This window comes from Lacerta agilis, chromosome 9 (assembly GCF_009819535.1).
Source record: "Lacerta agilis isolate rLacAgi1 chromosome 9, rLacAgi1.pri, whole genome shotgun sequence".
NCBI classification, from domain to species: domain Eukaryota; kingdom Metazoa; phylum Chordata; class Lepidosauria; order Squamata; family Lacertidae; genus Lacerta; species Lacerta agilis.
The window spans coordinates 72,866,646-72,938,521 of record NC_046320.1 but is presented as its reverse complement, the minus strand read 5'-3'; the positions used below and the strand labels follow the sequence as shown (position 1 = coordinate 72,938,521).

Genomic DNA, 71,876 nt, shown 5'->3' with positions numbered 1-71,876 from the left:
ACAAAGCGAAAGGTAACCTGTAGTCAGGGAGTCCTAGCGCGGGGGAGGTCTTAAGTTCCCTTTTTATAGTCTCAAAGGATTCTAGCGCTTCTCCTGACCATTCAAGTCGTTCTGGGGCTTTCTCTTGAGTCATGGCTGTGAGGGGTCGGGTAAGTTCCCCAAATCTTGGGATCCACTGGCGGCAATACCCAGAAATTCCGATGAACCCACGGAGCTGTCTTTTTGTCTGTGGGAGTGGGAGTCTAGCTATGGTCTCTATCCGGTCAGTAGTCAGGGCACGTGTTCCCTCTCCCAGGATGTGTCCAAGGTATTTTACCTCCTTCTGACAGTACTGGATTTTCTTGGGGGATACCTTGTGCCCCTTGTACGCTAGAGCTGTAAGGAGAGTTTTTGTGTCCAGCTTACAGGATTCAACGTCCTTTCCACATAACAGAAGGTCATCAACGTACTGGCACAAGGTAGACCCCCCAGGGAGAGTAATATCCTGCAGATCTTGATACAGAATTGCAGAGAAGATCGCTGGGGATTCCACATAGCCCTGCGGTAATCTGGTCCAAGTTAACTGGCCGGTTTGCCAGGTAAAAGCAAAGAGGAATTGGCTGTCAGTATCTATCGGGATGCTGAAGAAGGCTGAGCATAGATCTATGGCCGAATAAACTACAGTTCCCCCCGGTATGGAACTGAGAAGGTGCTGAGGGTTTGCCACTACAGCATGGCGAGGAATAACGAAGGAGTTGACAAGTCTCAAGTCCTGAACTAAACGCCATCTTACTGGGTTGGTATTGGGCTTTTTGACTGGGAGCAGGGGAGTGTTGCAAGGGGAGGCGCATGGAACTAGAACTCCCATTTTTAGAAATTCCTCGATCATTGGGGTTAGTCCATCTATAGCAGCTTGCGGTAGAGGGTATTGCCTAGTACACGGGAAAGGAAGGTCTTTCCTGTAGTTTATCTTTACTGGCGTGGCTGACTTGAGCAATCCAACGGAAGTGGATTCGGTGCCCCATAGCCAAGGGGGAACCGCATTCAATAGTTCTGCAGGCAAGCCAGAGTCTTTATCGTCTAATTCCTGTAGCACCCCTTGGAAATCAAAAACTGCCTCTTCGGGCATGTGCAAGTAAATGCCATCCTGGCCACATTGTATCGTGGCTTTTAATTTACAGAGCAGATCCCGCCCTAGAAGGTTAACCGGACTGGAGGTCAATAGAAAGGTGTGATCAACAGAAAGGGGGCCCAAAGAGACATGGGCAGACTCCGAGAGAGGGCAGACTCGTGGAATCCCATCCAGCCCCATCACTGTTCTGGATTCTGTCCCGGGGGCTAGATGGCTGTTGGTAAGGGTGGAATAAGTGGCCCCGGTATCTAGAAGACAGTCGTATAGCTTGCCATCTATTTCTATCGTGCAGATCGGATCCGAGGGAGAGAGTTGTAGAACGGGACCAAGAAATGGAAAAAAGGCTGGATCTGCTGCTAATTGTCAGTAATCGGCATGGTCCTCCACCATCATCTCTCGAGATACGTTGGGGTTGCGATGGGGCTGGGCGAAGGGATTAGCATTGTTGTTATGGTGTCTGGGATGTGGCACGGGAGGAAGGGGTGGTCTGGGGGACTGCGTTCGTGGAAAGTCATAGTCAGCATTAGGAGCCTTGTGGGTGGAGGTGGGATTTGGCGCGTAATCCTGTTTATGGTGTTGAAAGTTTCGGTCGTCTGATCTATAATTCCCGGGTTCCCTATATTTGGCCAATAGGGCGCAGTCCCGTTTGAGATGCCCTTTTTCGTGACAGTAGTAGCAGGCGCGGGCCTCTAAAGGAGGGGGTCCTTGTCCTCTTCCCCTTGGCTTTTCCCGAGATGAGGGAAATTCGCTGGAGTAGGCTAGTACCCGGGGGGTGTCTGGCTTGCATTCCTTTCGTTTTCTCTCGTCTCTAGAATTAAAGACTGATTTGGCTATGGAAAGTATTTCGTTTATAGACTTCCCATCATAGCCCAAGTGGGTGTTCAATGCCTTCCTGATATCGGCTGCAGCTTGATCCTTAAAGAAACCTTTTACAATTACTTCATGCTGCGCACTTTCCGGATCTATTCCACCCCACGTTTTGATGGCTGATACCAGGCGGGTGTAGTAGTCAGAAGGGTGCTCTTCAGGGCCTTGGAGGACAGACTGGACTTTGGTCCAGTTTACAGTCCGCTGTCCAGCTGCCTGTAGTCCATCTAGGATGGCCTTTTTAAATATCTTAAGGCACCATGCTCCCCCGGCGGTGTTGTAATCCCAATTAGGCTCAATTTGCAGGTTCTGGGGGTTCAGTGGCGCCGTTCCCTCTGGCGGGTTTAACTGATAATCAGCTTTACTTAAGGCTTCCCCCGCTTTGGCGATTATCTCCCTCTTTTCCGCATCATTAAAAAGCGCATTTAATAGCATGTGTACATCCGCCCACGTTGGGTTATGCGTGGAGAAGATGGTAGCCACTTGCCGATAGCATTTGTCTGGATCGTCTCGGAGGGAGGGCATTTTGTCTGACCAATTTATTAAGTCAGACGTTAGGAAGGGCTGGTGGGTGAAGACCATGCGTGGGGGGTCTCCCGCTCGAGCGGGGGGTATTGGCAGGGCTCTTAAAGGGAGCACGGTTTCAACCTGGCCATTGATTGAGTTATCGCGGTTGCGCAGCCTAGAGGCGATCGGGGATGTACTAGCTTCGTCAGGGGAGGGGACATCCGATGTGTGAGCTGGCGAGTTTCCCCCTGCATCCGTTGGTGGGGGTCTAGAGTCCTCGGAACCCGAAGCTTCCGCAGGTAGCACACCTCCCCCCCCCCGCAGGCAGTGAGCTAGGTGGGGCACGCTGTACATCTGGGTCTGGAACTGCCCCTCCTCCTCCTCTTCCTCCCAGGCCAGGCGGGGGATTCGTTGATCCGGGATAATAGAAGGGGATGAGGGAGCGATCCAATTGTTCCTCCTGCATCCTAATATCATCATAAGGCGGCGGTCGGACAGGACTTAAGACAGCCATTTGACGGGCGATCTGTGTCTGTTGCATTCTAAAAAGCTCCCGCGCTTCTAAGAAAGCATTTAGATAGTAGATTTGGCGGGGTTTCTCATCAGCCAGGTAAAGTTTGAGCGCCTGGAGTTTAGATCCATTAAAAGAACCTTGTGGTGGCCATCGGGACTCCGGCTCTAGGCTCTGGGTATAGGCTACCCAAGATAGATTGCAGAGATCTCGTAGCTTAGATTTTGAGAGGTCCTTTCGCCCCTTGAGGTGTTTCCAGTTTTCCAACACGAACTTAAGTGGGGTGTCTGAGTCCATTCCACGGCAAGGAGGCTTCAGGGAAGCCTGATTGTCGGGAGGAGTCCACCCTTGCGCTTTGGAAGATTGGGCTCCCATCTTAAAGGCGAAACCCAATTTGGACGAACTGCTCAACTAAGAAAGGGGACACACTTCAAAGGATAGAGAGGAGACACAAGAGGGTGGGGTGAGAAAGGAAACACTCTGTCAGTTTGCAAGCCTAATGGTTTAGTGCTTTTGAAGGAAGTCACACACTTAAAGGGAGTCCGCCTCCCTGTACCCCCCTTTTCCCAGACCGTCTGGACACACTCCGACGGATCGGACTGGGATGGGATCACTACACTTTCAGGCAAACCCTGTTCCTAGCCTTAGCTTCGTCTGACTGTTCTGCCTATCAGTTTCTCTCTTCCCCTGTCGTTCAACTCAGACTAAATCCGAACTCCACCAACACGTGTCAACTAGAAACCCTAGTGCGGGGCCCAATCCTCCACATGTACCTCCCGTTCTGCTACTCACGACAGCCCCTACCTAGCCATAAACCTAGGATCGGAATTCTTTGCCGAACGCTCGCCCAGTGCGATGCCGGTTCAGAACCCGGAAAATAAAGGGTGGAAAGGAACAAATGACCTTGCGTTCTCACATACACGGGTCATCCTCAACAAGAGTCGCCGTGCAGGAGGTGCGGCTTCATTTGATAAGAGGTGAGAAGAGCAGAGAGTAAAGGAAGAAGTAGATGTCTCTCTGGCCCCCTAACACCGTTCTGGACCCTTTTCCGACGGAGCCGGGTCAAGGAGCCAGGAGATGGAGGAGAGAGAGGGAGAGAGTGATATCCTTATCCTTCACTCAGCACCGTTCTGGACTTTTTCCGACGGAGCCGGGCCGAGAAAGGAAAAGGAAGGGGAAGAGTTCCTCTCTGACACCGTTCTGGACCTTTTCCGACGGAGCCGGGTCAGAGAGAGAGAGAGAGAGAGAGAATTAGTAGAAATAGAGAGAGAGAGCAAGGAAGGAGAGAGAGAAGGTTTTAGCTGTCGTGAGTAAATTCACACGTTTCCACCCCCTCCCCGTGTTCTAAATCTGCACCATACTCACGTCCAAAATCCTTTGTAGATCCCGGGATCCTTTGCTGGCCGGCTTGACCGTGCCTTTGCTCCCTTTGGCTGGTCTCCCCAGGTAACAGTTGATTACCGCCCACGAAGAGAGGACAGAGAGAGGGAAAGAATCCCTGAGTCAAAGCTGCCCAGTGGCGCCTGGTCCTCTCCGCCTCACCCCCTCACCCTCGTGGGAGAACCAAGGGTCCCGCTCCGTGGTCGCCAAGCTGTTAAAGGCAGCAGTTCGAGGGCTCCCTTGGGCAAAAACTGGAGACCACCACCAAAGTAAAGAGCAAACAGCTGCCAGTAGGCTTGGTCTTTATTGGTAGAAATACTGTCGCGACAGGGCTCCCACTCCTCAGCACGAAGGAAAGATGGAAGCCCCGAGAAGGAAGTGTCCCCGACTTTTATTGCCTTCCCCCCTTCCCACATAGATACACCCCCAAATTACATCAGACTACATTAAAGATTTCCAGGACGGGAGGGGCTAGGAGCAGAAACCTGAGTGGTTTCACACCTGGGCTACCCCCTCCAGGTAGTGAGGCACAAGAAGACAAAAGGTGATATTGCCCTAGGGTAGGGCCAAGCACAGTCCCATTGAGTGGAATCCACTCTGAAGAGGCAGTCCTTTATTAAACAGATTTCCTTGTCTGGCAGAGTTGAGGCGGGAAAATCCTGTCTTCCTGCGGACGTGGGGTCACGCTTCGAGGATTATGGAGGAGGGTGAACAATATGGAGGAGGCAGCCCTGAGCTAGCCCTGTTGGTTACCGGTGGCAGGGAGTCATACACAAGTCAGAAAAAGGTCCAAAAGTACATAGAAATAGAGCGGAAACATTGTATAAAGGAATTGATACATTTGTGATTGGATCAGTCACGGTCGATTGAAAACGGAAACAATGTATTTGCACCTTGTCAGAGCTGTCAAAGCAGAGAGCCTGCAGTACCAGCGGGCTGGCCACCAGGGGCGCTATTTAGAACCGCCATTTTTATGAATGAATGGGATCCACGGAAGGAGAAGAGACGGGATCTTCGGGCCTATTTTCCTCTTATTTACGAGGACGGCCTCATGCAATAAAGGGTGTAAGGTTCAGGGAAACTGTGTGTGGTGCTTATGTAACTTGTGTGGGGAAATACTGCAACACAGCTATTCAATCAATCCACAATTAAGATACTCAGCAACAGAAAAAACTTCTGTAATTAAAATATACAGCAGAAGAAACAAAAAACCACCACAAAACTGTTTTTAAAAGCAGTCCAAAATAGGGATGAGAGTGCTGGACTCAGATATGGGGGAACCACCACGGTTCAAACCCCACCCAGGAATGAGTTTGCTGGGTCAACTTGGCCAGGCCACTGCCTCTCAGCCTATCCAACCTCACAGGGATGTGGCGAGGATAAAATGGCAAAGGAGTAAATTAGCTACACCACCTCAAACTGCTTGATAAATCCTTTTCTCTCTCCCTTTCATCAATTCAGCGCAGATTGTACACAGAAAATGCCCCCCCCCCCTCGCTCTGCCGAACGTGACTGAGGAGAATCTTTGGGGACTGTTGTGGTTATTAGATTGCGTTTACTGAAACAGATATTAGGATTTAGTGAGGTGTGAACCCCCATCGGCTTCCCTAGGAAACAACTTGGGCTTTTCTGTCAAACGCTAAAAAATGAGCATCCTCAGAGCTTTCTTTCATCTCATTCTTTCTCCCTCCCTCCCTCTTTTTTCTTTTCTTTTCTTTCTCTCTCTCTCCTTCTTTCTTTTTTCTCTCTCCCTCTTTCTCTCTCTCTTTTTCTTTTTTCTTTCTTTCTTTCTTTCTTTCTTTCTTTCTTTCTTTCTTTCTTTCTTTCTCCCTCCCTCTTTTTATCTCTCTCCCCCTCTTTCTTTCTTTTTTCTCCCCCCCTTTCTTTCTTTCTTTCTTTCTTTCTTTATTCTTTATTTCTTTATCTCTCTCTCTCCCTCTTTCTTTCTTTCTTTCTTTCTTTCTTGGCATACGGATTTCAATTCAGGGAAATGCTTCCCTCAACAGGGCAGAATGCCAACCCTGATGGGGCTCCCCGTATTTCAGCCAGGAGGTCATTCCATGACACTTGCCTCTGTGTTTCCACAACCTCCAAACTTCAGGTAATGCTATACCATTTGGCTTTCAATGACCCTTTTTACTGAGTCCCCCCCCCCATCCAAAGTTAGCCCCCAGCTGTGCAACATTGAAAATTGCCCTGTTCCTTTTTACTTCTGCTTTCTGCCTACGCAGGAACCTGTGTGTTTCGTTTTAGGGGGGGGGGGCAGATGTGAGTTGAAATACAGGCTTTATTTTCTCAGAAGTGGGGGGGGGGCAGCTCTTGCTTCCTTATCCCAGAATCCTAGGTGTGTCGTCTAATAACCAATTTCTAGTATTATGAGAGAGAGAGGCTAGTCACTTTCTCCACATAGTGCAAAATTTTTGAAATTCCTGTTTGTGGCCTCATTTTCTAAACAAAAGCACCTGAAAGGCAACAGATGGAAAGATGGCACAACTCCGACCAAGGAAGAATGGCAGAGAAAATTGATGGACTAAGATGGTAAAACTTACAGGAAGAATTAGAAACCAGGAAGAGGCTGAGTTTACTAAAGAATGGGGAAAGTATATAATTTATTTGGAAAAACCATGGTAAACAATTACATTCATTGGTAGGACTGACAGAAAACCTGTAGTAAAAATTTGAATTATGGATAAAGGACTGATAAGAATAGAGTTACGGAAGAGATGCAGAGGGGAAAATCATTATGAGGATCCACCAATAAAGGGGGGCGGGGAGTCTAAGAGGATTTTATGTTTTTATTTGATGGCGTGTATTCTTTTATTTGTTTATTCTATGTAAAATTTAAAATGCAAAAATAAAAATTTAAAAAACAGTAAGAAATGCAACCACCTCTTTTGTAGGGGGTTTTCTCCTGCCCCCCAATCACTTCTTTTACCCTTTCCTTCAGAGTTTTCCAGCTCTGCTGCGACATCCTTTTTATAATGGGGCAATCAGAACTGCACGTAATTCCAGATCACGCTGCAGCATAGGTTCGTATCGGGAGCGTTGTTAAACCAGTCACTTATTTCTTCGAATAAACCTGTTCATTCCCGGCTGTATAATTTGCAGCTTTCCCCTTTTGATTTTCTCTCAACCATTCCTCCTCGAGCTGTTCCTTAATTCCCACATGCTTCTTCCACTGTTTATCCGTTCTCCATTAACAAAAGTGAGCAGCTTAAATAGGATTGTATTTTGTTTTCATTTGTCTGAACTCAGAAATTTAAATCCCCCGTTTTGCTAATATGTTGGGATGGACAGAAGCTAGAATTTGATTCGATGCCTACTTAAAATTTAAAATTTCCCTAGTACAGGTGAAACTCGAAAAATTAGAATATGGTGGGAAAATCCATTTATGTAAGCAATTGTTTTCATTAGCTATTGGAGTTTAATATATGAGATAGACTCATGACATGCAAAGCGAGATATGTCAAGCCTTTGCTTGTTATAATTGTGATGATTATGGCGCACAGCTGATGAAAACCCCAAAATTGAAATTGTTAATTTGGGGTTTTCATCAGCTGTACGCCATAATCATCACAATTATAACAAATAAAGGCTTGACATATCTCACTTTGCATGTCATGAGTCTTTCTCATCTATTAGTTTCACCTTTTAAGTTGAATTACTGAAAGAAATGAACCTTTCCATGATATTCTAATTTTTCGAGTTTCACCTGTATCTTATTGCTTCCTTTACATTTAGGGTTATAAACTTAACTAGCACATTTCTTCGAAAAGTTGGTTTTCTTTTTGTATCGGTGCTCGTTTTATGCCTTACCTTCACCCTGAACACAGACCTGATGCCTACTGTCCAATGTTCTTCCAAGTCAACGGCTCCATTTCATTTTTCTGTGCTTTCTTCCTTAGTCCCCAAGTCATTTTCTCCAGTTTACCATTCCTGCCTTCCCATTCAGTTTCCATTTATTTATCCCCGCTCCCCCCAAGTTCATTTCCTTCAGTACTTAATTCCATTTTTATTTATTTCACAAAATTTATACGCCGCTTGATGGGAGGAAAAAACTTGAGGCTGCTTATAAAAAGACAGAACAACATTATCGAGGGAAAAAAATGACAAGGGTTTAAAACATACAAAAATTAAAAATACTGAAACAGGTTAAAATCCAGAGTTTTCTAAGCACCTGGGTAGGCTTGTTCTAAACAAGAATGTTTGGAGCAGGTGCCGAAAGGAGTGAAAGATGGCTCTGAAAACTAACTCTGCAGAATCATGGAGTCAGGTCTATCAGCAGCTGCCGTGCCAGAATACCAGTTGCTGGAAACCGCAGGAGGAGAGAGGGCTCTTAGGATCAGATCCAGGCATTTGGTTGGCCATTGAGAGAACAGGATGCCGGACTACTAGATAGACCTTTGGTCTGATCCAGCAGCCTCTTCTGATAATCTTACACCCAGTGCTTTTTTTTTTTTCTTAAAAAAAATATTTAGGGGTCCTCTCATTTTGACTCAAGAAAATCACCATTTTATAGTTCAAATTGGGAAAAAATAAATACATTAAATGGACAAAAGTACAAAGATTCACAAAATGTTTAGGGGTATGCGTACCCCCTGCATACCTGCCCAGAAATAAGCACTGCTTATGCCTAATGAAAACCTTCATTTTACAAGCCTTTTTCTTGAAGTCTGTATAGGATTTGAACATTTTCGCTATGCATTTTTATTGTTGCATCACTTCGGGAGGTTTTCGTGGGATGCGATTAGTTAAATGATTGAATTATTTAATTGCCACTGTCTCCGAAACAGGTGCAAGGAAAGCTGTACCTTTCCATGTCGCATGGAACATTTTTGTATCTTAAGAATGCAGTCCCTCTGGACTTGCAGGATCAGATCAATACACACAAGGGAAAACAATTGGGCTGTAAAGACTGGACAATACCTGGATGATGCTGACCCCGAAGAAAAGAATCACAGAGCCAGCGAGAGGCTACCTCTATCTGGCATAATCTGGGTTTCTATTCAGGGTTGTTATCTTATTCTCCCAGCCCAACCTGTAATGTGGTGACAGAATAGAAGGGAAACTTGCAGTAGTTGGGTCTAATACCTTCAGAAAACACTGCAGTTCCTGCTAAGTCGCTGACTCCCAGACACAGTTCCTGCAATATGGCGACAACAGACTACCTTTACTTGGGAATTTATATCAGCAGGGGGAGTTTTGAAAACGTTTCCCACTAAATAAGGCTTGAGTAAGAAAAAGCAGGAACTTCTATTTGCCGTGACCTTTTAATAATAATAATAATAATAATAATAATAATAATAATAATAATAATAATAATAATATCCAGTGCTCACTGGAAGAACAGATCCTGAAGCTGAGGCTCCAAGACTTTGGCCACCTCATAAGAGAAGACTCCCTGATGTTGGGAAAGATGGAGGGCACAAGGAGAAGGGGGCGACAGAGGACGAGATGGTTGGACAGTGTTCTCGAAGCTACCAACATGAGTTTGGCCAAACTGCAGGAGGCAGTGGAAGACAGGAGTGCCTGGGGTGCTCTGCTCCATGGGGTCACGAAGAGTCGGGCACGACTGAATGACTAAACAACAACATTGAAATAAGTATTTCAACAAGGCAATATATGGTATTTCTTCCCTCACACTCATTCCCACTATTAAAAAAAGCTGCCCTCAGATGTCTTCTAAAAGTCAGATAGTTTATTTCCTTGACATCTGATGGGAGGGTGTTCCACAGGGCAGGCGCCACCACCAAGAAGGCCCTCTGCCTGGTTCCCTGTAGCTTTGCTTCTCGCAGTGAGGGAACCGCCAGAAGGCCCTCTCAGTGTCCGGGCTAAACGATGGGGGTGGAGACGCTCCTTCGGGTATACAGGACCGAGGCCATTTAGGGCTTTAAAGGTCAGCACCAACACTTTGAATTGTGCTCACAAACGTACTGGGAGCCAATGTAGATCTCTCAGGACCGGTGTTATGTGGTCCCGGCGGCCACTCCCAGTCACCAGTCTTGCTGCCGTATTCTGGATTAGTTGCAGTTTCTGGGTCACTTTCAAAGGTAGCCCCACGTAGAGTGCATTGTAGTAGTCCAAGCAGGAGATAACTAGAGCACGCACCACTCTGGTGAGAGTCTGTGGGCAGGGAGGGTCTCAGCCTGCGTACCAGATGGAGCTGGGAGACAGCTGCCCTGGACACAGAATGGATCTGCGCCTCCGTGGACAGCCGAGAGTCCAAAATGACTCACAGGCAGCACACCTTTTAGAGGTATTTTGTGGTGGGGCAGACATAGTGGCACCCAATCCCAGCTACATTAAAATATCTTGGGTTTTTCCACTGACCTTTTCTGTCCCTGGGAACATTTAACAGCAGTGTCTCAATGAAGATGAGGACGTGATCCATCCAGAGAATGAGAAGCCTGTCTCTACACTTTTAATGTCTATGTGCATTAGGGCAACCTGTCCCTTGCCTTCCCTCCTGCTTTTCAGTCCACCTCCCCGCCGAAAGTCAGTATTCCACACTCAGTTGCTTCAAGCTCCCATTTTTTTTGTATCTCTGCATACTTTCGACATTTCCCCCCATCCCACCCATCTGCCACTCCCCCCCCCCCCCTGATACATGGGAGTTACTGTTCTAGTTACCGAAACTCAGGCTCTTTTCTGAACAGTGGAAACAGAACCTAAAGACGGGATTCAGAAGCTGCAATGCTGGGAAGATCCTGGCAGAACGATTCCAAATTTTATAAGGTTATGAAATGCAGCACCAACTTACATTTTCATAGAATCCTAGAGTTGGAAGAAACCACAAGGGCCATCCAGTCCAACCCCCTGCCAAGCAGGAAACACCATCAAAGCATTCCTGACAGATGGCTGTCAAGCCTCCGCTTCAAGACCTCCAAAGAAGGAGACTCCACCACACTCCTTGGCAGCAAATTCCACTGTCCAACAACTTTTACTGTCAGGAAGTTCTTCCTAATGTTTAGGTGGAATCTTCTTTCTTGTAGTTTGAATCCATTGCCCCGTGTCCGCTTCTCTGGAGCAGCAGAAAACAACCTTTCTCCCTCCTCTATATGACATCCTTTGATATATTTGAACATGGCTATCATATCCCCCTTAACCGTCTCTTCTCCAGGCTAAACATACCCAGCTCCCTAAGCCGTTCCTCATAAGGCATCGTTTCCAGGCCTTTGACCATTTTGGTTGCCCTCCTCTGGACACGTTCCAGCTTATCAGTTTCCTTCTTGAACTGAATTTTAGAAGAACAAAGTCAACCTTTTTTCAACTTTTAGACTGGGTGTCCCCAAAAGTGGCGCTGGGTAGTTAATAGCAACCAGCCCCCATCCCGGGGCAAAAGTTCTTATCACATGTGATGAACAGCACCAAATGTGGGGTCTGTCCCAAGTCTATATCCCCAAAGATGAAAAGCTGGTGGCAATCGTGTAGTTTTGTGTGTAAATAATACTTTGTAGTCATCTGCTCAGGGGAAGTCATGCTATGCCTCAAGGTGACTGGACAAAGGTCACCCACTTTGCTTCTGGCACTGCCTACTGCTGGCAGGTGGCCTTCATACCCATTGAAACTGGTCAGAGGGTCCATAACATGTGCAAGCTGCTTAGAAATAATGAACTGTTGTGAAGTTGGAGGAAGTCCATAATGTGTTTCTCTTTTTCGAAATGTCTCAGTTTATTGAAGAATGAACTAATGTTGTTTTATGTATGCTCCCTTTTTTCTTTTCTTTCTTTTTCTTTTTAAGATTTAAACGTACTTACGAAAGGCATATACAGTATTTGTATCTCTTACTTCTTCCTCCCTTTCTGGAGTTTCTGCTTTTATTCTTTTCCTTTTTGCTCTCTCCACGTAAGTGTTTGTATTTTCTTCTTCTTTTGTTTAAGTTTGTACATTTTGATTTATGTGTATGTGCAATGCAATCAATAAAAAAACAAAAACAAAACCTCTGCAAGCTGCCTAAATGTACCTGTTTGAAAAAGAGGAGCACGGGACCATGTCTGCAAATCAGACAGGATGTTCAGAGAATGGCAAACATCCAGCTAAGGAACCTCTAGCTTTTGAGTATTTTTTTCGGGGGGGGGGGAGCAAATATGTGACTGAGGAAACCCAGACAGATGGGCAGGGTATAAATATATTATTATTATTATTATTATTATTATTATTATTAATTATTTGCTCAGGACAAAGAAACAGCAGAATCCTATGCCAGTCTACTCAGATGTAAGTCCCACTGAGTTCAGTGTATGCTAGATCACTGTGGAAGGCTGTGTGCCTCTGAATACTAGTTGCTGGGAACTGCAGATGAGCTGAGTGCTGCTGTGTTCAGATCCTGCTTCCCCCAGTCATCAGGGGAGTCACCCTGAGAGCAGGATGCTGAACTCGATGGGCCACTGGCTTGATCCAACAGGCTGCTCTTAACTCGCAGCTAAGGGAGTATAGAACTACTGGAATTCCGACCTTTCTGGTGAAACACAAAAAAATATGTTTTTGCGGGGTGTGTGTGTGATTTTTATTACCAGGATGGCACAAAGACTAAATTAGAATTATACATATAGTGTTCTGGTAAGAAAGTTGCATTCTCTAAATAAAAGCATTTGCAACTTGGGAACGCATTATGGGTTACTCTCGTCCCCTTTCAGAACACTCAACAACAGTTAAATACAGCAAAACTGAATCAATTTAATGTCTTATTATCTACCATAAAAATTAAAACCACCTAGAAAATTCCTCAAGTTGCTCAGTCTTAATTCAGACATTTGCAAATTAAATTCATTTTCTTCTGGACCATTACCCATGTGCTTTTATAGACTGTGCATTTTTCAAAATTAAAGAATGAGAATGAACTCATGAGTTGGGGAAATTTCCTTTTGAGACCAGGCTTTCTTTTGGGAGAGGCAACACAGCATTTATGTAACTCTGTCTTCCATTCCAACACGGAGACAGTGATTCTGTTCTTTGTCTTATCCTGTCCCTATACTCAGCAAGCAGCTCCTGTCACCCAAGATGTGCTGGTCTTTAAGGTGATACAAGGCTGTTTTTGTTACAACAGACTAAAACTGTCACTACATTAGTCCTGAGCAACAGTTATTCTCTACATCTTCTGGATTCAGACAGGAGACACCTGTCAACAATACCAAGTCTGGCTTTTCAGCACACCAGAACAGGCAGCTTTGAGCTGATAAAATCAAACGCCGTGTACATCTGTGCCGGCAGCACAGCAGGAACATTTATTTGAACCCATCCAGCATCTTTGCAAACAGCAACCCAGAGCCACCGCACAATTTGATCAGTCCACCTATACTGAATAAACTATATACAACATGGAAATCTTCAAAGGAACAAAAGGAAACATGAACACGATACACAGAACTGACTGGACCCTAAGTGAAGTTTGGGGAGGCTCTTCCTGTCTTCGTATCACCTTGAGCTCTGTTCCTCGGCTTCCCCGTCACCCTCCTTTTTCTTTTCCTCCGCCGTACTCTTGATCATGAATTTCTGCAGAGAAACACAGAAACAAACTTTTGCAGCAACTGAGAACTTCCTCAGGTTTTTGATGGGGGCACTTTTTATTGTTGAATTTATTGCTGTTGCTCAGGTGACATTCCACTCCCCTAGCTGCTGGCTTTGAGGGTGTTCCTTTAGGACGGGGCAAAACCTCGAGGGTGGGGTTGGGCAGCCTGCCAAACACTAGCCTGGCTCTAGAAAATTCAAAATGATGTCTGCACTGGCGCTAGATGCATGTGTGTGACTGCGCAGAGAAAACCGGCTGGTATGCTAGGACACTAGCCTTGGGAATCTGGGCATTAGGAGCCTGGGAAGCAAGTACTTGGGCAGGACCTTCAGCTTCTAAAACGTCACAGACCCTCAAATCAGATTTATTATTTATTTAACATCTCTATATACCACTTTTCTCCCAAAGCGGGGTTCAAAGCTGCTTGCAACGTTAAAAAGTAAACTTGTTGGAAACAAGAGTTAAAATGCATTTCAAACCAGCATTAAATCTCAGCATTGCCCTGAGATTAATGAGCCCCTCATAGCGTACTGCTGCTAGGGTCAGTTGCACTCTTTTATAGGCCTGTGTGCATATGTACAGAGAATCTGGAGAGAATGACCACATATAAATAAGATTGACCTCCTGGGACAGAAACGCAGCATGTTTTTTGCCTAAGCCTGGGACAGCTCAAATGGTAGAGCATAACTCTTTTCCCAACTCAGGGCTGTGGGTTCGAGCCCCAAGTTGGGAAAAGATTCCTGCATCTTTTGGGTTGGACTAGATGACCCTTGTGGTCCCTTTCAACTTCACGATTCTATAAGTATGTGATTTACATAGGCCCCCAGTGCCTTCCTAGTGCCTGAGACGTCACACTCCAGGAGAAATTGACTTTAAAAACATTTCATTCACCAGAAGGAAGCACAAAAGAAAACAAGTAAGTACTACCTCCATATTTTCCTGGTGGAGCTGAGATTGGCAATGGGTTTTCATAGATGCTTCATCCACACAGAAACAGGAACAGATCTGACAGAAAAAGCCAGCCTTTGGGACAAGGAAATCCAAATCTTAAAAGAAAAAGGACACACACATTAACAAGTGCAAATCAAAGTCATCCTTTTATTTTGCCCAGATAGGGCAAGAGGAAAAATGACACAAAAGGCCACAACAACCAGAAGACTCCCTCTACAAATGCAAAAGTTATCTATTTTGTTCTGTGACAATGATTCAGAAAGCACTGAGGCTTAACTACTACTATACCTAAGAACCATAATTTCAGATGACCTAGCATTGCCATGTAATTATAGTTTTAAATACTTAGCTTATTTATGCTACGTTACCTCTGTATGTGGCTTAAGCTGTTTATACCGTTTGTGGTATTTACGCTGCTTTGTTAATTATGCTATTTAGGTCTGGTTATTTATGTTACTTGGGCTGTCTAAGCTTTTAAGAATCGATTCATGCTAGTTCTGATGTATTATTAGAGAAATATAGGGGCACTTCAGGACATTTATAGAGATGGATAGGCTCTGCATCCATGACAGGTATTTAGGAAGCAGTTGGATAAATTGCTAATTTTATCACAGGTAACAAACTGTAAGATTCACGTCAGTGTTAATATTGTCATGCAAAACACAGAAAGAAGTCCTCAGCTCACTTCCACAGAATACCACACGTGGATGCAGGACCACACATCTTATACTAGAGCAAAACCAAGACAAAAAAAACAACCCTGCTTCATTTGCTTAAACAGCAACACCAACTCCCAACTCTGCTATATCCCAAATGTGGGGACAGATCAAACAATTCACCACAAATTACCGCTGAATTAGTAAATAGTTAAATAGGAAGCAGGTGATAAGTGCTTTTTATTTTAGAACGTAGCATGATCTTACCTTTCAACTGGCTTGGGGCCTTGCCTGTCTCTGAAGAATCTATTTTTCTCCGTTTAGACTCTGGTTCCTCGCATTCTGAGTCACTCAAATCTATAAAAAGCAACATTTTAATTAGTGTACGTATTTCTCTCCCTAGGAGATGCAGTATAGTAACAACGCCATGTTCACATATAAAAATAAACTATGGAGAAGCATGAATAAGAAACTGTGCTGGTACATGGAACGAATACAGCAGCTGCTTTGCTCCCCCACCCCCCCCCCCGCCTGCTCCCAGGAGCTAGTTAAACCATGATTATGTGCAACCCTAGGTTTGTCTCCCCCAGGTTTGCGCAAAACACTAAGCAAAGCTTTCACTTTGTAGGGCAATGCAGCAGCGGCAGGAGAGGCAAAGCAGCCATGTTTCTCGCTCCATGCACCAGCATGCCTACAGATTCAAGCTAAGCTAGAATCTGGTTTTAATGTTACATGCAAACCAGACCACTGTACCTGTAATTATAATAATAATAATAATTTATTATTTATACCCCCGTCCATCTGGCTGGGTTTCCCCAGCCACTCTGGGCGGCTCCCAACAAATTAAAAACAGAATAAAATTTCTTTTTATTTCGGACCTTACTTTTTCATAATTGTCCTTGTACACATTTATGTTTTTTGTTGTTAACCAAATTCCTGCATGTTTGACTTTTTAATGGATTTCTATCTCTATACTTTCCTCCAAATCTTCTTCCTTCTTGACTCAGTGGTGGGTGATACTGAAAAGGCCCTTCCCCCTCACAGCCACCAGCTATGCCACACTAGGGAGGATGCTCAGAGAAGGGTCTCCAACGATGCCTACGTGGCTTGGCTAGTTAGATTTCTTGCCTGCCTGCTTCACCTGAACCCCTTCATAACCTCAACCTAATCCTAGCTCTAATCTCTCTTTGTAGATTTTCGATCCACTGGGGCTCGCATTTAGCTTCGCTTTCAAAACTGCAGACCACTTTCCACGATGCATGGAGATCAGAGGGCAGTTTCCAACGTATTACAAACACACAGGAATCATCTGAAGTATACAGCAGGGCTGAGGATACAGCATTTCTTTTAGACTTAACAGCAATCACTAAAACCAGTAACAATAACAAACTTAGTTGGTCTCTAAGGTGCTACTGGAAGGATTTTTTTTTTTTTTGTCTCGACTAAAACCAAGTAAGAGTCATTCACTAATTTATTCCAAATGCCTGGGAGAACATTGTCTTTACTTGCTGGTGGAAACCCATCAGAGTTACTGCCATCCATGCCTCCAGAGGAAGAGAGCTCTGCAGTCCAGGGAGAAGGACGACAGAGAATGTCCTCTCTTGCGTCACCATGCAGCTGACTGAGCTTGCTGGTGGGATGATGAGATAAGCACCCCTTGCTGACCACAGGACCCAAGATGCTTGATATGGTCCCATGCAATGGAGGGCATCACAAGTTAATACGGAGAACCTATCTGGATCTGGTAGCATATAGCCAGCCGGTGCGGATCCCACTTAATAGGGGTTGTGTGAGCATGTGCAGACGCAGTCATTCGTAACTTTGCAGCAACTTCTTGTTGTTCAGTCGTTCAGTCGTGTCCGACTCTTCGTGACCCCATGGACCAGAGCACACCAGGCATCCCTATCCTCCACTGCCTCCCGCAGTTTGGCCAAACTCATGCCAGTCACTTCGAGAACACTGTCCAACCATCTCATCCTCTGTCGTCCCCTTCTCCTTGTGCCCTCCATCTTTCCCAACATCAGGGTCTTTTCCAGGGAGTCTTCTCTTCTCTTGAGGTGGTCAAAGTACTGGAGCTTCAACTTCAGGATCTGTCCTTCCAGTGAGCATTCAGGGCTGATTTCTTTAAGGATGGGTAAGTTTGATCTTTTTGCAGTCCATGGCAGCAACCTCTTACATGAGCTCTATTCCTCAAGGACAGGCCAGCACACTACCAGGACGAGGCTATCCCAATTGAAGCACAACTGCAGTAATAGGCTGTTGTGGAGTGAGGTCTAGGAAAGTCAAGGAGCATTGCTCTTCCCACCTCCATTGTGCCTCCCTACTCCCGAGCAATACAAACGGGGGGTCCTGATAAATTCCTGGCCCTAGGTGGAATGTGGAAAGAGCTCAGCAAACACAAGCGGAGAGGCACTGGCGGGTTACTTTTGCCAATAACTCTTAAAGCAATCCATTAGACAGCTGGTTTTGAACTGGTAGCTTTACCTCCTGCTCACTGCATCTGAAGCAATTAATTTGCTCTCCACTTGCAAAGACAGACACTCAAAATTGGCTTGGACTGACTGATTGACCCTGCATTGGCTTGCATTACAACAAATAACAGCAATGATGAGGATAATGATGTTGCGGTGCTTACAATTTTATAAGGCGAGTCAGTATTACTGTTCCCCTATTGTGGCTGGGAGGATGAAGGCTAAGGGTGTGGCTTACCAAAGGCCCCTTAGTGAGTTCATGGTAGATTCAAAAATGTGAGCCATGGCCTTCCTGAGTCATAGCTCCGCCTCTTAGCCACACAGATGCACCCTGCCTGAGGTGCTGAACGGTATGGAAGAAGAGTTTGGATTTGATATCCCGCTTTTCACTACCCGAAGGAGTCTCAAAGCGGCTAACATTCTTCTTTCCCTGCCTCCCCCACAACAAACACTCTGTGAGGTGAGTGGGGCTGAGAGACTTCAGAGAAGGGTGACTAGCCCAAGGTCACCCAGCAGCTGCATGTGGAGGAGTGGAGACGCGAACCCGGTTCCCCAGATAACGAGTCTACCGCTCTTAACCACTACACCACACTGGAGAGACTACCTGATAGAAACAACTGCAAGCATCTGTTGGGCTGCTCTGTCAGCTTTCACCTAACTCAAACCAATAACATAAAAACTACAAAAACTGCTTTCTGGCTCCTACCTTTTTCAGGCTTCTCAGAAGGTTGTGAGGACGTCACCTCACTGCAGCTCTCCTCCTTCAAATCTGCACTGGGAACCTGGTCTTGAGGTTCAGATTTTGTGTCCAGTTCTGCCGTGTCCACAGCCTGACTGTCCACCACAGAAACACTCACGTCTGAGGAAGGCATCTGCACATTTTCTCCCGTTTTCTCCTCACTGGCAGTGGACGCAGAGCTTTCTTCAACTTCCGTATCAGCTTCTCCAGCAACAGCACCCTCTCCAAGACTATCCGGCTCTAGTTCAGCATAAATGTCAGACAGCTCAGTTACTCTTCCTCAGATCTTGAGGAACTAACAGTAGTTTGAGTTGCATTATCGGTAAGGACTAATAATCATTGCCCAACATAAGCAGTTTAAGAGCTTCATCTTTTTAATTCATGCAAAATTGTGGTCTTTAAAATGCAGACTTCCCTTCTTTTCGTTTTGACAAACATTTTTCAAAATTCTGCATCCAGACAACCAAACCCATTCAGAGAATCGTACAAGAGAATCATGCAAAGTACGTTTCCGGACAAAAGCCTTGTGGGCCCGCAGGCTGGAGTTCCCCCATCCCGGCACTAACATGTCTAAAACCTTCGTCATACTATGAGTGTACAAGGCAACTTCAGGGACTATAAATGGGACATAGAGACTAAAGCATGTAGGGCCTAAGCTGCAAGGAATTTCATGGGTCCTGCCTGGAACTGCACCATCTCTCTCGGGGAGCCTATGTTCAGTGGCACCTAGAGACTCTTAAAAGAGTTTGCATGAGTGCAGATTAGCGGGAAAGTGTTCCATTCTTGCAACACACCTAACTGCGAGGTACATCATGCAGGAACTCATCTTTCCATGAGCCTCCAGTGTGGCAAGAGTGTTGGACTCTGAGCTAGAGGAGGGTTTAAATCCCCATGAAGCTCTTCAGGGGAGCTTGGGCCAGTCAGTCTCTCAGCCTGAAGCTACCTCACAGGATCAAAAAGGGGAGAGAAGCAGCTTGCCTGCCCTCTTGAGCTCCTGGAAGGAAAAGCAGGAGAGACATGCAAGACTCAAGTAAATAAATCTCACCAGAAGGTTGCTGGTCCTCCCTCATACTGCTCTCGCTATCTGGCATTTCTGCCTGGTTCAATACTGGTTCTGCAAGTAGAAGGTTGCATATATAATTCTGACACTTTTGCTCAGGTGGCTTTCACCTCTTCCATGTGGTTGAGCCCTGTTAAGACGTAACTCCGTTCCTACCTGCCACTGGCTGCTCACACCCTGTGTCAGCTTCAGGCGCCTGGCTTGTTTCTTCATCTCTTCCTTCATCCTTTTCTGTGTCTGTTAAGGCAGCCGGCTTGTCAACTGTGGCGACCACAGAAATGCAGGTCTCCTCTTGAGGCTCCTCTGCCTGAGCCTCAGTTCCTTCAAGTTGCTCTTTCGAGGCCTGCTCTCTCTTCTCGGCCAGAGATTCACCTGGAGTTCCAACTTCTTCTGACTTGGCCACATCCTCTTCTGGTTCAGCTACTGCCATGACAACCTCTTCTCCTGATATACTTTCAGCAACTGACTCTTTCATTTCTGCAGGGGGAGGAGAGTCACTTTTCCCCTCTTCCTCATCCTCACTTCCAACCTCGTCTACAGTGACAAAGTTAAAATCTTCTTTCAAGCGATTGAAGTCTGCCAGGAAGTCTTCGTCATCTTCTGCCACTTCATCCAAAGTCACCAGAGGCTGATCATCGATGTCCTCATGGATCTCATCCACAGTAACTAGAGTGCTGGGATCTTCTGGGATCTGAGAAGAAAGGAAATCTCCAGGGTCCTCTCCAGGATCCTCAACAACCTGCTTCTCACCCGCTCTGGATTTTATGGTTTCGTCAACCTTGAATTGTGACAGCTCACTTAGCGGTATCTCTTCCACTTCTCCAATTTCATCCACGGTGACTAAGGGCTCTGCTTTAAGATCCGACTCATTATCCCCTAAAGCAAAGGCATCCTTAGGGTCTTCTTGCTCTGATATCTCATCTAAAGTAACAAGTGACTGTGGATCTTTGATCGCTTCATCCATCAACTCCTCCTCGTCATTCACTTCATCCACCGTGACCAAAGTCTGGGAATCTGGCACGGCTTCCAAGTTCAGAAGCTCAGCCTGCAACATTCCACCTTCATCTTCTCCAATCTCATCCAGAGTAACAAAGGAAAGCTCATTTTCATCAACGTGTGCAGAGCTCTTGGCCTTCCTTTTCTTGGAGCTCGGCTCGGAAGGAAGGCTTTTCTTGGCATGATCCTTCCTTTTGCCCCGCACAGGGTTTCTCCTGGGCTGAGTGGGGGAGTCCGCTTCCTCTAGAACTTCATCCATGGTCACAAACTCACCCAAGTTAAATGGAGAAAGCTCTTCTTCCTACAAAAGAAAAACAAACCTCAGCTTTAGTGAGGAAGAGAAATCAGCTGAAGTATGGTGACAATGATGCCCAGTAAGCGCAGTCCAAAACCAGAGGTGCACACAGAAACAGAAATTTACCATGGCCACACAAACACAGGTTTTGTGTCTTTAACACCTGTTTATAGAAGCTGCTATCTGGAGGGGCTTTGCCCTAAAATGGGGGTGTAAGTAAAGGCTTTTGAGCTTAGCATGACTAAAGAACACAGGCCAGGTATTTTGCAGTTTTTATATTGCAATTTTATGTTGTGAACCACCCTGAGATCTATAGATTAAGGGTGGCAAACAAATTTAATAAACCAAACAAAACAAAACCCTAGATCAAGGCAAAGGCCCCTCCAGTCCAGAATGCTATTCCCACAGCAGCCAACCAGGCACCATGGGGAAGCTCACAAGCAAGACATGTGTGCAACAGCTACACCCTCCCTGCAACTGGTATTCAGAGGCATCCTGCCTGATGGGAGAGGTGGAACAAAGCTGCCGTGAGCAACCGTAGGTGAGCGTCTCATCCTCTGTGAATGTGTCTCATCTGCTTGGATGGCCCTCTAAGCCGGTGACCGTCATTACAGCTTGTGGAAGGGAATTCTATAATTTAAATGCAGCAACTTTTTACCCTTTACCCACCAAAGCTCCTAGGAACCCAAACTTTGAAGAAGGAGGAATGTGGTAACATTTACTATTATTTTTTTTAAAAAGGAAAAACTGGGATATTATTGTTGCTGCTATTAAGCAATTGCTTTGTTTGTAGAAAAGCCCATAATTTCCCCCACCTCAAACTTTCCCTCTCTCATCTCTCAAATCACACCAACGGCATAGGTTGGTTTTCTCCCCCTGCTCCACTGCAGGGAACACAAACCAAGTAATCCAAATCCAAAATTTAAGTGGAACCGTGTTTAATTCCATCAGTTGCATCCGTTTTCAAACAAAAGGTCAGAATAGGTCAGAAAATGACCCTCACCTTGTTTAATAATAACAACAACAACAACAACAACAACAACAACAACAACAACAACAATACCACCGTGCCCATCTTCCTTAAGGAAATCTAGAGTCTTAAGTTCTGAGCCACAGCAGCTTTCTCCGGTTGACCACGAGTATTATAATAATTTTTTAGTCGAACTCACTGCAGAGACCTTATTTCAGTTGCTTCTTGAAATGATTGTAATTCTAATGCTGTCACTTGCTTTGTTTCTCTACTTACCTCTTTTGGTTTTGTGCAGCTTTTAGAACTTCTAGTAGTTCTCCCAGCAGGTACCTGAAGAAAATTTAAAAGGGGAAACAAGAATCAAAACAACAGAATTGCAAGCTCACCGATACACAACTTCCCCCTTTAAACTTGGATGAAATTCATTACACACTAAGAAAGTTAAGACCGTGCCAATCATCATTTTTAAGATCCGGGTATTGAGCGCACCAACCACCTCGTGAATAAGTGATCCCTTCTCAGCAGCCAGTATGTGCAAAACCGTCAGGATTCGACACGGAAAGCCTCACCTTGTGACAGAGGAGACAGTGACAGCAAGAGAAAGAATGAACAATACTTGCCGCCCATTCAGAACTGCACCGAGCTGGTGCTCTACCCTCAGGTTTACCCAGAAGATGTTCCCGTCCACCGAGTGCTTCCGAGTGAACCGCTTTCAAGCTGTGTGTGCCATGAATCTAGAGAGACGGCAGGACGCTCGCCTGCCCGTTTGCCCCGCTTAATGCAACCGCTTAGAGGAAGGGGAAGGGAACTGGGCCCAGGCTACCACTGCACTGGTTCAGGATCTGGAAGAAGCGTCAACGTTAGTTACCAGCCAGTCACAAGGAGCCAGCACTTTAGCCCTTCTCACCTTATTGCTGCCGCTGTCTCGCTTCACACTGGATGATCTACTCTCCCGCTCCGGGGTCTGCTTTGAGCTACCCTTAGTTTCCACTGGGGAGTCCTTGTCTGGCAGCGGTGAACTCTTCCCAATGCCTAACTTAACAAGAGAACGTACGTTGGCCTTAGGCTTGCCGCCATCTGTCAAATTTGACCTGCCGCTCGGAGGTCTTTGCTGACTCGCTTCTTTTGACACCACTTTCTTTTCAGCGACTGTGCGGCTCCTGGTTGCCAGCTTCGCAGGAGGGTTCTGCTCCTCTTTTCTCGGAGTCGAAGCCCTCGTCTTGGATACATTTGGGACAGACACCAGAGTCTTTAGGGTACTTTCGCTAACAGAAGTAGTCTCCACACTGGATGCTGATTCTGATGCAAGACTGACGGACTCAGCCGCTTTTCCCGGTCCTTTGCTGGGCTGTGCCTTGGGGAGAATTTGTTCAGGAATCTTGTCGTCTGTATTCTTTTCAGGTTTCTCCTCCTTGGTTGGTCCATCATTTGATACCAGCCTTTCAGGTTGCTTCTCTAAAGTTGTCTCCGTCTTGACTACATGTAATTCAGGTTTCTCCTCTGTGACTTCCACAGCTTCCAGCGCCGCTGCCTCAGATTCCACCACTATATTAGCTTCAGCTGTGGAACAGGGAATTTCAGATTCCTTGTCTATCACCCCACCAATGACCTGGTATGTAGGTATTTCTGATATATTGAGTGACGCTTCAGTACTATCTGCCTCCTGGGTTATTGGCTTGTTATCTGACTGCACGTCGCCACTTGACACTTCCTCCACGGCAACTTCTGCAGAGTCCACTGGAAATGTCTCAGAGGTGGCAGCAACTATGTCTTCTCCTTCCACGGTCGTGACAGAGTCTACTCCTATGCTCTCCGCTTCAGTCATGCTGGGTAATTCTTCCCGTGGTTTACCAACAGGAGTGGCTAATTCTTCACTTTTGTTTTCCCCAGCAGCTGCGGGTGCATTTTCCAGAAATTCATCGTTCGAAGGGTCTGTAATTTTTTCTTCCTTCTCCAAATTGGATGGCAAAGTAAGAACTCTTTCGGATTTTACTTCAGGTAATCCTAAATCAACTGGCATAGTAGGTGTGGTTGTTGCTCCAACTCCAGAATCCTCTTCTGACCCTTCTGTCTTTGATGGTTCTGATGCTACTTCACACACCACTTTCTCAATGGGCCTTGAGTCTTCTTCAGTCTTCCCTTCTGGAATCCTAGGCTTCTGATCAGAACTTGGTTCTTCCTTGGCCTCAGGAGGCTTTGGTGAAGGAACAGCAGCTGGGTGCACCACTCCTGATCCTTCGGGAAATGTGTTCAAGTCAGGGCTAAATATATTTAAAAAGACAGAAGAAATCAAGCTATGTTGAGAACTCCACAGTAATCAATAACCCCTCGACGCCAACGGTTGAGATTTCCTGATGCAACAGAGCTTAGCATTAGGAAATCTAGCCTAACAGCCAAACTGGTTTTCACAATGAGCCAAATTCTAGTTTACCTCTCTTAAGTTGCTTCAGCGTGGCAGGCATCTTAGCATTTCTCTGATGGTACTAGTCAGTATGCATGTGTGCTCTGTGTACCTTGGAGCTGACAGGTAAGGTTTAAGTTTAGGTAGGGAGAAAGACAGACAGAACACAGGGACGCATAGCTCTGGTTGTGGATATAAACCAACTTAGTTAGAATAGGAAACCCTCCCGATCTTTTATCCACCTTCCTGCAGTTCCGCTCCAGAAATATGGGTGCTAAATGGGGTGTTACCTAGAGAACTGAAATGAGTCAGTTTAAACAGACAAGAGTGGAAATGTCCACACATACACACTCGCTGAGCCTTCAGTCCATTTTCAGCTTTCTGACAAATTCCAAAATAACCAAATTCAAGGCGACAATGTACAGTACCCCAGAGAACTTCCACTTACAAGTACATAATTATTAGGAATGTAAGAGCGGTCCTGCTGCAATCAGATTAGGGCTCTACTTGGTCCATCAGGCTTCCAGCCACAGCCAGACTGGTGCCTCCTGAAAGCCCATTCTAGTGTGTCTCTAGAATAATCTCTACCTGGAGGTGAATGGTTTCAGTTATGCCTAATAAAGGTTACTGAATTGAAATTGAATGATTTCAAAGCTGGGGCAATCGCAATTCTGCTTTGATGACCTAGGAAAGGATGCTAAGGTATGGCATATTACAACTGAAAGATGACCACACACCAAATTGGGTGCTCTGCATGTTATGTGAAGTGAGTTAGGTGTGCTCAGAATGAGGGCAAAATAAAAGCTCCATAACAACCTCCCCCCCCCAAAAGAACAACTGGCAGGGTGAAGCGTACTGGACTCTGCAGAACCAAATAAAAAGGGGAGGCGTGTAAACTGTGCAGGCAATTGTATTCCCTTTGCAAAGATGGGAGTAGAACTGCCACCATCACCATCTATTAAAGGAGGGGAAAGTGTCTTGCCCAAGCAGGAGCAATTCCAAAAGAAATCATCAAGTAAACATCAAGCCTCAAAAACAGGACTACAAAGCAGTAAGATATATGCAAAAATAATGTTCTCATTGGTAATTTTAATATTTCTTGCAAACCACTTTTGAGGTTTTACACCAATCAATCAGTATATAAATTTTGTTAAGTAACAGAAATAAAAATTTGAGACCACTAAATCTGAGATCTCAGGAACCTACCTGGACCCTGAGATCGTCTTCCGAGGCCCTTCTTCTTATGCCTCCTCCTCGAGAGGTCCGGAGGGTGGCAACAAGAGAACGGGGCCATTTCTGCGGTGGCTTTCCGTTTGTGGAATGTTCTCCCCAGGGAGGTTTGACTGGCACCTTCATTATACACCTTTAGGTGCCAGGCGAAAACGTTCCTCTTCAACCAGGCCCTGGGCTGATTGTGTTGCGGAAGGGTGGATTATTGGGTTTTCTATTATTATTATTATTATTTCATATTTTGATTTTATGCTGCAAATCGCTTGAGATTCTATGGGTATAGGGTGGTAAACAAATTTTATTAATAATAATAATAATAATAATAATAATAATAATAATAATAATAAATGGTCAAGCACAAAAGGCATGGATTTTGTGACTTGCAAAGGGGATGCTGATCCATATTAGAGTAAATGAAACTAGGAGAGTAAGGAGTGCAAGGCACACTATGATGAAGCACAGCAAACAGGATCCAGAACCGAACCAAGCAAAAACCGTATGGTTCCTCCAACTTTTGGCTAATACAGATGGGACTTTCCAGCTGGGATTGGTGATGTGACGCAGCTCAACTTCATGGCATTAGTGAATTTATAGAACTCCAGGGGGAAACAAAAAAAGTTCCTGAATAATACACAGCTGTATGGTTTGGATAGACTGCTGCATGAATTCAGAGGTAAACTGCAAAGAACATATTTCTAAATTGTGAAGATATCCAACCAAGATTGGCTTAACACATATAGCCCCTCTCTTTGGGCTTTCAACAACTCAGCTTGCATATGTGCCTCTTTTCAGGTGAATCTAAACAGGAAAATTCCCATAGAGGGAGCCTTTCTTGAAGAAGAGAAGCTACTCACAAGACGCTTCAGTCCTTTAAAATGTTTTTTAGGTGCAGGAAATGAACTTTAGCAATTCATTTGGGAGATTAAGAGTTCCAGGACCTTCTGTCAGACAAGAAAAGCACAGACCAAAAAACAAAACAAAAAAACAGAATTCACAGCCAAGAATAAAATCCTGTGAAAGAGATGGAGCTGTCAGGAATGATAGAGGTGTGACATCAAGATTCTGTCAACAGGGTGCAATAATTTAAACAAGTAAAGGAAGCACCGGACACACGACCCCACTTGCTGTTGCAGTCTTGCATCCTTGAGGAAGCTAATGGAAAGGACAACCCATAAAAAGCATGCCACACATGAGTGAGGCAAAAGAGCCACACACAGCTGTCCTTCACTCGAAGCTCAGTTCATCTTCAGCCACCTCCATCTGGTTCTGGAGGGGGGGGGCTGTTTGCTGGAAACATACCATCATGGGAGGAGGTATCAAAGTACATTCAGAACAAGCAGGTCCATCAACTCATCCAGAAGATGAAGTGATAGCCATTGTGAAGAAGGGACACACAGTTTATCAATCAAGATTTCGTCTATTACATCCGATCAACCATAAAACCATATGGCGTCCATTTGTTCCCCAATAGAGTAAGGTCAGGGGAGCAAGTAAAAAGAAAAATCTGCCTTCTTTCTGTACTCCACGATCTAAAATATGTTCTTCTTCCCATACTCCATCATGAGCGCAAATGATTCAGTGAAGAACAAGCTTTATGCCTACTAGCCATGCTGCTGCTGGTTTCCTTGTAACAGAGAACAGGGTGTGTGGTTTTTTGTTGTTGTTGTTGTTGTTTTGCACTAAAAGCCAGCAAATGAAGCTGACTCAGGTATGCCCCATGCAAAGTCACTCTGTTTCATGGGCTTCCTCAACAGCAGTTATGTTAAATGCTTCCTTCAGATGCAGTATCTCAGGACCCAACGTTTACACTCAAGTAAGGAGACAGTGAGTTACCAAAGGAGCCTGGTGTTCTGCATGTACCAGGTGTATGTATGCAGTATTAGAAATGTGTTATACTTTCATTGCAGGTGCATATCATCAACAACTAAGCAGGCTGCATGTGTGTAGATGAGAGCTTTGGGGGAAAGCACAGTTTTATTAGACGTGAAATAGGGTACGTATCAGCATTATGATGTAACAAACACCCCAGGTGTTAATCTTCCAATGTACTTGCTAGCCAGAGTACATTTATTTTAACTACATCTGTAGGCTATAAAGTTGTGTATGCCTCTCCCTTTTAAGAAGAATCTAGGAAGATAATTTGAGATGCAGAAGTCATTTTGAAAACAAAAAATGTTCTTTTTTTCCACCTACAGAAAAAAACCCGTTACTTTAACCTATTCTCTTTGATGCAGATTAATAATAAAAAAAAACATTAAAATTCTGTGTATCTCGTCCATGATTTTACATTGTGTGAACACTTGACAGGATGCATTATGCATTTAGCACATGGTTCTTGGGATACTTTAAACGGCTAATAGTCTTTTCTATTACACTTAAATAGCGTCACATGATAGACCAGCTTCAGGGTCAACTGCAGACTCCTTGAAAAACTGAATTGCACAGCGAAAGATCTTTATATACTTGGACAGAGCTTGAAAGCACTGATTCAAAAACAACCGGCTTGTCACACAGAATTGCATGCACTGCTGCAGCTCGTTAATTCCAATGTCATTCTTCTGTAGTCATCTGAACTGCAAATACTCAGGAGACCATCTGTGTATGGTTCAGTCCACATCCCACTAGTCAATGGTAAAGTTCCATGGATATTAATGGAAATTAACTGTACCCACACATTCCAGGCACACTTGCTGACTTCAGCACCTACGACTGCACAACAAGTCCAAAACTTGACAGGGGGTGAGAGGGATACACAGATAACAAGTTGTTTCACATAAGAAGTGACAACCCTAAATAAATCAGAATACTGAGCTTACCACAAAAGGTGAGGTGGATAATCACTCTACTTTATTCAATCACAGATTTTAAAAGCCACACACACACACACACACACAGAGAGAGAGAGAGAGAGAGAGAGAGAGAGAGAGAGAGAATTCATTTAAATATTTTAAAAACAAACCTTTCGTTGCCTGGTTCTTGTTTCATCTCCTCCTTTCTTGTGACTTCAGCCTATTGAAAAACAATGTCCAGTTCTGAGCTCTTGAAGCAATTGACAAGAAACTGTGCGAAATACTTCGGCCCGCAGATACACAATAGAATTTTAAGAGTAATGAAAAAGAGGCTCTACAATTGGCTCTTTTCTGTAGTTGTCCAAAACGAAATACTTTTGTGTAAGACAACAGAAAAAGGAGAGTGAGAAATGGGAAACAGAGCAACTCGTATGTCATGACTCTCCTCTTTTAATTGCACGATTTCTACTTCCCAGGAATCAACCTTAATTATAAGCTTAGCCTATTACACCTGACTCCATGCTAATGCCCAATTTTAAGCCCTGTCAAGGAATAAGACTGGACCATATACCTAGTTGGCAACTTGATCAGTCTACAAAAGCAACAGGGGAAGAGGGAGTGCTGGAGTGTAACTGAGCATCAGCTGATTGTCAGTTCTTGCAAAGTGCAGGGCTTTGCAGGAGCCACCCATTGTTGGTGCCTTCCTTCGCAGGACAGTGCTTACAAAGAGTCAGGAGCTGCCAGAAAACTCCAAATCTGCCCCATCCTCGTCTTTACCTGCTCCACACACCATGTCATAAATTGACATTATATGGGTAGGGCAGGTGGGTCTGGCTTGGCCAAAACTGCCAGGGCCACCACATAGGGCTGCCTCGAGCTTCCCCACAACTGTTACATAGTTTAGCCATTGGGTGGCACTAGACTCAGTTGTAAGGAACAAGGGTGGCGCTGTGGTTTGAATCCCCACAATGGTAAACCATGGTGTTATTTGCAAACCAGTAAACCTTAATTTCGTGGACCCAGGTGGCGCTGTGGGTTAAACCACAGAGCCTAGGGCTTGCCGATCAGAAGGTCGGCAGTTTGAATCCCAGTGACGGGGTGAGCTCCCGTTGTTCGGTCCCAGCTCCTGCCAACCTAGCAGTTCAAAAGCACGTCAAGTGCAAGTAGATTATTAGGTACCGCTGGGAAGGTAAACGGCGTTTCCGGGCGCTGCTCTGGTTCGCCACAAGCAGCTTAGTCATGCTGGCCACATGACCTGGAAGCTGTCTGCAGACAAACACCGGCTCCCTTGGCCTATAGAGCGAGATGACCGCGCAACCCCAGAGTTGTCCACGTCTGGACCGAATGGTCAGGGGTCCCTTTACCTTTACCTGTGGGTGGGCAGAGTCAGGGTTTTCCTGCGCCTGCTGTGTCCTTGCTAGAGACAAGCAACTATAAACTCAGAGATTTGAAATCTGATTTGAAAACTGGACGAAAGACATTTGGAAACAATGTACAAGTAGTTGGCAAGAGCTCAGCAAAGATATTTGATTGCAAGGTTTGGGTTTCTAAGTATCAAGTGGAATGTGACATTCTGGAACAAAGACAATGTGACATTTGGGAAGGAAGATTTGGACTGGGAAAGTGCTGGGGGGAAGACTGGTGGGAGTTTGAGATGGGAGGAGGGAAGATGGTGAGGAGGGGGTGGAGTAAGAGAATTTATGAGACCTAATAGGATGGCTAACCATGGCACCCGACCTCAGAGGGAAATAAGCGACTTGGAGAAGGGAGGAATCTTTTAGGTTTCTTTTTTATGATAAAGTTTGGATGATAAAATTTATTTTCTTAAGGTAGGAATCGGAATTAAAAAGAGCAATAGTTTTACTGAGTTAAGAGGGGGGGAAAGATATAAGAAGTTAAGATTGGAAATATGGTGTTGTATCTGATATAAATAAGTTAAAGGATATTAGAGGTTTATTTGAAGATTAGGAATAATGGTGAATGATTTGTGAAATTAGTTACAAAGTCACTAAAGTAAATTAGAATTGAACGCAGAAGGGGAGAACGGGGGAAGTCCTCCTAAGAAAGATTTGAAGTAAGATTTTAAATAATAGAATGGTGTGTTCCTGTTTGTTGTTAGGTATGTATTTGTTATTTTTGTTTCTTTTATTTTTTGTATTTGTATTTTGTAGTATGTTTGTATTTTCTCTGGTTTGTTTGATTTGTGTGGAAATACCAATAAATTCTTTTTTTTTTTTTTAAAGAGAGAGACAAGCGAGCTCTTGTCCAGTTTCCCGACCACTGCATAGCTTTCAAACCTTCCATGCCAGCAGGCAAGAACAGCCCAGCAGCATTAACAGCAAACATCCACATCCAGGCTGAGTCTTCAGAACCCACCATGGATGCAAACAAGCTGAAAAACTAAGACGCATTTAAACAAAGGAAGCTCACTTACTGGTGTCGGTTCAATCTGTGGTGAGCGTGAGAATGTCAACCGTGATTTTCCAAGGCTGTGTGGATACCTTTTCAGGAAGCGGCACATGGATGCAGCCGACTCAGCACTATCCAACTGGAGGATGGCCTTAGAAGTTAAGATATGCATCAAGTTAACATTAAAGTATACCCTTTGTGCAGTTAGTACATTGATACGCATGTAAATATTACTTATTAGCCAGATGGAGCTTCTCCTCTAGGAGTTTGTTGCTGTCCTTTAAGGCAGCTGGGGAGGGGTGGGAGAGAACCTTCCTGTGCCATGGGGTTCCTGTGCCACAATAGTTAACTGTGTCATGGTGCTCTGGGGAGAGTGCATCAAGTAACAGGTCTGCTTACAAAAAGAAGTTTCCAAAACAAGAACAGCCACCTGGTTCTTATTTGCTATCACCATGTAGTGATCTACGCGTCCAAATCGAAGTCCAACACAAAGTATTTCGAGTTCTGAATATCCCTTATCTGGCAGGTTGCCCAAATGCACAAAATGTGAATGGAGATTTTCTGTATTCACCTAGTTAAAGAAAAGGCAGGCATCAATTTTATCTATTTACAGCATCAAATTTCCTGCCCACCCTTCACCACAAAGTCCCATGTTAAGCAGTTACTGCAGAGCAGATGGTTTCTATTTGGAGTTTGACATTTTCTTTCACCAGGTCTGCTAGGCCAGTGAGCCTGGGTGTTTCCTGCCTTCTCTGGCAGCATGAGGTTTGGATTAATTTCCTTAAGCCATCTATTCTGTGGGGACCACGGAACAGTATTTCAGCTACTCACACCTGCACTTCACTTGGGTCATTCTGAGGTTTGCCGCCAGCATGATCGGGGTCAAAATGATCATCAGGAAAAACACTACATAACAATTCATAATGCTTCTGCTACTTACCTTTGGATTGACATCTTTAATCATAGAAACAAATATAGCTTCCTAAAGAAAAAGGGATCAGAAATATTTATTTAAGAAAACTAAAGGTGTCTGCAGATTTACAGATTATATATAAATCACAGCCATTTTCACTAGGTCTCATTTTTATTTGTGTTCAGCACAGCAACCCTCTTAAAGCATTCAGCCTTGGCTCCACTTTGCAAACACATTCTCCCCCCCCCCCCATTCCCACGGTGAATGTATACCTATCCCCCAGGAATACCACTCCATGCCCCTGACAGAGGGGGCTTTGGCTCATGAATGCACATGTTTACATAGCTGTTTTCTGGCACTGCTTTCATGAGTCTTCCAACTCCAGGGAGAATTGCCCAAGATGTTAATTCACGATTATTTACTGGATTAAACAGGCAGACAAATACTTTGCACATCATGGTAAGCCATGGTTTAGCACTATGTGGGTGAGCTGAAACAAGCCTAACAAATTCTCAGGCTTACATGCTCCCTCCCTCTTCCGTAGAGGAGCAAGAAGGATTTTGCTAGCATATACTTTCATTTTCACAGAATCCCATCTTGGCATTGGGCACAAACCAGAGAATGTGGTTCAGACCAAAAACTGGCCAGATTCCAAACAAACTATCTCCACACCTTGAGTTATGAAGCTGGCTTGCTTAACTATCAAGGGATTCAGGTAAACCACGACTCTCTGTTTCATCTTTAATGCTGAGCCAGGATCCTGTGAAACAGAACGGAAACCCTAGCAAAGTCCTTCTCCCAGCTGGGTGGCAGTGGGAGCAGAAGAGCATGTGAACCCAGACACTTGTGCTCAGCTCCAGCACACAGCACAGAGCCATGCAAACCAGCCCAGACACACCAAGCACAGAACCTCAGATCATCCTAATTGGCACCACTGTCTCTACAGTCTACGTATCAAGCAAGTTGTTTTTAGAAAGAAGGGGGGGAGGACAGGTCCTGCAACACATCTGCCTAAATAAAAAGTGAAACACAACTAAATCAAATGTGAGAAAGCAGAGGACAGCAGCTCCAAGCAGACAATTTGCCGATGATCAAAGATGTGACTGCATTAGTTGGTTGTAGCACAGGGAACTCCAAATTTACACAGGGGTTACGTTCCAAAGCACCATGAGTTTAAGTGAAATTCCATAGCATAGAATCTTAAGAGTTGGAAGGGACCCGAGGGTCATCAAGTCCAGCCCCCTGCAATGCAGGAATCTCAGCGAAAGCATCCAGGACAGATGACCATATTTGAAACACCATTGAAAAAGCCAGCAAATATGCTTGTTCTGCCCCCACTTCGCCCCCCAAACGGTTGTTGCCAGCAAGGTTACAAAGAGCCTTGTGGCACCTTAAAGACAAATTAAATTGATAGCATTATAAACATGTTGATCTTTAAAATACAAGACCACATTGCACACACACACACCATTTTTCGTAACGTTTTAGTTACCAACCTCATCTTTTATATCTTTGAATTCAGGTGCCAAAGTAATGCTCAGTTGGTTCTGTTCCACATACATTGGAAAGCAGGTATAAAATTGCACCATGGACTCTGCAGTTTTGCAACCCATTTCTAGGTATGCCTTTTGAAAAAGAAGGAAGAAATCTACATCAGCCATCTGAAGCCAGGTAATCGCCTCCTCCAAAGTGACAATATGCAGAAATTATGTGTGTTTTTCCATGAACATTCATGGAAATACTGCTTTATGGAGCATTTCTGCTCTTTATTTGGACGTCCAGTGAAAAGTGGCTTCACAATACCTTTTTATGTGAAGATACAATTAACATATCTTTCACTTTTCCAAAGGGCTTGGTTAAATTGGAAATCTCATCTGGAGTTAATCCTGAAGGAGGCAGGTTAGAAATCGAAACCACACACATCTCTTCTGCCTCCTAGAAAAGAAAAAAAAGGGGGGGGGAGAGATTAGAATCTTTATTGTCGAGTTTTCACATAACATTATCCTGCTGCTTCTTATTTTTTCCAAACCCAGCCCAAATTAGAGAAAGTCCTGCTTTTCCCTTGGGCCCTCAGTCTTCCATGTCTCAGGACTGGCACTCCTGTTGAAGTCCTGGCTGACCTTGAACATTCACAATTGCCCCTGAATGCCCTCTCCTGCTTCATGGAGCCCACTTGGCACCCTGGTAAACTCCTGAGCTTAGGGCAAAGAAACAAGCTGGGAGATTGCTTGAAAGTGAGTGACTTGTTTGCAAAACATTTTTAAAATTTTTATTTATCAATTTTTTAATTTTACAAATTTTTACATTCACCAAAACATATACAGTGGAACCCCGGGTTACGCACGCAATCCGTTCCGGGTCGCCGTGCGTAATGCGGGCATGCACAACTCGAACGCACGTTAATAAAAACCAAAAAACTGGAAGTCGCGCGATTTGAGCACTTCTGCGCATGCGCAAAGTGCACAGAAGCATTCTGCGCATCCGGCAGTCGTGCGTGCTCCAAACATACACAACACGAGGTATGACTGTATAATACTGACTTCCCTTCCCCCCTTTCATAGTTTGTTTCATTTACCTTTTTCTGCTGCCTATTCTAATCAACCCGTATTCTTTTATTTCTCCATTTCATCTTAATTAATATTGCTGAGTTTACTCTAATCCTGCTAACGTCTTGTTTACAAGAGTTTTCCAAATATTCTACAAATCTTTTCCAATCTTCTCTAAAAACTCTTTCTTCCTGATCTCTTATTCTACTAGTTAATTTAGCCATTTCTGCATATTGCATCAATTTCATCTGCCATTCCTCCTTTGCTGCTATTAAACCCTCCTTCCATTTTTGAGCATATACCATTTGGGCTGCTATAGTTCCGTATATGAACAGGCTTTTTTCTGATTGCTTGGTATATCTAAACCAATTACTCCTAAAAGAAAAGTTTCCGGTCTTTTTATAAAGGACCTTTTAAACATTTTTTTCAGTTCATTGTATATCATCTCCCAAAAGTCCTTAGCCATTTTGCATGTTCCCCACATAGGATAAAAAGGTACTTTCCTTTTCTTTACATTTCCAACAGATATCTGATTCTGACTTATACATCTTTGCTAACCTACTAGGGGGTCAGATACCACCTATATATAATTTTCATGAAATTCTCTTTTAGTGTGCTGCATGCTGTAAATTTTAAATCTTTATTCCATAGTTTCTCCCTTGTTTGCAAAGCATTTTGAGGACAAAATTGCTTGCATCCACCGGGATCTTGGCTCACCTTGGTGACCGATTCACTTGCTTCAATGTTCTTTGCAACTTCTGTCACATCTGTATTAAAAAAAAGAATTTTTAAAAAGATGAAAAAGTAATGTGGCTGTCACTGACAAAGAGTTCATTTGGGGAGTTGAAAACCCAAACCCTAGAACAAGGAAACCCCAATTTTAAACTGAACCAATCCTTCTGTTCCAGACTATTGTCTTATATGGAACAGGTAAAAATTTGCCTCAATGAAAGCAACACATTTAAAGCTGCAATCCTATAGTCCCTTATCTGGGAGTAAACCCAATGAACTCAATGGGGCTGATTTCTGAGTAGGATGGCAGAAGTGAGTCTCCAAAGATACCTGGCACTTCTGCAGGTAGGCTGGTCTCCTTGGGTTTGGATTTTAGAGCTGCCTCGGGTTCTGACGTCTTCTCACTCTCTACAGCTTTTGTGGCTTCCTCGGGCTTCTTGGAACCACTTTGAGGATTCTTCGGTTTCACAGCAGCCTTTGTACCTCCAGTCTCGTTTGCCTTGGACTTCACAGCTGTCTTGGGTTCTGCTGTCACCTTGCTTCCTGCAGCTTTTGGGACCCCATCAGGCTTCTTGGGATCTGTAGGCTTCTTTTGCTTCACACCTGTTTTTGCTCCTGTGGTCTTTTTGAGATCTGCAGCCTTTTTTGGTTTTACAGCCACTTTTGTCTCTCCGGCCTTCCGAGAGTCTCCAGACTTTTTGTCATCATTTGCTGTGATCAGACAAAACATTCATCTGGTTAGAGGGGGCTTGATGTTTACAAAGGCAGTGTCCCCAAGACTATGTTCAAACTAGCTTAATAAGGTTCAGAAATGCACAAAACAGGAACTCGGTTCTGGTAACAGAATTGTAGAATAAAGGAAACATTAAAATGAGCAAATATTTGAAAAGAACCAAAGACTTCCAACGAGAAGTCTATAAAAAAGATAACGCTCCTCTGCACTGTTAACAAAAAGGCAGCCCAAGAAGGATTTCAGTTTGACATATTTTGGTGGGAAAGTATTTATTAAAAATGAATAGGCTTCCGTGATCCAAAAATGTATTTGTTCAAGGCCTCACTTTGCTGAACTTGCCACCCCTGAAAAACATTACCCCCTTCTTCATGCAGCTACCACATTCCTCAACACATTTCCATCTGACAGGGAACCAAATGTATCAGTAAGCCTGCAAGATGGGAAGACTAGGCAAGATTCTTTTTCAATTTTTTTCACCCACATTCAGCACACAATGCACCAAACTGCAGGAGACGGAGTATAAAGGAAGGAAAAGCAACCAGAACTCACAGGCAGTGGCCAGTGACACAGCTGCCGAGGACTTTTTTGCAGCAGTTTGATCTTTCCTGAAAAAAGGAACAAAACTGTGGATTAATTGCGGGATACAATCCCATTAAAATAAATCACAAGTTGGAAAGTAAAATAATTAAAAAGCTGATTTAAAGAATTTGATAGGCTAGGCTAAGTAGTGTCATACTCACGTTGCACTTGCAAGGGAATTCTTGACATTCTGTGAGCTTGAAGGAGCTTTCTTAACGTTCTGGGAGGTTGTGGAAGGCTTCTTGGCATCTTGTGAGCCTGGGGCTTTCTTGACATTCTGGGAGGTTGAGGAAGGTTTCTTGACACTCTGTGTGCCTGATGCAGCTTTCTTGACACTCTGTGTGCCTGATGCAGCTTTCTTGACACTCTGTGTGCCTGATGGAGCTTTCTTGACACTCTGTGTGCCTGATGGAGCTTTCTTGACACTCTGTGTGCCTGATGGAGCTTTCTTGACATTCTGCGTGCTTGGGGAAGCTTTCTTGACATCCTTTGGGCTTGGGGGAGCTTTCTTGGCATTCTGAGAGTCTGGGGGAGGTTTAACAAGCTGTGCACCTACAGGAGCTTTCTTGATACTCTGTGATGGCTTCTTTTCATTTCCTTTGTTCTGAAAAAGATAACACTCTATGTTCTCTTTTATGAATATACCCATGCACAATCTGTGCAAAAAAAAAACCCTTAAGCTACAGAAATACCTTTCCCCAATGACTGAGCAGACAGTAACATTGCTGTCCTAACAGCTGTATGCATAAACACCAAACCAGATGCAGAGATAAATGGACCACTGTTATAACTGTTGAGGAGGAGGCAGGGAGGGAGATTAAACCTTTCCTCCACAAGTGCTGTAGTCCCAATGAAAACTGGCCTCCTTGTGCCTAGTATTAGATGACAACAACAACAACAAGAACAACAACAACAACTCACAATGCAATTGCTAACAACACACTCAGTGTTAGGGTCTACTTTGATTCTCTGGCATACATTACAAGACTTAAAGGCCTTTTCAATACAGTGGTACCCCAGGTGACATACGCTTCAGGTTACAGACTCCGCTAACCCAGAAATAATGCTTCAGGTTAAGAACTTTGCTTCCGGATAAGAACAGAAATCGTGCTCTGGCGGTGCAGCGGCAGCGGGAGGTCCCATTAGCTAAAGTGGTGCTTCAGGTTAAGAACAGTTTCAGGTTAAGAACAGACCTCTGGAATGAATTAAGTACGTAACCAGAGGTACCACTGTACCTATCTACCCTTTTCAGTTGCTCCATTTCTGTTTCAACAGGGTCACAAATGGAAGCCACAGATATTGGGATGCAGTCCTCTGGCTATAGTTCTTCTACACAGACTCAGTAGGCTGACACACAACTTCTGAACCTTTTCTAGCTCTACAATTTCCCCTTTCAGTGTGAGGCACCCCCTGGCACCCATCAGTGCAACTGCTCCACCACAGAACTAGCACATTCTGCATTACTTGCGGCTTCTGGCCAGCCCATCACTGTGTTCAGGGCCTGCTCCAGAACCCACCCAGCTGCACCCAGCTCTCCCAGTAGCTTCATATAGGCATTAAAGAGTATGGCAGAGAAAATGGAACAGTTCTGGTCACCTCACTTGAAAAAGGGTATTGGAGAGTTGGAAAAGGTTCAGAAAAGGGCAACCCAAATGATCAAGGGGACGGAGTGACTGCTCTAGGATGAAATGTTGCAGCATTTGGGATTTTTACATTTAGAGAATAGGTAAGTAAGAAGTGACATGGCATCAATTTATAATATTAAGCATAGAATCACAGAATTGAAAAGTTGGAAGGGACCCTGAGGGTCTTCTAGTCCAACCCCCCGCAATGCAGGAATTTCATGGCATGGAGAAAGGTTTCCCCTCACCCTCTCTCCCAACACTACTTGATAAAAGAAGATCCGCACACACTCACAGCTACAAGGGGCAGCGATAGCCACCAACTGGATTGGCTTTAAAAGACGATTAGATAAATTCACAAAGGACAAGGCCACCAATGGCCATTAGCCATGATGGCTCCATGATCTGCCTTCATGGCAGGAGACAGTAACTCAGGACTGCAAGAGACGACAAACTACCGGTAATAAAAAAGGCTATGTTTGAAGCAAGAGGAAGGACAAAAAAGTAGTGGGAAAGTAGATGGAGAAATGCTGTTGGGTGACAGACACCTACCGTATATTCCGGCGTATAAGACGAATGGGCGTATAAGACGACCCCCAACTTTTCCAGTTAAAATATAGAGTTTGAGATATACTCTACCACAGATTCTCTACCCGGCATATAAGACGACCCCCAACTTTTGAGAAGATTTTCCTGGATTAAAAAGTAGTCTTATACGCCAGAATATACAGTATTTTGCCTGTGTCTTCACCCAAAAGTTAAGCAGTGCCCAACCTGGTGATAACAGAATGAACAATACAACAGCCAGTCTCCTAAGAAGGCATGCCTGGCACCCAACACTGCTATCACTTAAATGTCATTATTATTTTTAAAAAATAACATTATTTTTGTTCATTATTCTTATTCAATTAGATATTTTTGATTTTAAAGCTACAATTAGTATTTTGATAAAAAAAAAATCTGCTGCTGTTATTATTTTGGTTGTCCTGAATTCTTATACGGCTGTAAAATGTTCTGAATCGTAAGCTGGGCAACCTAGTCAGATGGCCGGGATACAAATAATAATAAAAAAGGGAGGATATAAATGCTTCAAGTACCGGTAAGTAAGCAGCATAAAGGTACGCCATCGGGGGGGGGGGGGACCTTGTCAGATGCTGTGGAAAGAAGGCACCTTAAATTACACAAACTTACCAGGCTGGGATCCACTTTGGACTTTTCTGCGACACTTATTTTCACACGTCTGCCATTAACCAAGACTGGAGCTGTTTCACCATATTTGACAGCTGCTGTTACCGCCTCCTTATAATTCATTTCAAGAAAGGCCTAACAAAAAGGGAAAGTTTCATCATTTACATCTTGCTCTAACCTTTTACATTGTGTTTTTCAGATTTAAGTGATGGAGCATCAGGAAAATTGAGAATGGGAGCCGTGGCCAAAGTTCACAGAAAACTTTTAAAGTGGTTTTGCAAAACAGCTGTAGCTAAATAGTCTAAAGTTTCTGCTAGCGGTAGACAGAAAAACCTCTATGGGAAGTGAGGTTTAAAATAGGTTTTCCCATTACTACTATCAGAAATTTTAGACTGTTTAACTACAGCTCACCTCAGCACACCTCCAATGGATGTCTTCAAAACTCTAGCCTTACTCCAGCAATCAGTCGACAATCTATCGACAAGCATATTGCTTATTGATTAAAGAATGCACAGTGTGCCATGCTTACTACTAGCAGTGGTGCAGTGCAGCTGTGAACCACACCAGAGGCTATACGTAGGACCTCTGGGGTGAGTATACTGAGCGCAAGTATTACCCTGTAACGTGACTTACAGGAAAGATGGGATATTTTGCAGCAACTCTATGTTAGTGTCAGGGAACGGCCCTTGGCAGGGCAGGAGGTCTTGCCAATGTACTGAGAGCCCAGGCACCTCCTCAGTAGTGAGACCTCCTCAAGCGGGAAGAGCGGCACGTCCTCCAGTGGGGAGGGGCAGGCTGGAAACAGCCAGGCAAAGCAATGGCTTGGAGAGGCTGCTGAGAGCCCCAGCACGCATCATGAATTTCGCTCTGAGGGGAGCACGCCACTTCCGTCACCCCAGTTGCGCAGAGGGGTCAAAAGGAGACCAGGGAGGCGGCACTTTGGAGTGCCGAAATTCTTATGTTGGGGGTCACAGCCGGAAACCGGCACTCCCAGATTCTGCAAGCGACTAGGATGGTTGTGTTTTCACTTTCTCTGCACTGTAAATAGTCTGCACCAATAAACTGTTAAAACAGTTGAGACTCATGCCTGATTACTCGTGAGCAACCCCAACGCAGACCTGACAGCTAGGCATTTAAGGTACTTACCTCATTTTTAGCACGAAGCACCAAGATATTACTAACTTTTCCAAAGGGCTGAACAATTTTTTTAATATCGTTATCTGTATAGCCATCATCTGGTAAATCAGATATTCGAAGAACTGTACCACAACTCAAGGCTTTGTCTGTTAAAATCTGAAAATGAAACAATATTTCAAGCATATTTCAAACCAGTTACTGATTTGTGTGCTTGCTTTCTCACTCTCATGCATGCAGGCAGGGAGACACAGAGAGACACACAGAAATAGGTAAAGTATAGTGCACTTAAAGGAGCCTTGTGGGAAATGCAAGAATGGGTAAAAAAAACCTTCTTGAAAAAGCACTGAAATGACTTCACAAACTATCTAAATAAAAGTCATTTCTCAATATTTCTAGTTACAGGTAGGTAGCCGTGTTGGTCTGCCATAGTCTAAGTTTGTTATTGGTATGAGCTTTCATGTGCATGCACGTTTCTTCAGATACCAAAGACACCAGAACTCTAACCCCGCACTGACCCTGGATATATCCAGATCCAGACCTCATATTAAGCCTAAATACCTTCACAGAAGACTTACTGACCTGACTGCAGGGAGTGGGTTGAGAAACATTTGTTTCCTCAGCTACGACTCCATCTTTGTTTGGGACATCAATATCCGATGAGCCAGGAGGTAAATCTTTCTTGACAGACTTTGGGGGAGCTGTAGAATGACTTGGGGTCTTCTTCACACTTCCAGGAGTCTTCTCTGGCTCAAGCGGTATGCTCTTTAAAGCACACCCTCGGCTGAGCGCTTGGAGCGATTTCTGTTTGTTGTACTCTTCAACAAAACTTGGACCCAAACATTTCACCGCTTCTTCCAAGTCCTTACCTGAATGGAGGGGGAGAGATACTGAATGCACTGTTTTGCCAGTGTGCATGGAAAAAGCATGCCACTACTTGTTGATCCTGGCCAAAGAAGGCAAGGGCACACACAGCAGCTGCAGCAGCAGCAGCAGCAGCAGCAGCAGCAGCAGCAGCAATGGATTAAATAAGGAGCTGGGCACTATTTATACCAGGGGTTGTCAACCTGGTCCCTACAGCCCACTAGTGGGCGTTTCAGGATTCTAGGTGCGCAGTAGGGGGTTCTATGGTACAAGCTGAATCCTCCTTCCATCGAGCACGGCTGGGCAGTAAGGAATTTTTACCACCAAGAAAGATGCATTAGTGGGCAGTAGGTATAAAAAGGTTGACTGTCCCTGATTTATAGCTTTCCTACAGCTTTGTATATAGACCCGCCCGTCCCCCAATGCAAGTCTAAAGCACAAATGTAATAGTAACAACAAAAGCACCCCATAAAACCCATTATAAGTAAAGGCAATGGGGAACCCAGATACTTTTAAAAATTTTGTCCTTTAATGTAAATGGTTTGAGCAACCCAGCTAAGTGACGTAGGGTTGAAACTCCTAAATCCCATGGCGCCATGGGCACCGTCTTCTTGAACTAAAATATAGGACTATGATCTAAATCTCATGAACAGCAAGGTTGGTATGCTGTGGTGTTGTACATGAAACATAAAAGCAAAGTAGGAAATATGGTAAATGTTAATGGAACAAGATATGAAGCTACCTATAACATATATATGATTTGGAAGACAGTGGAGGGAACAGGGGAAGCCCCCTGAATAGAGAAGATCGCAATAAGTAATTTACGAAGATAAGTGTTGGTTAAGGTTAGTATATGTTTTTCTTTATGTTTGTTTATATGGTTATTGTTTTTATTGTATTTTTGTATTGTGCTTTGTATGGTGTTTATGTTTATGTCTATATTATGTTTTTCTTTGTTTTAATGGAAAATAATAAAAATCTTTATAAAAAAAAAGAAACATAAAATTGGGGGGGGGGGGTTTAAAGCCCTGTTTCTCCCACCAAAAGGAACACAGTGGTACCTTGGTTTACAAACTTAATCCGTTCCGGAAGTCCGTTCTTAAACCAAGGCGTGCTTTCCCATAGCAACAGGGGACTCGATTTACAAATGGAACACACTCAACAGGAAGCGAAACATGTTCTGCTTCCAAGGCAAAGTTCACAAACCAAAACACCTACTTCCGGGTTTGCAGTGTTCTTAATCCAAGTTGCTCATAAAATAAGCTGTTCTTAAACCAAGGTACCACTGTAGTAATTCAGTTATCCCTGAGCTCAAGAGTGAAAGAATGGTAGGCATAACCAATGGCACAATATTCTCCTTCCCTTAACACCAGACTAGACATGATGGGGCCACCCTCTATGTATCTGTATCTGCGTTGTCTGTGTCTCTCTCTCTCTCTCACACACACACCTGTCCACTTGCCCAGGAACAATCAGAAGCACATTTCAAAAATAGTTCTTTTGCAGCTGCATCTTTATTTGCCTCCCACCTAACATCATATCTGGGTGTGCCTTGCCTTGATGGAAATGGCTTTGCAGATCAGATCAGGACCACTGCAAGGCTTAAGCAAGCCCACAGGCTGGGGCCTCCATTTTACCTGGAGATCTGGTGGATCTTCTTGATCCTCTTTCTTTGCTGTAAGATCTTCGATAGTGTGAAGAAGATAAATGAGGGCGTCGTGGAGACCTTGACCTATACCGGGGACCATGCCGATATCTTGGGCTTCGACTTCTGGGTCTACGGCGCCCAGGGCTCCTAGACCGCGAGCGAGAGCGGCGCCAAGCGTGGCCAGAGCTTGAGCGTCTTGAGCGTTTGGGACTAGAACTGCAAGAGCGTCGCCTCGGCGTATGGTTTTCCTTTCGGTCACTTTCATGTCTGTAAAAACAGAAAAGGTTGTTCTTCCCCAGCATTCTGTATTTAATATGAAATAAGTAATCTGATCTAACTGGATAGTTTGAAAAATGTTTTAATTTTAAAAAAAATACTTTATTCCTTAGAAGAAATAAAACTACAGGGCAGTATTAAACAGGATATGTGTGCATTCAGATGTTATTTGGCCTTGTGGATTCTACAACCAGGAATGAGCCTCAGATCGAGACTCCTATGTCCCGCAAGTAGCACAGAGTGAAAATAAAGGTGGATTTGAAAAAGAGGGCTACATCAAGACAACTGGAATGCCAAAGAAATGTCAACAACCTGCCCTGATTTATTATACCTATACAGTGGTACCTTGGTTCTCAAACTTAATCCGTTCCAGGAGTCCGTTTGACTCCCAAAACCGTTAGAAAACCAAGGTGCGGCTTCCAATTGGCTGCAGGAGCTTCTTGCACTCAAGCAGAAGCCACGTCAGATGTTCGGCTTCCGAAAAACGTTCGCAAACCAGAACACTTACTTCCAGGTTTGCGGTGTTCGGGAGCTGATTTGTTCGTGAACCAAGCTGTTTGAAAACCAAGGTACCCACTGTAAAGGAGAAAGGGGGACATCCTGCTAGCAAGGAAAAGCTGGAGCAAAAGAAGCCAAGCAATGAAGCTTTCACACAAAGTGTTGTATCCAACTCAGAGTAAACTCACCAAAATTAAGAAGCCTATGTTAGTCACATCCATTAATTTCAACCGATTTACACTGAGTAAACTGCATAGGATACAACCCAGTTTGGTGTTATGACAGACACTGAGTTGCACTATGGTACCATTTCAGTCATGGTGAGAGAACTCTCGCACAGCATCAGCAGGCTGCACCTACAGAATGTCCCCTACAGTTTTGGTATTCGCACTGGTAACACTCCTCGGGCTCAGGAGAAACTCATGCAAGCCTTCAAGTGCCAAATAGGTAGGCAATGCCATACTTAAACAAATATGATGCTCTATAACCATGATAAGCTCTGTAACTATGATAACTCTCAGGTGCTAATTACAGGTAGGTAGCCATGTTGGTCTGCCATGGTTGAAACAAAATAAAAAAAATTCCTTAGAGATGAACTAAGTTTGTTCTTGGTATGAGCTTTCGTGTGCATGCACACTTCTTCAGATACAGATGCTAAGTTATATATAATTGGTTGTTCCTCCACCCTCAGAAACTCAGGGTGGTGATGGCCTGGGAGAGGGCATTCTCTGGGGCAGCCCCTACATTGTGGAACTCCTTCCCCACAGAGAAGCATCTGGCAGTGAATACTGAAGATGCATGTCTTTACCCTACCTTTTGACACTTGAGATGTGTATTTTCAGGATCCAACTTATTCCAGTGATTTTGAGCTGTTTTAAACTGTTCTTAATATTGTGTTTTAGTTGTTGCAACCTGCCCTGGGACATCAGTGTGAAAGGTGGGTGGTGAAGAAGCAGAAGCGGAAAGAAGCAGCTGCAAAATCTCCATGGGACTACATGCTAAGCAACATCCACAGTTCCAAAATTTAAATAACGTTGCCCCAACCACAGAGAACTCAATCCATTATAGTGTCTTTAGGAAAAAGAGAGATGAAATATTACTGCACCTTATCCCTGTTTAAGGAAGTTTTTAATCTGTGATATTTTAAATATATTTTAATATTTGATGGAAGCCGCCCAGAGTGGCTGGGGAGACCCAGCCAGATGGGCGGGGTACAAATAATAAATTATTATTATTATTAGTAGTAGTAGTAGTAGTAGTAGTAGTATGAGAAGTAGTCATATTTGCAAAATTACCTTTTTGATGATGAAGAATAGGCTTCTGGATTCCAGTCAGGAAATCTGTTTCAAGAATAAAACTATCAATGCAAGAAGTTTTTTTGAATTATTTTCATTGTTATCTATTGCTACCACTAAGAAGCACCTCCCTCCCTTTCCTGTGCTGCGGAGAGTGAGGTTTGCAGAGGTGTGTCCATTTCCCAAGTTAGCCTCTGTGTTAAAAAAGATCCTACGAGGTTGTCCTAATCTCCCTGGGAGCTTTTAAGGTGAACATGTAACACAGCAATTGAATTAAGTGAAAGACCACAATACAGAATTAAAAAGTAGTCACATTAGTCCAGTCCAGCCCCAGAAATACCTGAGAGCAGGACCTACGTTTGGATCCCAGCTCAAGCACCCACCCTCTCGTTCTCTCTGTGCATCTCATCCCCATGTTGCTTACTACCCGCTCTGCTTCCTAGAGAACCGTCACCCTCCATGCTCTTTCTCTCTTTCCATCCTTCCACGTAACTGCCCTCATTGCAACTTGGCTCAGCCCCTCCCACACTGCCACAATGGTGAGCCTCTCCCTTGGAGTCCTTGGCTTGTTCTATGCTCCTCACCCTTCCTGATCATGGAGGTGTTGACCCTGTACCCACCCACTGGTTCTTCTACCTTTTAAGCACTACACTGCTTAAAGTTGTGTGGCTATATTCCGCCTCAGATCAACCCTAATTCCCTAGAATTGAAAAACCATTCATCTCATTTCATGGCATTTAGAGTTTTTCAGTGTAGAATAAACAGATCAAACTGCTTAAAAGTGTTATGGTTGCAATTCACATCCCACTGAAATCATTTTATTGACTATTACTATCCCTTTAGGAAAGTACAAGAACCAAGTCTGTCTTTGTATAATTAATGCACAAAATTAAATGGGCATTCTTACTGTTGGCGTAGCTGACGACAGTTCTCAATGTGGGTAGTACTATTCTGATGCTGAATCCAGTCCTACAGAAGGAAAAGCCATAAATCATAGTTACGAGTATTTTATTGTTATTAGAATGACATTTACATCCCCCCTTTTCTCCATGCAGCTCATGGTAGTATACATGGATTTCTCACGCCCTCTGCCACCATTTGCCCTTTTAACCATGTCCGTGTTATATACTCAGGTTGTCCAAAACTCTTAAGGCAAGCTTAAGATTTCTTCTATCAAGATGATCTACAGTGTAGTGTCATCTGAAGTCAAGATATGCAGTATGTTGCTGTTCTGTGTTAATTCAAACCTGCCAAACTAATGGCATCTGAACTGCATGCAGAACAAAATTAGGGTATTTTGGTCTACCAAGTACTGCTTTACATTGGCCCAGAAGGATCCAAATATGGACAGAAACGCCATAATTTTCAGAGAGGGGGATAAGAGAGAGAGAAACAAACCCAAATACAGCTGCCATGGCCTTGTGGTGCCTTCTCCTGGAAAAAGGAGCAATGCAGAACTATTCTGGCCACTTGTTCCAGCATTAGTCACCATACAGACAACTGGGATAGCACTGCATGGGCAAGTCGGCAGCAGCGACTTGGGAAGAGCAATGGGGGACATCACAACCTATATAGCTTGACTACAATCAGTACCTTTATAATAGAGGTAGAAGAAAAGTGTGTGTCCAAAGTGTTTCGACATAAAGAACTGCAAAGAAACAAAACTTTTTTATCCCCCTCCCCCCTTTTAAAAAACTACATACCTGCAGGTATAGGGTGGTATACAAATAATAATAATAATCTATGCATTTTAAGGTTTGCAGTGCTACACAATAAATGTATAAATGTATTCTGGGCTGCTACATATTAAGATGGTCTGCAGACATCTGTAAGGCTTTTTTTTTCTGGGAGCCTTGAAGACCCCCAAGATATAAGCCTAAAAACATAAACAGCAACCAGTCATCTTAGTAACAGCAGCACCAGAAAGCGTGGTGTTCACTAGGTCTCTCGCATCTGTTAAGCTCCCTTCCCCGGGTGTTTTTAAAACCCAAACTACTGTCTCAGGAATCACAAAACCTCCTGCTTTGCTGCCCATAGAACATTATTATATTATGCCCTTAAATATTAAAGAGGCTAAAATTCATGTTCTGCACCAAAAATTTATGAATGGGTGGGGAAAGGAACCTAAACAGTTGTGAAGCACAACTAACTTCTATGCAGAATGCAAGAAAATAGAAAAACATTGAATAAATTACACTCACATTCTGCTTAGTGTGTGTAGAGTAAGCAACAGGCAACAAAGATATTTATTTCGTACAAAGTTTTTCTGTCCCAAACCAATTCCCATATTGCAGTATTTATTCTGTTTTTAGGCATCTGCAAAGACTGATCCAGTCGATAGAGCCGAGTCTTAATCTCAGGGTCATGGGTTCGAGCCCCACGTTGGGCAAAAAGTTTGCTGCCCTGGAGTGTGTTGGACTCGCGGTCCCTTCCCACTCTACAATTTTAGGATTGTGTGATTTATTTCCGCACCCTCACACCCTTAAAAGGATTTTGAGTAAGTAAGAAATATAAACTAGGAGACATGAACATCTGCAATGCATATAATTCAGAGCACCACCGTTGTGCAGTTAAAATACAATTTACAAAACTCCATTTATTTCACAGCCTGAGCTAATGGGATTATGATTCTTTGAATGAAAATCTAGAATTGGTTGGGATAGTAACACACAGTTTGAAGTGGGCACGAAGCACATTAAGAGAAACACAAGTTTGGTACAGAAGAAAAGTTTTAAAAACTCTGTAACAATTGAGTAATCCACTAAGGACAAAATTATAATCACACTAACAGTACATTCCTTCTTAACTCAGTGGGACTTATTTTTGAGTAACCGTGCATCGGTAAATTACCTATGACCGGCCTTCCATCCTTTGAAATTTGAAAATGCGAAACACTGCACTAAGTACTTAAAGCCTTCTTATGATTGTTGGGAGCAACAAATGAATGCAACCCATGCTAAGCCCTTGAGATGCATGGGGCAAGAGCCGGAGAAATACACTGGATGTTGTGATAATGTCTAGGGCAATCTATTTCAGAATTAAGCGAAATAAAAAAGATGTTTGGAAATCAAAGTCAAATCAATATTGTACATCTCTCACTTTGTCTCAAGAATACTTCTCTGTGTTGTGGGGCGATCCCCCCACCCACAAAGAAACTATTGTCGAAATCCCATACTTGTATCTGGCTCCCAACCCCGTCATTTGGTTCTCTATCAGGAAAAGAGACTATCAGACATTCATGATAGTATCTTCTTTGGTATGGAGGATAATATTTCATACACAGATTATGGTCACTGAAATTCTCAAAGCTGCATGAAATCCATGGGTTGGATCCAGAGCAAGGAGGTCACACTTAGGTCCAGTGAAATCAATGTGAAGCATTATTAATAACTTAAGACCTTTTGATTTCAATGAGAAATGAACTTGCTCTGAATCCAATCGTCTTCTTTTTCTAAATCTAGGTGGGCTTTACTTCTCGCGGTGAACGATTCCTCATCAGCCATCTGTAGTCAACTCTGGAGCTCCCCCCATACTGCTAGATTAGGGGTCAGCAAACTTTTTCAGCAGGGGGCCGATCCACTGTCCCTCAGACCTTGTGGGGGGCCAGACTATATTTTGAAGGGGGGAAAAATGAACGAATTCCTATGCCCCACAAATAACCCAGAGATGCATTTTAAATAAAAGCACACATTCTACTCATGTAAAAACACGCTGATTCCCAGACTGTCTGCAGGCCACATTTAGAAGGCGATTGGGCCACATCCGGCCCCCAGGCCTTAGTTTGGGGACCCCTGTGCTAGATTCATCTTTAAACTTTTATCCATGCCTATTCAAGAACAATTTGTGCCATGTTAATTGGGAGGTACTCCCAGGTAAGCATGTAGATGAATGCAGCCCAAGACAACTTAAATGAAGTTGCGTTAACCTGAAGCTTGCAAACCTTACTTAAACTTAAGGTATCAAAGGTCAAACAAGCTGTTAGATGCATCAGCTAAGAAAATTTAACTAATGCTTTTGTATAACTTTCTTCGTTCTATCATTCTTATGTTACATTCTAAAGCTATAATAAATGCTTTCTTTACCCATGTTTCTGACTGGACTGCAACCTTAATCCACTGTCTACTTTAAGTTCAACTTCTTTTGATCCCAGAAGCTACTAGAGCAAGTTTAATTATAGACAAAGGAAGCAGTAGAGGGAACTGGGAATCCAAAGTGAAATGAGAACATGTCTATCATAAGGCAGCTTTTACGGGTGAAACCTGCATAAATAGCCAGTCACATTGTGCAAATCAGACACACACAGTATTTATTCCCAAGCTTCTTGATTGTTGGACATCTTACGGGAATAAAATTGACAGATATCCAGAAGTCAATTAAACCCAGTACATAGAACACATTGTGTACAAATGTATGTAATCATTGGGGGGGGGAGTGACTCACCTTCAAATGTCTACATTCTACATTACACAGAGAACATGCATGTGGAAATATTCTTGGAGATGCAGCATAGTAATCATTCATCATTGACGGAGTTGGCAATCTCTTCAGCTTCTGGGCATCTGCCTGTGAAAAAACTGGAAGCCAAGAGGCTTTTACCACACCAAAAGGAGACTCAATAGGATGCTGAGGTTTCTTATGGGGTTTTTTCTGGCCACTGGCAGGTCCATGTGGAACATCAGAAGGATGAGCCCTGGATTCATGGTGAAAAGTATCACGCTGGTTTACACCCTCAAGCATTTCAGGTGCAAAAGGGGGTGGCGGCTGGTACATAGTTGGAGGTGGTTGGTTCACAGGCGGCATCATGGGCTGAGGAACAGTTGGCGGAGGCAAAGTCTGTGGGACAACAGGGGGCATCCCAGGCAATACTGGCACCCCAGACATGGATGGTACCACAGGAGACATCATGGGGGGTGCTGCTGGAGGCATCCCAGCTCCAGCTGGAGGGAGGCCTAGCCCTGGCCCCTTGTTGGAAGCATCCATGGGGAAAAAGGACTGTGTACTTGGTGTGCTTCTCTGGAATCCCATCTTTCGTATCAGCTCTTCTACCGCATTCATTTGACTACTGGTTACACCGGAGAGCGCTGAAGACACGAGAGCCGTCTGCTGTGTTGGAAATCCTTTCACGCTCCCCTCAGTTGATGCATCAGAATTGTAGACTTTGACCTCAAGAGGAGCTTCAGTATATTCATACTTGCTTTCATGCCCATAATCAATTACCTTGCTCTTCACCATGGTACCACAACCATCGTCACTGTGAAACATTTCCTTTTCTGTGCTCTGAGAAGGTAAACTTGGTAACTGATGAGTCATTTTGCGCATTCGGATGTCTCTCAAAATTAAAGGCATGTTCTCTGGCGTCAGCTGATCATCCGGATACCGACTAAGTTCCTCCAAGTCTTCATTAGATAAGCCAAAGCTTGCTAAGATGCTTGAAGCACTCTCTGTTGTATAACGGTTCTGGATACGTGTGGCTTGTTCTGCAAACTTTCCTGAAGTCATCTGGCTACTATGTACAGGCGGAAATGGATTGTCCCAGTGCGCAGCATGTCCCCCTTCCTTCTGGTGCCGCTCTTGTCTAGGATCCATTCCATGTTGCGTGACCTGAACATTTGGCCTTGGGAATCTTGCCCTCATTTCTGGTTCCATGACCCTTTGAGGCATTCTGGGAGGGGCAGACGGGTGTTGCCTTTGATGACAATCCGGTCCAGGTCCCGGCCCCGGAAAAGGGCCACGCGGCAACTGACCAGGTGCATTAGGTCCCCTCGGCCTTGGAGGCATGTTTCCTCTAGGGTTAAACATGGCTATTTTCAGAAATGCTTCATTTAACAAAGCATAAGATGCTATAGAATGGGTTGAAGCTACCGAGTTCAACTGGTGAAAAGCCAACTGTGTCTTAATCTGAGCAAGCTGCAAAGGAGGAGGAGGAGGAGGGCCCAACAGGAGTGGGCTAGCAATGCCAAGGTTCAGAGAATTCACAAAAGGTGCAAAATTTTCCAAGAACACCACAAAGCTGAAAGTTAAACACACAAAAATTAGATTACATTTATTTTTAATCTACTTTCTAAAATGGTTCTACTGCCTGTAAGTAAATTGTTTGAAAAACACAACGGTTTAGGTTTTTTTCTCAATAACAACTTGTTTTAACAAAGGGGTTGGGGGTTTTACTCACTTGCCAACTGAAAGTTATTTCATGTGTTTCAACGGACTACAGCTTTTGAATTTAAAAGGCTTTATATCCCACTCTAAACGAACCATGCAAGCAAGCATTTTCAATTGAAAACCCATGTGATTTTAATGCATTCTAGCCACGTATCAAGTGTAATTTAATTAAGACGTTAGAAAAATAAGATAATAATTTACACTACAACGATATGCAGAGATACTAGGCAGCAATTTCCATTCAATTCAATGTGACTTACTTCCAAGTAATTAGGTAAAAGATTGTCCTATAAAACAATGTATTTGCCAATGAAGATGTGCTACAAGCACTATTGATGTGACCTCATTCACTAACAAAACTAGAGGATGTTTGGAACTTAAGGGCAAGAGCTACATACAATTTCCCAACTAAATGGCTTCAACATTTTCAACACAGAAATTACTTGAAGATAGTATGTGGGCAGGGGGAAATCACAGAAGAGTAGCACAGAAAGTGCATTAACAGACCACCTGGTCCAACCCATGTGGGAATACGTTTTTGGGACTTCCCGCGCTTTGCTGCTTCACAAAAACCTTCCGCGCTACTGCACGGAAGAAAGTAGTTCCGGCTGCTGACTGCTGCCTGGATCACTCCGCGCTTGCTAGAAAGCGTGCCAGGAAGCCTCTCGGTAACGGCCGAAAGCTTGTTTCCCACCCGGAAACACAGACTGTTGCAATGCTCTGATTGGTTTATGCCAGGGGTGTCAAACTCAAATTCATCGGGGGCCGCATCAGCAGTTTGGTCACCCTCAAAGGGCCGGTTGTATCTGTAGGACTATGTGTCCACTCTTTATTATCATAAATTATTGTCACTGCATTCAATTATTACTGTTTTTTGTAATAATGTAAGTAATAACTAGCACTGAAAGCAGAAACATAGTCAGAATAATGGCAAGTAGATATTCAAATGTACAATTATTGTACAATTTATTGAAAAATGATTTTATTGAAAAAAAGCTTGCGAAGAAGAGGCGCCACAATCCGTTTCGCGAAAGGCAGGAATCGGATCCAGTTTCTCCCTTTCCTCCCCCCCTTGTTTTAAAAAAAGAAGAAGTGCTCCACGAAAGCTTGCATTTCTTTGAAATAAAAAAGAGCGTGTCGCGGGAGCAGTGTATAAATAACAACAATAAAAGAAACAAACCCCCGAAAGCTTGGCCTCCGAAACAGGCACGAAGATGAGGCCGCGTCGTGTCAATGGGGGGGGGGGAGGGGAAGAGAAGGAAAAAAAACCCAGGAAGAAGAGTCTTCCGTGACATGAGCTGCCCGCCCACCGCTCCTCCCAGCCGCGTCTCGGGGCTTCCTTCCTCTCGCCCGCCGAGAGCAGGCCCAGGCTGGGGCGGACCCCTCGGCGCCACCAGGCAGACCTCACGCCGCCCCAAAATGGCTGCTTCCCCCTCAGCCGCCGCCGCATCCCACCACGGAGAAGGCCCCCATGCCCCTCACGGGTTGCCGCCGCCTTTCTCCCCACCCACAGGTGACCCTCTCTCCCCCACCGGCACCGCCATTTTACTCACCGACCGAGCTCGCCGCCGCCTCCTCCGCCAGGCCTTCAACGCCAGGCCCCATCACCTGCTCCGCCCCCCTCCTCCAGCGCCGCTCTCGCTCCCCCCCACACCCCCGCCGCCGGCCTCTTGAAGGCCGCGCCTCTCGCGAGAGCTCCGCCAAGCCGCCCTCAGCCAATCGCCTCCGAAAGGTCGCGCGGATCATAGAGACGAGGAAGAAAGGGGGTCGGCACTCGGGGGAAAGAGGAAGGGACGGTCTATAGAGAAGGGGAGTCCTAGAACGGCCTAAATATCGCTACCGGCTGAAGCTGTTTTTTTTAAAAAAGTGAGAATAAAAGGTGACGGCTGGCGGCCGGCAGCGGCTACACGGGCCACATGACGAGGTCTGGCGGGCCTTGTGTTTGACACCCGTGGTTTATGCTAATGTTATGACACTGTTCAGTTTGTTAATAAATGGCCCCTGCTCTCTGTAGCGGTGTGCAGAAACACGAGACAAGCAAAGAGAGAACAAGCATGCGAGACAAGCACAAAGAGAAACGAAAGAGAAACTAAAAAGAAAGAACGCGCGCAGAGAGTAGTTGGGAGAGCGCACCCCAACAAACGACTGCAGTCTCTTATTCTTTATTTCTTATTTTTATTTGGCCGCTTTCCTGCTTTTGGCTGCACCTTTTGCTATTCTTTTCGCTGCCTATCCTTTCCTCTTCGGAACATCAGCAACAACCTTCGGAACTCCAGAAAACTTCTCACGACCTTCAGTAAAACCTCATAACCAGCGGACCCATCATAACCAGTGGGAGCAGGCTCTCCAGGATTACTGGTTATCCCTGAAGTTGGTTATCCCCACAATCCCATATCAAGTAAGTTGTCAAACGACCATCAGTCTCAGTAATCTGCCATATAGGTGACATATCAATCCTTAGGAAATTCTTCTGAAGGTTTACCTACCATTGCTATCCAATATAATTTCATAGCCCTCCATCAGGAGATTCCAGCCTTAATATGTCCCAAAACCTTTTCTTTCTTAGACCGGACGTGTTACATACCAGAGGTGTCAACTTGTGCCCAAGATCGAGGCGGCCCAGCATGTGTGTGACATCGCGCACTCAGAACACATTATGCTCATGTGAGGTCATGCACGTGACACGCGCTGCACGTGCAAAGTCGCGTCGCCAGGAGGGTCCCAGTGAGAAGCCCAGCCCAGCCCAGCTTCAATGGCTAGCAGCTCCTCCTCTCTCTCGCTCAGGAGCCTGCCACTGAAGCCGCACCTCATTTGGCTTCGTGCTTTGCCGCCTCCACCCCCTCAACATTGAGGAGGCCTGGCCCCCTCCCAACAGATTTTGAGGGGGCCAAAGACACCTCGGCCCCATGGAGTTGGTGCACATGTTACATACCGTTAATGTTTTCAAACAGGGAAATAAAATTGGGGGGGGGAGAGAGAATGGGATGCAGGGGAAAGTAAAAGCTTTCAGAAAGATGAGCAAAATCTGATTTAGAGCAATTTTTTATAAACAATTCACACTGCTGTCAATTTCTCAAGATTCGAAGTTGGTAATGCTAGCAATGACAGCACTGAAACGTCATAGGACTTGATTGCTAAACAAGGAGCACATTTGTTTTTGGACTTGATATTAAATACCTTTCAAATGTTGCAGATTAACATTAGGCATTTGGTCGAGTACCATTAAGAAATCTGCCCCCAAAATTTTGCTCCCAGTAAGCAGGGCCAACGCAAACAAAACCTCAGACGATTTATCCCTTGGCTCATACCTTTCCAGATTCCGCATCTAGTGAAAGAAACTGATGAATCGGAAAATGCACCAAAACAATTGAGGAACAAACATGTAAAAGTTGATAAACCCATTTCTATTTGTGCAAAGTTAATAAATACTGCATACATTCTATGCCGGTGTATGATGATGCACATCTGAAGGAGCCAAGTTTCACTGCACATGCAGAGTTACTGCTAGTACTTAATAACATTATTTTTCTACTGAGATTATCTGAGAATATGTGTAAACTATTGTACTTATACTTATTATTGTTATTATTATTATGCTTATTATTAATGCGGGCTTGCTGATCAGAAGGTCGGCGGTTCGAATCCCCGCGACGGGGTGAGCTCCTGTTGCTCGGTCCCTGCTCCTGCCCACCTAGCAGTTCGAAAGGACGTCAAAGTGCAAGTAGATAAATAGGGACCGCTCCGGTGGGAAGGTAAACGGTGTTTCCATGTGCTGCCCTGGTTCACCAGAAGCGGCTTAGTCATGCTGGCCACATGACCCGGAAGCCGTATGCTGGCTCCCTCAGCCAGTAACACGAGCGCTGCAACCCCAGTCAGACACGACTGGACCTAATGGTCAGGGGTCCCTTTACCTTTTTATTATACTGCATGTTATGCAAAAAGCTTTCCTGCTTTAATCTCATGAAACATTAAGTTACAGTTTAGCAAATTTTGACAGCTCCAGTACTTTGCATCTCTAGACTTACATGACAGAACCGATTAGAGGGGGCAAGAGGCAGTTAAGTGCTTCTACAAGAGCAAAGACCCCTTGGGCTGCATAGCAGAATTTCCCTCTCCTGGTGCATCCCCTAAATCTGTTCTAGGAGTTCCCTTAACCCCACAAAGCAGATTAGAGGAGGGTGGAGGGAAAACGATAGGCTCCAATGTGCAACCAAAGATCCATGCATCTACAGACAGACACACATATAAACCAATGTAGGCCTGGCTGACAAAAAGCAGGAAACTTTTAAGGGAGTTGGAGAAAGGAAACTAAATTTTCTAGTTTTCTGTGAAGCAAAAGTAGCTCCAAATGTTCACCCCCTGCAGCATTTTTGCTAAATCATCACCCACTCATACCATTTTAAAGCAAAACAATAAACCACTTTGCTGAGAGCAGTGCAACATCCCCCAGCAATGTGTGCTTATTTATCTAAGGAATCAAGCGCTGTACCTCTATCTGGCATTTCCTACAAGGAGCTCAAAGTGGCCTCCTTTGTCCTTTGAGGAGGATTAAGCAGCGAAAGAGACACTGGCCCATGGCCACCCACTGCGCTTTATGGAGAAACAGCAGCGCTAATTTCGGGGGCCCTATCCTAGCCCAACGCAATAACCACTAAACCACACTATTCCTGAATATTACCACAAAATAGTCAAACGTTTTTTACCTCAACGTATGCATTTCTAAACATATTTTACATTTTTTAATGTGTTCTAAGATGCTTGGAGACCTTTGGGTAATACCAATGAATAATACTAATACAGTACTATCTGAAACTATTATTATCATATCTTTTGGTATTTTAAGTCAAGCACTGCACCATAAAATTCAGATAAATGCAAAATCTGAAGTATATATGTATGTTTCAATCTGCGTATCAGTCAGGGAAGTTAGAATTGGGTTAGTCTGCTTAGGAATGCAGAGCAGGGGCAAATTCACCTCTAGACCCATGCAATATTGTGATTGTTGTTCAGTCGTGTCCGACTCTTCGTGACCCCATGGACCAGAGCACGCAGCACAATTTTGCTGCCACCTTGTGGTCTAAATTGGCAATACTATTCAGTTTCATGAAGTCCACCATAAATTCATGGGTTTAAAAATCTTTAAATATCCACCATAGTTGCAGCATCAACCCTGGCTCAGAAACAATACTTTTTAAAGAAACATTTAGCAGTTACTTGTTGGATTTTCCAAGGGGGACACACAATAAAACACTGCATTGCTTTCTGTTCAGTGTTCTAACCTAGTTTTAGGCTACTCCATTCCCACACCCCAGAATCACAGAATTGTAGAGTTGGAAGGGACATTCGGGGGTCATCTAGTCCAACCCCCTGCAATGCAGTAATCTCAATTAAAGAATCCCTGACAGGTGCCCAATCAACCTCTGCATAAAAACCTCCAAGGAAGGAGTCCACAACTTTCTGAGGAATTCCGTTGCACAGCGCTTACTGTCAGAAAGTTCTTCCTGATGTTAATTCAGAATTTCCTCTCTTGTAACTTGAATCAATTGTTTTGGCTCCTACTTTTATAGGCCATTTAAATCATTAGGGCCATTTAAAGACATAAACAACACTCAAATCAAAGATGCATTTCTGCATCCAGAGGGCTATCATCACTGAGGAGGATAATATGGTGGGAGTAGATCGCAATCTCTTGGAAGTTGGACACCTCTGTTTTACATGATTGGTTTCTTAATGAACAATTTTTATGTTTTATATTTTTTGCAAACCACTTTGTGGCTTTCTCTCACATCAAGCAGTGTATATACCACCGATTCTGAAAGATCTACATTGGCTCCCAGTACGTTTCCGAGCACAATTCAAAGTGCTGGTGCTGACCTTTCCAGCCCTAAACAGCTTCAGTCCTGTATACCTGAAGGAACGTCTCCACCCCCATCGTTCTGCCCGGACACTGAGATCCAGTGCCAAGGGCCTTCCGGCAGATCCCTCACTGCGAGAAGCAAAGCTACAGGGAACCAGGCAGAAGGCTTTCTCAGTAGTTGCGCCCGCCCTGTGGAATGCCCTCCCATCAGAGGTCAAAGAGATAAACTACCTGACATTTAGAAAATACCTGATGGCAGCCCTGTTTAGGGAAGTTTTTAATCTGTGACATTTTAATGTATTTTAATATTTGTTGGAAGCCACTCAGAGTGGCTGGGGAAACCCAGCCAGATTGGGGGGGGGGGTACTAATAATAATAATAATAATTTTAATGAAATAACCAATGAAATTAAGTGTGGGAAACTGCAGTCAAATATAACTAGCAAGTTTAAGACTAGTTAATGGACAAAAAGGTTGAGACCACACAACTGTATTCCTAGACTGAGCTAGGTCACCTGGAAGGAAGTTAATTTTCCTCCTTTGTTCATTCTCTTTCACCATGTGACCTCACCGAGATAGGACATGCTCAGACCACACATTTTCTACCTGTGTTATATCCCACTATGGATCGGTCAAGACAGTCAGGCGCTAGAAATCAGGGAAGGAAACACAGCCAGGGAAAGGAACACAGCTGCTCAATGCAAAACCAAGTTACCGCAAGGATCAAATGTTTACCAATTCTAAAGAAGTTCAATTCAGTAAGTTACACTGACAATGAATATCGTTTGACAAGCTGGACCACCTCTGTCACGGTGAGAGCTCAGTCAGGATCTGACAAGCAAAGAAAGCCCAAGATTTCCCCCAGGCTCAAGATCTGCCGGAAGAGGGCATGAACTCTGGCTTCTTGTCTGGCCTCAAGTTCACCAGGTGACTTCACATTTTGTTTTGCTCTGCATGTCTCAGATGCAGAGCCATGGTAAGGTTGCTTCTCCTGGTCTACACAGAAGGTGAAAGCACATGTGCTTCAGGAACATATAACCAGGCAGGTGTAGAAGTAGCACTGCAGGATGCCATTTTTTGCAGTAGTACCTGGCTCAAAGCATAGAATTGGCGAGAGAAACCCCTTGAGCGCCACAGCCTCAACCCAGAAGCAGCCAGCCAGCAGCTCCCACACCAAAAAGTCCACCCTCCAGCCTCCCTCACCTCTGTGCATGAGATGTTGCCACCACGATAATAAAATTTCAACATGTAGAAATGCAACGGGGGAGGGGGGGGAGCATGTGAGGCCCTTTTCCACTAGCGAATGAGATTTTGATCTGGGGAGTGCAAACCACATGCCAAGAACTGAAACATTCAGTTACACCCTGGAAGCCACAGGAAATTTCTTCACAGATTTTGTGGGCTCTTAACTTAGCTTGGCAGATTTTGCAAGACTGTACTATGAACATAGTAAATTATACAGAGTCAAGAGAGCTGATACATCTAGTGCAGTATTGCATATAATAACTGGCAATGGCTCCCCAGGGCTATCTTCCTGCCCTATCTTGAGATACCAGGGATATACAAGGCAGATGCTCTACCCCTAAGCTATGGCCCTTCTGTACAGTATAATATACTAAAGAGTAAACGGGGTACTAGGAGCACCAGACCCATGCTGGTAACTAGAGATGTAAAATTTCTGGAAATTTTGAAGCTCAGAAAAAAAAAAACCTCGTTTTTTTCCGGGGGGAAACGGAAATTTTTGGAAATTTGCTATATTATCATTTCTTTTTTCTTTTCCAGATTGAAAGTCATTCTGTTACTTTAGAAACATAAAATATAACTATGGACAATTTTAATGGGCATAAAATTATCACAACTAGCATATTAAAAATATAGTGTATCCAAACAATTATTACAAACAGAATTTACTTTTAAAATAATATTTATTTGTATTTGTAACAAATGGAGCAACAATCTCCTGAACTGTTTACTAGTTTTTTAAAATCCAGAAGTAACAATTATATTTCCTCTCGACAGTATTTAAAAAAACATTCTCATAAAAAGAACTGAAGAAGGAAGTGGGACTAAGTTTTGATGAATGGGCTTGAAATTTAATCAGAATCATTTTCTGAGCTGTAATTAAGTATATACTTTCAGGCCCTTTTTGTTGCTCTATACAGTGGTGCCTCACTAGACGAAAATAATTCGTTCTGCGAGTGTCGTCTAGCGATTTTTTCGTCTAGCGAAGCACCAATGCAAATAGCGGTTTTCGCGCGACGAAAAAAATTTTTTTTTTCATCTTGCGAGGCAGCCCCATTGACAATTTCGTCTTGCGGGGCAGCCTTCCGCCAGCGAATGCCTTTCGTCTAGCGAGTTTTTCGTCTAGCGAGGCATTCGTCTAGCGGGGCACCACTGTATTTTATTTCAGTGCTCTGAGGCCTAGTGAAGAGGAACAGAACCAATGCATACCACATGCATAGGCCTACAAAAACAAAACTGAAACCTTTTTCTTTTCTGGTGACAACAGCACCTCCTAAAGGAAGAAATGTATCTTGTTCTTGCATTGGAGAGTTCAGTTTGTAACCTAGGACTTGCTTGTCCTCACAGAAATTAGAATAATCTGATACCATACATATTTTTTAGAAATGATTTATAAAATATTTGAACCCCTTATCTTAAAAAAAATTATTCATCATGTTAAAATAAAACATTCCATAATCTATTTTTTATTTTTTCAATTTTTCAGGGATAATCTATTTTTTATTTTTTCAATTTTTCAGGGATAATCTATTTTTTATTTTTTCAATTTTTCAGGGAAAAAACAAAAAAGGCTTCAGGAAAAAAAACGGGGGGACGGGGACGACAACAGTTTTTTTCTGAATTTTTCCCAGGCCTTCACATCTCTATTGATAACCTAAGCCGGTCCTGTTCTGTCCTGTCAAAAACAAACCTCGCAACTTCCTTAACGTACAAAACTAAGACAGCTTACAAGTTTGCTGTAAAATGTCACACATATTGAAGGAACTACAGAAAAACCACCGAAGCTCAGTAGTGTTTACTGTGTTTAAGATGAGCCTAGGCCAAAGAAGCAGTAGAGCAGCTCTTGCCACTTCAAACTACAGGTAAGAGTCCTGATTTGTGAAAGCTGGCCCGGGAGCTGTTTTGGCAGAAGGGTGAGGGCTAAATACCTAGGGGGGGAAGAAGTTACAAACACCGTCCAGTTTGTGCAGAGTATCAGCATGCAGGGCGAGTGGACTCTAGACTCGTCCCTGGAAATACCAGCGTGATGGAAATTAGGGACACAATAAGAGCTGAACAAACTGCCCCGTGATCTTTGGATGGAGGGCGGTACATAAATTTAATGAAAAGCAGCCAAAGGGGCCCCATCCCGGTCAGCCTCAAGCTCTCCACTCGATGCCCCAATGGGAAGAAACCCACAGGCAGGACCTGGAAGAAGAAGCAGAGGCGACTCTCCCCCCTCACGATTCCCAGGCAGGCAACATATGGAAGGAAGGACCAAGGAGCCCAGAGATTTCCCTCTCCCGCCTGGCTTCCTTCTCCCCAAGCTGCCTTTCCCCAGCTGCCACCTTCCCCCAGGCCCCATAGGTGACAGGCAACATTCAGGAGGGGCAAGAGTCATAATTTTTTCTTTGCCTTTTCTGCAGGATAGGCAAGGATCCTGGCTAGGGAGTTCATGTCACGGGTGCCCAAAACAAAGCCTGCAAAGGGGAGACGGATTGGGGGTGTGTACAGTGTGAGAATAAACGCAGAACCAGAGGAAGCCGCAATGGCGAGGCAAGGATGGAAGCCAATCATCATCATCAGTGCCTTTCAAAAAAAAAATGTTTAGGGGGTACTCTCATTTAGGGCCCTATTCTCGGGGGGGGCACATTGCAAAAAATAACGGGCTGTCCCTACCCAAAGGTTTTAATCTTCAAAATTCAAGGAAATTCAGTGCTTTTCCCCTGAAAATATGTTTAGGAATACTCTCATTTCCCCACTCATATTGAAATACTGCCCCTCAATGAGGCCAAACTCAGATTCACAACGTGTTTAGAGTCAGTGTCGGATTTACGTAATAAACTAAACAAGCTACAGCTTAAGCCCCACTCCCCCCCCCACCCCAAAAAAATATGAAGGGGGGAAAACTGGATGTCCATTTCCAAGATATAAGATAAAAACAAATAAAATACGACCTACACGCAGCGCCAGTGTTTTGTGCTTTGTCGGCTCCTCTAGACCCCTCTTAGGTCCATAAATTACCACAGAGCATCTATTCCAACACAAAACACGGCGGCAATTTGTTGACGGCAAAGGCCCTTCAGGAGCTGAGGGCCGCATCCAACCTCAATCCGGCCCTGCGTTGTTATTTGTGACTATTTTATTACCACGACTGGCCTGCCTTTCCCCCCCCCCCTGCCTGAGGCCTGCGGGGCCTTCCGAGGCCTGTCTCCCCTGGGCGCCCCCGTCCCGCCCGCCGCCCCCTCGCAGGCGCCGCTTTACCTCCGCCGGTCGCCGCGCTGGGCCTCGGGTCCCGCCTGCGCGGAGGGAGAGGGCGAGAGAGAGGCTCCAGCGAAGGCCGCGCTGCTCCTCCGCCTCCTCCTGCCTCGCCCCCGACACCACGGCCGCTATTCTGAGGGGAAAAAGCGACACGGACGGCGGCAGCGACGCGCTGCGCATGCGCGCCCGGGAGTTCCCGGATCGGAACGAGGGAAAGCCTGGCGAGGCCGAGAGCCTTTGCGCATGCGCGGCAGGAAGGGAGAACGCAGCAGCCGGACGGCGGCGGGAAAGGGACCGAGCATGCGCGGTAGAAAGCCACGCATGCGCAGGCGGAAACGCCGCAAGGCCGCCCCAGAGAATTCGCCCGGCGAAGCGTGCAAGCTTCCGGGTCCCGCAGGTCTCTTCGTCAGGGGTCAAGTCCAACGCCGCCTTTTAACTTCGTAGGGCTTTCGCTGCAAGGATTGGTGTTGCTCCGATATGTGTTTCTTATGGCTCAGCGGTATGCAAAGGAATATATATATATATATATATATAGTCCAGTAGCACCTTAGATACCAACTAAGTTTATTCTTGGTATGAGCTTTCGTGTGCATGCACACTTCTTCAGATACCTGTCAGGGTATCTCATACCAACATCAGTAAGTCTTCTGTGAAGGTGTTTAGGCTTAATGTGAGCTCTGGATCCGGATATATCAAGGGTCAGTGCAGGGTTAGAGTTCTTCTGGTGTCCTTGGCTCTCTGGTCCCCAGATGTAGATGGGTTTTTCTCTGTGGGACCAAACGGGAGCTTTTTGCTTATATGGGAGAAAGCTCCCTGCCTCTGATCCAATCATTAACAATCACCCTGCCCCGGGTTTGCAGCCAAATCCCATCATCTTTCATACCCCATACTAAATTAGGATGAAATATTGAGGGGGGAAAAACAAAACCTTCCAGTGGCACCTTAAAGGTAAAGGTAAAGGGACCCCTGACCATTAGGTCCAGTCGTGTCCGACTCTGGGGTTGCAGTGCTCATATTGCTTTATTGGCCGAGGGAGCCAGCGTACAGCTTCCGGGTCGTGGCCAGCATGACAAAGCCACTTCTGGCGAACCAGAGCAGCGCACGGAAACGCCGTTTACCTTCCCGCCGCAGCGGTCCTTATTTATCTACTTGCACTTTGACGTGCTTTCAAACTGCTAAGTGGGCAGGAGCTTGGACCGAACAACGGGAACTCACCCCATTGCAGGGATTAGAACCGCCGACCTTCTGATCAGCAAGCCCTAGGCACAGTGGTTTAAGCGTCCCTTTTGCCACCCGTGTCCCTTAGAGACCAACTAAGTTTGTTCTTGGTATGAGCTTCCGTGTGCATGCACACTTCTTCAGATACCTTTCAGGGTACCAAGAACAAACTTAGTTAGTCTCTAAGGTGCTACTGGACAATTTTAATTTTTTTATTTCTACTGCGTCAGACCAACACGGCAACCTACCTAAATCTAGGTTTGCAAAGGTTTCTCTTCTAAACGCAAGGAAATAAGCAAAGGACACCTGCGCAGCTCCCAACTGAGCCTCCTGCAAATCCCATGCCCTGTTTCTCACCCGGAGATGAAAGGCAGACTCCATTTGTCCTCACCAAATATATTGGGCGGGGTGGGGGCATTCTTTTCTTAACATGACAAGGAAAAGATGTTCCCCGCATGGTCAAGGCGACACGATTTGTACGTGGAAATAAACACATCCAAAATCTACAAATCTAAATGAGGGGTCGAAGGCCACCTGCGCAAAGAAGGCTCCATCTATTAAACAAAGGGGTTTCAATTGATCAACCAATTATATGTACATCTATTTGCACAAGACTAAGAAATATGTTGTTTTTAGATGGTGCAGCTTTAAAGAGCTTTCAGTAACAACGCTGAAAGGCAGGCTATTGCTTTCTATAGGAGCTTTGGGAACCGTCCAGCTTCATCTAACCAACATGCTTTAATCTAATTAATGCACAAAGGGATTAATGCCAGAGAGTCAACTGTCCTGCCAGGCCTAGCTCCCCTCAGGAGGGATTAGGTAATCCAAGCTTTTGTTCCTTTTCAGTGCACCAGAGCAGCTCAACATGTAAAGAGGTTTTGAGCTGGTTATTGAAGCTCAGACCAAAAGTCATTCTTGTGTTCCTATACCATTAATTTAGCAACTTTCACCACTTTCACCAGGTCCTGTATACCTGAAGGAGCGTCTCCACCCCCATCATTCAGCCCCGACACTGAGATCCAGCGCCAAGGGCCTTCTGGCGGTTCCCTCCCTGCAAGAAGCAAAGCTACAGGGAACTAGGCAGAGGGCCTTCTCTCGCCCTGTGGAATGCCCTCCCATCAGAGATAAATAACTATCTGACATTCAGAAAATACCTGAAGGCAGCCCTGTTTAGGGAAGTTTTTAACCTGTGATATTTTAATGTATTTTAATATCTGTTGGAGGCCGCCCAGAGTGGCTGGGTACAAATAATAATAATAATAATAATAATAATAATAATAATAATAATAATAATAATAATAACTAAGACAAGTTTTGCTGCCTCGTGTTTTCTGAATGCTGTATGGAAAAGCACATGAATCTGACCATTGGAGAGTTTGCAAGTAAACCATTTCTAACTCAACAAACATGCTAAGGTGTTGTGAAGTTTTGCAACTCACAAAGCCATATTTAAAAGGCCCAGCAGCCTATATTTCCATGCTTTATTTTGCTGTGTGTTTTGTGATTTTAAATTGCTGTTCTCTTACCAAAGAGTGTCATGAATTCTACTCAGTATTGATCCAGAGCAGAACTCCAACGTATAGTTAGCAGAGTAAAAATGTAAGCATGTTGCAGGATTCCCAAAAAACAGACCAGAGGCAATGAATATTTCATCCAAGAGAGCTTTACTGCTACTGAAGGCAAATGAGCATAATGGTCACAAATCCCTTACATTCAGGATTAGCAGTGTCCATAAGAAGTCCAGTTGCAGCAGACTTAAACTTACAATAACTTATAATAAGACAAAAACCATAACAAGATATAAAGAACACCACACCAGAAGGAAAGATTGAAAAGAGCAAAACCCAGGCTCCTTCTGGCCTTACTTTTATAGTCAGCATTACCTTGAAGAGATAACAGGCCCAGTTTAAGCCAGCTGTACTCAGCTTCTCTGAAGCAATAACCCAAACATCAGGAACCTTCTGCTTGTTTCTTTCATACAGAAGCTTCCAGTACCCTCCTGAATTAATAAGAATAGGAAAGATCTCTGCACATCAACACCCTGTTTTTAGTGTTATAAAGCGCATCTGCCACAACAGATTACAAAAGTTAAAATCTGTTAAGGCGCTGTCCTAGTTTGTAACGTTCAACCTTTTGAATATTATGCTTCCCAAATGGCTGGGTGCTTCCTTAAGGTCAAAGTGCTGGCTGTGCAAAACTTGCGTTGGCTAGAAAGTAAATAGAGAGTGTCTCTGAGAGCGTTTGCATCTTGGATATCTTAAGCTGGCTTTGCTCTGCCTGCGCAGCTCAGTGTGGTGTAGTGGTTAAGAGTGGTAGACTCGTAATCTGGGGAACCGGGTTCGTGTCTCCACTCCTCCACATGCAGCTGCTGGGTGACCCTGGGCTAGTCACACTTCTTTGAAGTCTCTCAGCCCCACTCACCTCACAGAGTGTTTGTTGTGGGGGAGGAAGAAGGGAAAGGAGAATGTTAGCCACTTTGAGACTCCTTCGGGTAGTGAAAAGCGGGATATCAAATCCAAACTCTTCTTCTTTTCTTTTCTCCCCAGCGTGATTCAGAGAAGTCGACAAAACAACACTTTCTAGCATTTTCTTGGTTTTGCCAGCCTGGTGCTGAAGGGAGTCGGCCTCCACTTATTCCCAAACAATGAAGTCCCCTTTCCTTTCGCGCTCCTTTTGCTTCTTTCTTGGCTCCAGGAATCAGAAGGCAGAACTCTTGAAAACTCATTGGATCCTAGTGACAAAGGTGTACCAGCAAGCCTGCTCCTTCAGAGTGAGTGTGACCGCATCCCAAACAGGTCACTTGCCTATTTCCAAAACACAGGAGTGCCGTGGCATCAGGGGGGCAACCATGCCTTTGTCATGCTCCTCGACAGGGATGGGCGCTTAGCTAAAGCCCCTCACCCCACCTCTGTTTCCATGCAAGACACCTTGCAGCAAAGTCAGGGAATTTGTAAGCAGCAGGTGGTTTGGGGACCTGGAGAGCAGATGCCAAGGGAGCCCAAGGTCTCCTTCAGAATGCTCAAGCAGAGCAGAATGAAAAACCCGCTTGGCATGCCGGACCCCTAAGACGCCAATTCCAAACGGATTGTTTTGTTTTTTAAAAAGCCTTCCATTTTACTCATTGGTTTATTTGTAGCCATACTGTTGCTTTTATAGCTTCAGGCACGTATGCATGTATTTTTAAATGGAGAAAGGGAGACTTTGTGAACTGCAACATAAAATGTTCCTAAAATATAAACTGCGCCAAGGTTAGATCCACTCAGTTGTTTTCTCTCTGCCTTCTCGCTGCCTGCTAAATACCAAGGTTAAGAGGCCGAGCTCAGCAGCTGCTGAATATGGAGATAGGCAGGCAGGCTCACCTTAGATGAACTGTACCTGGGGACTGTACCTGGGGAGTGCTGTGGCCCTAGCCCCCACCTGGGCCTCTATATTTGAGGGGGAAGCCCAGGCTGCTGCCCCAGGTGGACGAAACTGCGCAGATACGGCCCAATACACAACACTGTGCCCGCAAATCCATACCTTCTTGGTGGCCAATCCTCAAAAAACCAAGAAAATCAACAAGACAGTGTGAGTTCAGGGGCGCAGGTGTGCCTTGGAATGCCACCTCCTGAAGGACTTAATTCTATCTGCTGGTAAGCCCCAATTAGTGGTGATGTGGAGGGTTGGCTGATGAGCAGCGGTGGGAGGCACTAGCCGGGCAGAGGAGGAAGGCTCAGCTGCTGGGTGACCTTGGGCTAGTCACACTTCTTTGACGTCTCTCAGCCCCACTCACCTCACAGAGTGTTTGTTGTGGGGGAGGAAGGGAAAGGAGAATGTTAGCCGCTTGGAGACTCCTTCGGGTAGTGATAAAGCGGGATATCAAATCCAAACACTTCTTCCTCTTCTTCAGAGCTTGGGAAGTGGTGGCGGGGCAAAGAGCACAGGTCAGAGGGAAAAGGAGGAGAGGAATGGTTGGGTGACAACAGGCTTTCTCGAGCTGGAAGAGCCAGGTGCAGAAAGCGGTTCAGACTCAACAAATGTTGCAGAGGAGAGGACAGAGGCTGCAGAAGCATCTCAGGAGCTTGCCCTTCTTACTGGAGTAAGCTCCCCACCCCCCTTATCTCCAAGAACACAGAGGGCTTTGCATGTAGCAGAACAAAGAACACAAATTACCCACCTCCCCGATTCCCACCCACCCACCAGGAGGAAGCCCGCGGAGTTCCTTGAGTTGCCACCATCAGAGATACAACTGCAGTGACTGGAGACAGGCAGTAGTGTATCCAAAGCAGTGACCAGAGGAGGAATGACCACTGGGAGAAGCAGAGAGAGAAGACACACCCTGGTGCATCTGCCAGATGCCTTCACCTGCCCCAGCTGCAACAAAACATGTCTCTCCTGCATCGGCTTCTACAACCACAGCAGATGCTGCAACCTGCCAACAGTTTAACCTCACCCCCTCCACTGTCTCCTGGATGCTAATCTAGCATGCAATTTACCTAGCTGCCTGCAGAGGGGTTCAAAAACTGCAGGTGAAGAATGCCTTGTTCCGCGTTTTGCTTTAGTTTCGGATTAAAACCAAAAACTTAAAAGGCAGCTTTGCGGAAGAACTCAACATTGTGACCATCCTGGGAGTCTCCAGACCCAGGCCGTCTCAGCTTCTTTGACAGGGCCGCCTGCTTGGCTATGCCTTAAAATAACCCAACAGGGGCCGGACGCCTTGTCCTATTGCAAACCCTTCACTCTAAATTGTTTTCCCGGGTCTTGAACCGAGGGGCGCTCAGCACCTTGGCAGAATACCCTGGCATTTCATGCAATGAGCAATTAGTTTCATCACCACCAGCCCCTGGCTATTTTTAGCTGTCTGTTTTGCAGAGCCATAAATGAAGGTGGCAGGAGGGCGGCAGGACCATCTAATACATCTCCAGGGTACTGAATTGCAGGCATTTGGAGATCGTGGGCAGGCTGGCAGCTCCTCAAGAGCGCCACCTCCAAGAAAGAGCATAACTGTGCTCAATGCATGCTGGCAGTGGTCCGGCACTTTCTGGCCAAGGCGGTGACCATTATGTGGATCTCTGGGTGTGGCTCTCTAACATGCACATCGCCCCCTCACCCATCAATGTCTCCAATCCATCCTGGTCCCCTCTCCCAAGCCTCTGCTCCCAGTCCATGGTTGCCAGCAGGAGCAGGGAGATTATGTTGTGTTTCGCCAAGGCAGCTGGTGTGCAGCAGACACATGATGCCAAAGGTCAGCTCTGCAAGAAGTGACCGTACTGTTGTGACAGCAGCCCTGGTTTCGGATGTCTTCATTTGCTCCTATACAAAAAACCAGCGCTTGCCAGCCTCGTCCGAAACTGAGCGCACTCAAGACGCGTTGTTCGCTTCAAAACATACCATGTGATTCTCGCCACGTGGAGGCAGAAATAAACCCTGCCGAGTGCGGTGAGGATTGCAGCCTTAGCCTCACACCATAAAGAGAGCCTTGCAGGGTCAGGTGGAAGTCCTCCCTCTTGAGGAGGAGACAGCTGTTGACAGCTACTAACCAAGATGGCTCTGCCTCCACGGCTGGAGGCAGAAATGCTTCCGAATGCCAGTTGCTGGAAATATGCTTTTCCACTCACCACCAAGACTGTTTTCCCAGACTCCCTCCAACCTCTCCGGCCCATAATTAACTTCACTGAATCACTTTCATGTACTTCCTCCCAAAAATGATGGAAAACAGGTGTTTTTTGTGACTTAAAAGCAAAGCAAGGGGAATAGTTTTTGCTCCACTTTCCTTACAACCTTTTTTAAGTTGCAGGACAATAGGGTTTTTAATGTACAAAATTAATAAGTGCCACCTACCTGCTTTAATGATCTTCCAGAAGAAAACCATTGATCCATACAAACTGTTGATCCGTATGTGTCAAATCCTGGATTCTCATATCAGGGATCACATTATATAAAACTTTAACCCCTTTACAGATAAACATTCCAGCAACGTTAAATGTGTGAGAGGATGGAGAGGGGAGAACAGGGTCACAATGGCATGTGGCAGAGCCCAAATGTGATGAAGCTGTGCACCAACGCCAAATCATTTTCGCCCAGCTGCACCACCATTGCTGTGGGAGGTCCTTCACAGGACACCTTCGCCCGCACCATTTGGAGAAATTTATCCCATCGCATTCCTCATCTGGACATCCAGGATATGCTCACATGGTTGGGAAGGCCAAGACGGCTCCCCAGTCCAGACTCCGCAGCCTGCAAACTGGCCCAGTGCTGTGGCCGACAATCGAACCCAGTTCACCAGATTACGAGTCCACCGCTCTTAACCACTACACCACACCGGCTCTCAACACAAACATCCCTTCCATTATGCAGTCATTACTCAGTCTTTACTTGGATATTATACATAACTTAATTCATGGTCCTGCAGGTTTTCCACACCTATCAGCTGATCACCCATTCCCACCACCCTTCTGAGTAATACCCCTCCCCACTCCCTCACTATATTTAAGGATCTGTTTCAGTGTATCTGAAGAAGTGTGCATGCACACGAAAGCTCATACCAAGAACAAACACAGTTGGTCTCTAAGGTGCTCCGGACAACACCATTACTGGTCCCAACAACATCAAACATACCATCTCAGGACTATTTAATTGCTCATCTTCCAACATTGTGTATGCAATCAAATGCCAACAGTGCCCTTCATCTCTCTATATTGGACAAACAGGCCAAACCCTACGCCAAAGGATAAATGGACATAAATCTGATATCAGGAATCACAAGACAGAGAAACCAGTAGGAGACATTCTATAAAAGATCTCAAAGTAGCTGTCTTAATACAAAGAAATTTCAGAAATAGACTGGAAAGAGAAGTGGCTGAATTGCAACTAATCACCAAACTTAAAACCATGGAGAAACCTGGTCTGAACAAAGACATTGGATTCTTATCTCATTATACATAACATAGCTATCTTTAGCCATCTCACCCCTTGCCTTTCCCTGCAAGACAACAGGTTTTCCACACCTATCAGATGATCACCCATTCCCACCACCCTTCTGAGTAATACCCCTCCCTACTCCCTCACTATATTTAAGGATCTGGTGACTTCTGTTTCAGTGTATCTGAAGAAGTGTGCATGCACACGAAAGCTCATACCAAGAACAAACACAGTTGGTCTCTAAGGTGCTACTGAAATTTTTTTTCTATTTTGTTTCGACTATGGCAGACCAACACGGCTACCCACCTGTAACTGGTCCTGCTTCAGTTCTCCCAAAATGGAGTGTGTATACTCTCTCTCACTCTCTCTGATTCATGTATATGTATGTATGTATGTATGTGTGCATCTAACCTAGAAAGACTTCATTTCTTCCTTCATATTTAAATCTTCCTCCTGGTGGTTTAAAATCATTGCTTCATTCCAACTTTCTCTCTTTTCTTGCACAGCTGAAAGCCATTGCTCTTTGTGCTTCACTATACCTAGATCCTTCCATTCTTCTTTACAGAGCACATCCTCTGGAGGTCTGTCAACTTAAAAGCCCTTGCTAACCCAGGTAAGAGAACCAACCAGTCCTTTCACAAAAGCATGAATTAACAAGGGATCAAAGCGTCCCAGAAACAGGGAGGGTCTCTGTCCCTGGAACCAAGAAATGTTGGACCGGTATCCAGGCATTACGGTCATGGTATTATGAGCTTGAACGAGATGACCCTCGAAATCCTTTCCGAAGTCTGACAATGGATGGGCGGAAAGCTTATCTCTGGGCTACTAACACTGACTCCAGACTAGACCGCCTTGGTCCTGCATAGACTTACCGTCTCAGTGGATCTAGAGGGTGCTGAGCAGCTGCTTCATCGGACGGCGCCCGGTTCCCTTTGGTGCTTGCTGCTTTCCGCCCGTCTTGCATCTTCCCATCAGCGAGGTCGGCAGGAACCTAGGCAGAAACTTCCTCCCCCCAGGGCTTCTTGGGAGAAGTGCAAAAGGCTGCAGGCTAAGCATGAGATATTTGACTCAAGGGTATCCAATCCAAGCCGATCCTTCGGTCAACATTGGCCTCTGCTCCTCTACGAACGGGGGAGAGAAACTTCTTGGCCAAAGGGTGGCTTTTGCTGAGAACAGGTCCTCCTTCCAAGATGCTGGAAGATGGAGAGGACACAGGAGGCTGTCCTTTCACAAGGGCGCAGGGAACACCAAGTCCTTCTCCCCCCACAACTCCTTAAAGGTCCGGGTCGCCCTTGGACCTTGCCTGCCTCTTGCCGTCTCCCATCCTTCTCCTCTTTATGACACTGGCTGGGACCATCCACTGGGGAGAAGCGTCCCATGTTCTCCACATGGCAGAAGGGGGAAATGACAGCTCAGCCACCTCTGGGCAAGGGACACGCTGTACTCAGCTGTCTGCCTGTGCCAAGAGGGTCTCATTAACAGTCCCTGGAATGCGCTGTCCAAAGGCAGAGCGGCCTGTCACTCAAGTCCAGCTGGCTGAACATGAGGCCAAGAATCTTGGGGGAGGTTCGCTGGCACACACAGAGTCAGGTTTGTTTTCTTAGCGTCGGAATCAGTCACATCCAAGAGGCAAGGTCAGGACTTCAGCCTGCTTGTCTGACCTAAATGCGAACTGTATGTAGGGCATGAGCAACCATTCCTGCAGTTCCAGGCAGCAAACAATGGCAAGCTAACATAAATTCATCAACGATGCTCTTCTAGGCTGCATCAACAGAAGTTTAGTGTCCAAATCAAGGGAAGGAATAGTCCTGCTCTATTCTCCCTTGGTCAGATCACACCTGGAATACTGAGTCCAATTTTGGGTACAATTTAAGAAAGTAATTGTCAGAGACCAGACTGAGGATTACACCTCTGAGGAGAAATGGTGGGAACCTCCCACACTTCCTGCTCCTGATCAGGATCCTGAAGCAGCCCAGGAACAGTGGAGCAGTATAGATTTAGAGACTTGGTTTGCAGAGGGACATAGTTTGGAAAACAACAGCTGGGCAGAGCTGAGTGGGGAACAGCTAGGAAGAGCAGAAAAGGAAGAGAGAGAGATAACAGACTCCCCTTCGCCAGGAAGCGTCCAGCCAGGAGAGCTGATAAGGCTGCTACACAGAAGGCTGAGTGATGTGAGATCAGGTTACGAGAAGGGGAAGTGACAGGGTTAACTCAGGAGGAAGCAGGGGGGAAACTTAATTGGGAGCACCTACAGTACTTCTTCTTTAGTGATCACTCTTAGCCAAGTAAGATTGCCTTCCATAAACACGGTTTTAACAATGACTGTGGAGGCCAATTCTGGATCCACAGTGGGAACATTGGCTTCTGGGAAGGAGTTGATCA

General features: G+C 44.9%; 1 protein-coding gene across 3 annotated transcripts; it reads right to left on the bottom strand.

The window, feature by feature from the left end:
- Nucleotides 1–13,569: 13,569 nt before the first annotated feature.
- ZNF638 (zinc finger protein 638) lies at nt 13,570–70,617 on the bottom strand. Of its 3 annotated transcripts, none has more exons than XM_033161105.1 (26): nt 70,367–70,617; nt 49,320–50,889; nt 45,787–45,848; nt 44,880–44,924; nt 42,800–43,077; nt 40,881–41,167; nt 40,311–40,457; nt 39,168–39,299; nt 36,516–36,958; nt 36,325–36,380; nt 35,373–35,753; nt 35,028–35,077; nt 33,568–33,699; nt 33,261–33,389; nt 31,792–31,833; nt 31,282–31,422; nt 30,877–31,002; nt 28,613–28,662; nt 22,930–24,283; nt 22,299–22,352; nt 19,918–21,058; nt 19,747–19,815; nt 18,669–18,941; nt 15,759–15,848; nt 14,812–14,930; nt 13,570–13,868 (listed from the first exon to the last, which is right to left on the bottom strand). In XM_033161105.1, the coding sequence occupies exons 1-26, from the start codon at nt 70,456–70,458 to the stop codon at nt 13,791–13,793; spliced, it is 7,341 nt and encodes a 2,446-aa protein (XP_033016996.1). In that variant the 5' UTR covers nt 70,459–70,617; the 3' UTR covers nt 13,570–13,790. The 3 variants fall into 3 exon arrangements, with proteins under 3 accessions (XP_033016996.1, XP_033016998.1, XP_033016997.1); XM_033161107.1 differs by lacking the exon at nt 70,367–70,617 and adding an exon at nt 61,380–61,470; XM_033161106.1 differs by lacking the exons at nt 31,282–31,422; nt 31,792–31,833.
- Nucleotides 70,618–71,876: the final 1,259 nt, after the last annotated feature.

Bases quoted from the DNA above. Each gene is read 5' to 3' on its own strand.
- ZNF638 (XM_033161105.1), bottom strand. From the start codon at position 70,458: ATGCAAGACGGGCGGAAAGCAGCAAGCACCAAAGGGAACCGGGCGCCG. The intron at 45,849-49,319 runs GTGAGTCACTCC...TTCCTTCTGTAG, and splicing joins TAGAATGTAGACATTTGAAG to GACTGGATTCAGCATCAGAA. The intron at 43,078-44,879 runs GTAATTTTGCAA...CTGTTTTTACAG, and splicing joins TATTCTTCATCATCAAAAAG to ACATGAAAGTGACCGAAAGG.